General features: G+C 41.0%; 2 protein-coding genes across 4 annotated transcripts; both read right to left on the bottom strand.

The window, feature by feature from the left end:
* Nucleotides 1–14,946: 14,946 nt before the first annotated feature.
* LOC100760537 (cytochrome b5 reductase 4) lies at nt 14,947–65,174 on the bottom strand. 3 transcript variants are annotated; one of them, XR_003484506.2, is made up of 16 exons: nt 64,961–65,174; nt 60,655–60,808; nt 55,737–55,837; nt 52,960–53,041; nt 44,327–44,356; nt 41,201–41,261; nt 39,354–39,411; nt 37,832–37,925; nt 34,970–35,002; nt 34,266–34,388; nt 26,514–26,654; nt 25,038–25,190; nt 23,051–23,201; nt 22,680–22,766; nt 17,898–18,024; nt 14,947–15,571 (listed from the first exon to the last, which is right to left on the bottom strand). XR_003484506.2 is itself a non-coding variant. In XM_027410998.2 (16 exons), exons 1-16 carry the CDS (start codon nt 65,033–65,035, stop codon nt 15,517–15,519), a joined length of 1,563 nt encoding a protein of 520 aa, XP_027266799.1. In that variant the 5' UTR covers nt 65,036–65,174; the 3' UTR covers nt 14,947–15,516. The 3 variants fall into 3 exon arrangements, 2 of the variants coding, with proteins under 2 accessions (XP_027266799.1, XP_027266800.1); XM_027410998.2 differs by having other exon boundaries at nt 17,898–18,062; XM_027410999.2 differs by lacking the exon at nt 44,327–44,356 and having other exon boundaries at nt 17,898–18,062.
* A 2,211-nt stretch (nt 65,175–67,385) lies between these two features.
* Nucleotides 67,386–71,593, bottom strand: Ripply2 (ripply transcriptional repressor 2). The gene is given in 4 exon segments (XM_027411391.2): nt 67,386–67,542; nt 70,821–70,885; nt 71,202–71,297; nt 71,300–71,593. Coding segments are annotated over 4 exon segments (612 nt in total).
* Nucleotides 71,594–72,089: the final 496 nt, after the last annotated feature.

Genomic DNA, 72,089 nt, shown 5'->3' with positions numbered 1-72,089 from the left:
AGTCAGAGCGGAAGCAAGTTTAGAGATATACTGGCTCAGCCCTGACATATCACAGATTGGGGAACTGGGCCCCAGCAGTGGGGAGGTGGTCTGCCCCCTAGGTCATGTAGAAATTAAAAACCATGCATGTGTCTGTGTATGGTCTGTGTATATTTGTGTGTGTGTGTGTGTGTGTGTGTGTGTGAGAGAGAGAGAGAGAGAGAGAGAGAGAGAGAGAGAGAGAGAGAGAGAGAGAGAGATGAGGGCCATCTGGGAGATATAGGATGAGTTTGAACTTCAGACTCCTAACCTATCACCCTTAGAGAAACAATGGCCATCTCTTACTCACCCCTCTCCCTATGGCCTCATCACTCCCCCCATCCCGCCATCCCCCACCCCCACCCCTACCCCCGCTGTGAACATCTCATCTTAGGATCCAGCCTGCTGTTACCCTGGTACTGTAACATCCTGGCTTCCTTCTGCAATGTCACCTCATTCTTACATGATGTCTAAGTCTCACGTCAGAGGCACAACTGTGCTTGTGCTTATTAGTGTCAATTTCAGGGGGTAAAATAATCTCATTTCCAGATTCTTGTGTTTGGTCACTGCTGAATCTGTTGTCAAATCTATCGTTTTATTTGGTCTTTTTTGAGATAGATTTTCCTGTGTATTGGGCTGGATGCAACTGGCTATGTCACTGAAGGTGACCTTTACATTCTGATTGTTGTGGGATATTTGTATAGTGTGTGGAAGATGTCTTTCTGTGATTGGTGTAATAAAAAAGCAGAACAGCCAATAGATAGGCAGGAGACTTTGGGGCAGAGAGAGAACTCTGAGAAGACTGGGAGGAAACAGGATTGCAGTATGAGATAAGGTGGCCCTCTAAGAACTTGTTGCGAACAAACCTGAGCTAAAGACAGCTTTCAAAATTAATAATAAGTTTCTGTGTTGTTATTTGTGAGCTGGCAGTCAACCAAACAGCTTGCTACATCTGATCCTCCAGTTTCCACATCACAAATTCTGGGATCACCACATGTCCTGGGGTGGAGCTCAGGACTGTCTATTCAGCTACACCATAACCTGTGCTTCCAGGAATTTGATGTCCTTGTTGGGAAGTTCACCTCTGGGAAGAAATTTAGACACTCTTAATTCTATTTGTTGCCCGCCCCCCCAAAGCAATTGTTTCAGTCTACAAAATAAAAACCAAAATTGTACTACGGAGTGTGACTGCTTTGTAATGTCAAAGGCCTGGGAAACAGTTGGGATCTGAATTAGGTTATCCGGAAGAATCTAATATGGGGAGGACTGTGTGTTTGATAGGGAGGATAGAAGAAGGGGTGGGGAGAAACGGATAGTATCTTCACACACAGTTCGAAATTGCTCACCAGACCTCTCCAGGCTTCATAAATTGCCCCCCCACCCCCGCACTGACCATAAAAATCCAACCTTCTGACAAAGGTCAGCTCAAATATTAAACCCATTAGAAATAGTTTTTCAATGCTCATAATCTAAAATAACATCTCTCCTGTGAATAGTGGCCTTGTTACCTTTAAAGCTCCAGCCTGACAGGAGAGAATGGCTCTCATAAGTGCTCTCTGCCTTCTGGATGAGAACATAGTGAGGACACCCTCAGAGCAGGCTGCATGCACTCCATAATGTCCAGCCTGGGACCTGGGAAGCAGGGCAGCTTCACAGAGTCATCAAACAGCATGAGATTATGTTTTAATGTGAAAAGCATTTGCCTATGCAGAGCCCCATTGGTGGGTGGAGCAGAGGATCGGCTTTCCTGAATCTCCCCCGTTTCTACAGTGCAAAGTGAAGGAGATGGGTTCCTTCAGTTACCTAGGAGGCACAGTCATGGGTAGGGGAAGCGGTGTGGACTAGGAGTCAAAGATCTGCTATGGATCCTGACCAGTCACCTTGCCTGAACCCAGAAGCATAGGCAGCTTCTCTTAGCATCTCGCCACCTGCTATGAATACAGTGCAGCTCTCGGGGATTAGTGGGGACACGTGAGATGCAGCCAGGCTTCATTTAGCTCTCAGGTCCTTATGTGACAGAATCACCCATCTACAAGGGATGGGAGCTGGTCTTGCCATACCGCAGTTTCCTAGGGCAGGAGCTGTGGAGTTCCTTTTGAACTAGAACATTCTTTCAGCAGAATGTGTAGCTTTGCAGCCCCTTGGCACCTGGAGGGTCATCCAGATGATAAACCAGTGTGGCTTTCATCAGCTTTCATGTCTTGGAGCCTCTCCTTCTCAGCCTCCATAAGCCCTGGCCCATCTCCACTCCAGGCTCGGGTTCCTGCCTAGAAACGATGAGGAAGTAAGGTCAGCCAAGGGCATGATCTAGATGCGGAGAGAAATCGTATCTTCAGATGGCTGCTTTGTGAGCACAAGCAGGTGGGAGGCCAGGAGCTGAGAGAGCAGACGCTACTGCTTGCAGCAGGTCTGTCTGAGGGGGTGGGGGGCGGTGCTTTGCTCTGAGGTGACAGCAGAGAGCTGGCTGCCCACCTCTATGCGGGACAGCACCGACCTCCAATTAAAACACTCACCACTCCTTGTCCTCTCCTGCCTTGTTTCTCAAATCCCGGAGTGTTCTAGCGGAACAAGAACACTGGCTCCTGCGTGGGTGGGCCTGGCCTCACTGACTTCACAGAGCCCTAATCAGTGTCTTTCACCTTCTGGCCATAACTTCCCCTAGCCATTTAGACACATTCTGAAAAGGTTTCCATTTGTCTCACAATCCAAGCTTCGATTCTTCCTCCAGGTGTCTCAATAGACCTGCTTAATGCAGGCTCTGCCTCTACCCTCCACAGGCCTCTTTACATATAGCTAATACGTATTTTATACACCCAAACAGCTGCCTGGTTGACCCAGGAGCTTCTTTGAAAATAGAATTTTTATTAGCATATACTCATCATTCATGGGGATGGCTTTCATAAAAACAGTTCATAAGGTAGATCATGTATTGATACACTATTGACCATATTCTGGATGAAAACAAAAAGATTCTGTTTCACAGGGATAGGGACATCAGCTTGGAGTGCAGTCACTAGAGATAGAAAAACAAATACTTCTAAATACTTTCATTCTGTCTGTGCTTGCAGATGCCCGAGACAGGGAAACCCTTATCTCATTCTGTGAGATGACTACTGAGCGTCATGGCTTATTAGTTAGGGCAAGTGTCAGAAGCAAAAGGAACTCCCTCAGCCTTCCGAAAGTGACCTATAAAGAAACAGCCCAGTCACTGCTTTCTTCTCCTCTCCTCTCTACCAGCAATGCTGTGATTTCGCATTGACAAGTGTTGCAATAAATTGCAGCATTTAAAGAAAACAGAAAATCCTTTTCTTCTTGCCCCTGATGTTAAATAGAAGTTTTCCATTCAATAAAAGATTAGTATCCCCTTAAGACACACCCCTAGAAGAGTGGTTCTCAACTATGGGTCACAACCCCTTTAACAAACTTCTACCTCCAAAAATATTTATGCTACAATTAATAACAGTAGCAAAATTACAGTCATGAAATAGCAATGAAAATGATTTTATGCTTGGGGGGTCATCACAACCAGAGGAAGCGTATTAAAGGGTTGCAGCATTAGGAAGGTTGAGGACCACTGCCCTAGAACATGGTTTGTAGGGCTTTCCAAACAGCACAAAAGAAAACTGAAAGACTTTTCCTTGAGGGCTAGAGAGGTGGGTCAGCTCTTAAGAGCACTGGCTGCTCTTCCAGAGGACCTGGGTTCAATTCCCAGCATCCACATGGCAGTTCACAACCACCTGTAAATCCAGTCCCAGAGGATCTGATACCCTCTTCTGGTTTCTGTGGGCACCAAATGGACACAGTGCACACAGACATACACAAAGGCAAAAGACCCACACATAGAAAATAAATTAAAATAATAAAAATTTAAAGAACAAAGCAGTAACAACAACAAAACAGCTCACGTCTAGCACTCTTCAGAGGAAATGGCAGCCTCTGTTTTCTTTAGCTTAATCTCAATTCCAAATTACTACATGACTACACACTACCACACATTCTTCCTCTGCCCACCCCCCTCCGCCCCTATGCTTCTCAAAGAGCAGCCAGTTAGTAGAGAATAAAACCAAAGAAAAGGGAGTGAAGCTAAAAAGTATTGACATAGCCAGAGATGGACTCGTCAAAAAACACCAAAATAGCTGAAACTTGAAAGAGATAGATTCGAAAATGGAACACGTTAAAATGGCCTCAGCTGCATGGAGGCAATAATACAACCAAAACATCATCTGACAGGCACAGTAGGATGAATAGCACAGCTGCTTATCTGTCTGTCTCTCTGCAGGCATGTACACATGCATGTCTCATTCTGGGCATTGGATTCGGGCCTCTTGCCTTTTAAGCAAGCCCTCTCCCACTGAGTTACATTCTCATCACTTTAAATAATGAAATCCTTTGAATAATTTCCCCCATCTCATTGGAAAGGTGAGATGAAGCAAACCATTTTCTAAATAAATAGTAGTTAGCAAAACCGACTCAAAGGTAGAAAACACAAAACCATGCAAAGCCAGATAAACTTAGAAATGTTAAAGAAAACTAACCCAGGTTTAAAAAACCTTCCCTCAACATCAGGAAAATATTGATAAATATAGTTATTCAGGTGATATGTCCAGGTACTGAAGGAATGAGTAGATCTCTGTTGGCTGAACTATATCATAAATAAAAAATAAATAATTACATATCCCAAAACACATGCTGCCTGGCTGATATGACTTTGGTATCAAAATCAGGTTAGGATGATAAAAGAATGAAAATAATGTGAGCTACTTTTGTGTACATTGAGAAAAGCTTAATATTAATAAATAATTCAAATGCTAAAAACAACTTAATGGTAATAGTTTCACCTACCTGAGTTTATAAAAATATACAGGTCTGGGCTATGTTTAGATCAATTTTATCTTTATGTTTTACTTATAAGATCATTAGCTTCTTAAAAGAGGAAGAGCTCATTGTTACACACACACACACACACACACACACACACACACACACACACACTCCACATGTGTATCTCCACATTAAGACCCTCAGTGGTGGGCTGGGAATGTCATTCAGTTAGTGGAACACTTGCCTATCTGTGCTGTTTTGTTAGACAATTGCTTCCCCAGAGCCTGCCTGCTGAAGAGCCGTTGAAAACTAATCAAAAAGTATTACATAAACACTAGCCATTATTATTAAAGATTTCACAGACCAAAGGAGCCAGAAGGGAACATTTTGGACTGAACACTGCTCCCACAGGAACGTTGCACTCCATCTTGGCAAGACCTTGTGCACATGATGAGGCCTTGAGTTCAGCCCAGTTCTGAAGAGCTCCCTGCTTTCTCCCTAACTGCTTGTGCTCTCGTTATCGTTTTAGTATCTGGGCTGTGTGCTTCCCCAAACCCCCATGAATACAGGGAATTCTGTTTGGGATTCTTCTTTACTGCTGGACTGGGCATGAGCTTCTAACTGGACACTGAATACTAGACACTGCAGCTTCTAACTATTTGTGTGCACCTCATATTGCACTCAGGATAATAAATTCTAGGTTTTAAAATGTAAGCATATAGGTTAATAAAACATGAAGTGTAACAGTGCAAACAAGCCCAGATGCTGTGCTGGGATTTTCTGATTTGTTTCTCAAGACTAGCCTTCAGATTGCTTGTTGAAGCATCTGTATAATCAAATATTAACTTGCTCAGAAAGTGGGGAGTCTCTATTATAACAAACACCTGAATGTACTTCACTGAAAAATTCGGAAGGCTTTTCTGCGCACTCATTAAACAGCCATTGTGAAGAACAAATAACCGCTCTTCTCAGCCAATTCTACATGGAAGGAAAGTCTTGTAAAGGGGTCCACACAGGCTGCCTCTAAAGATGTGATTGTGAGCACGAACCCTCGCTGTCTAATCACCACAGACTAACATGGCCAACGACAATGTCTGGAATCAGAGTATAACTCTGTGATGGGGACAAGTTGCTAGCTCTTTCTCAGGCTCATCTCCAAGCCCCCAGTTGCTCCAAAATAAAGGATGAAACTGTTTGATATGGTCTGTTCCTCTTGCACAGCCAAGCACACACAGATGCAGGCTCTATCTGTGCCTTCATGCTGACGGTTATAGCTTCTTCTACTTTGCATTTCACTGAACACTAACTGCAAGTGTCTGTGCTTTCATGGTCCTGTTTGTGTCTTTAGTCGCCTGCCTCCCTCAAACTTAACCACTCTAAAATGTCCTTATTAAACGCATAAGGAATATTTGGAATAGGAATTTGCAAAAATGAATATGAATTTAAAAAAAACTCATAAAATTTCCCAAAAAATTATTGGCATATGTGTGAAGTTTGGTATTTTGGTTCATACAATATTAAAACTATGGGTAACAACACTACTCAAGAGATCAATGGCTAAAATTTATGGCTTTCTATTTTCTGACTTTGTTCATGGCTACATGGGTATGAGCACAGGCTGTGTTCGGGCACAGGCAGCTTAATGACTGAAACCATGGATTTGACTGCAGACAAAACTTATTCTATTTGAATTCTAGGAAACTGTATTAAAGCCACAAGGCTACCAGGAAACATGTTAACAAATTCAATTTAGGTCACAGGTAACTGAAATAAATTTGTTATAGAGCTTCTGGCTCATGAGAAAGTACACTTTCCTAGCATGATACGCACCGGTAATTTCAGCCCTTGGGAGGCAAAGGCAGGAAGATGGAGCATGTAAAGGCAATCTGGGTTATAATGTAAGGGTGTGAAACACGCTGCACCTGTTTGTATGTATGCACACACACTCTTTTTGCACCTGTGCATTACTTTGTGGTTTAATTTTCAAATATTCTTGTTTTTACTCTTATCTCCCACCCTGGGGGCTGGGACATCTGTAGCTTTTACTTCTATTTTGCCCTAAATAACTATTTCTACAAAAGTTCTCATGTATTCAGCCTGTTCAAGTAGGGGCTGATAATGCCATCTTCAAGAGCTACATAAACAAACACTGGATGATGAGTAAGTAACTGCAGTTCTCCAAAGCAAGACTGTGATTAAAAGGGTAGAGCGAGCCACCTACCAATTGAAGAGAGGACTCACTTTCGGTGCAGCCTCCTATAAGTAGAGCTGTTTAAAGTGCTAACCCGTCACCTTTGTTCCTGCAACACTCTCCAGATGGCTTCTGTTTTGTATGGTTAAACTAACAAGGGGGGAAAGAACACTTTATTTCTACTGGTGACCCAAGTCAGAGTTGGGAAAACGGAGTGGGAAACAAGTCCAGTCCTCTGCAGTGCTCATTTCCATTGTGTGGGCATTGATTGGTTAGGGCTGAGTCTCATGGAGACAGGGAAGTCTATAATCTGATTAGGAAGCAGGGGTGAAGGTATGTGCCTCACCTGGCAGGTGCCCAGTTTTGATCCATCCCAGGGACTTTGAGGAGGGCCGGGAGAAGTGTGTTCAGAGACCAGCAAACGTGTAGTCAAGACAGTGATGTCTTAAGAAGACAATGGGCAGTTACACAGGTAAATAGGAACTGATTAATTATGAACTAAGTAATTTAGCAGAGCTGGCCTCAAGAATCAGGGAGTAGAGAAGTCTGTCTTGACACTACTTTTGGGTAAACCCTATATAGGATTTTAAAAGTTTAATTATTCTTGAAAGAGGAACAACTGGCGAAGGCTGGTATCTAGGAACAGATGCAGTACACGGACTGCCATTTCCCCCATTCTTTACACAGTACATCAACAGCTGTCAACCCTTATCTTTGTTGAAAACTGGTCTAATTCCTTCTCAGATTAATACCTGGAGATCCATGCTCATGTTTCCTGACTCCGTTTCTAGAATTTACTTGGCATATTAGAGGTTCTTTACAGAAACAGAACCAATCACACACACACACACACACACACACACACACACACACACACACACACACACACACGAGATAAAGAACTTTACCTGGGAGGCCAATAACCCAGTAACGGTTTGGTCCTTGAAGTTTGGTCCAGAAGCTGTCTGTCACTGGTGATTTCTCAGTCCACAAGACTAGGTGCACCAGCACACGAAAGTCTGGCACCAAAAAGCTGGAAGGCTCCTGGAGAGTTACTGATCCAGAATCTAGACACTCTGGATCTGACGTTAGCAAAAGGTTCATTGCAGCAATGGGGCAAATCAGCTCAGCAGCAAGAGGAGAGCCAAGATGGGCTGCTGAACAGTGAGGCCCACACGTGGGTGGGTCGTGGGCATCAGTTGAGGCAATCAGTTCTGGGGCGAGGCCAACTCAGGTGATCCTAATTTGTTCCAGTTGCCATTTAAACCAACTGTAACACTTTGGTTTTATTTACTTCAACACACATCATCAGCATCATCACCTTAGGCAAGGCCGGTGTAGCCTAGGTTGGGCTGAACCTCACTATGTATTCCAAGATGGCTTTGAACTCATGGGCCTCCCCAGAGCTAGATTTACGGATGTGCACCCGCATGCCCCACTTACACAGGTTGCTCTGACACTGGTGAAGCTGAAGGACGTGCCCTGGAAGCCAGGCCACTGCTCCTGCCCTACAGAGCCTCTCTTAGCAAGCCCTGAGCTACAGATGCTCTTTGCCTTATCTCCCCTTGGTTTGTAGACAATTGGGGAGCAAACAATCCATAGGTGAGGAAGTGATTGCCCCCGGAGCTGCAGAGATATGTCAGTGGGTAAAGGCACTTTGCACCAAACTTGAGTTCAACCCCTAGGTCACATGTTGGAAGTGGAGAACAGATTACTGCAAGTTGTCCTCTGAGCTCCATGTATACACCTGCATGTGTGTGAGCACTCGCACACACACACACACACACACACACACACACACACACACACAGCTCGAGTGAAGCAATACCGTGGGCCCTTGCTTACAGGCTTCTTAGGTTCTTAAGAAAAATTCTGAAAGTCAAAAATTGATTTAATGGGCAGAACTAGTTTTAATCCACTTCACCACAAAGGTATTTAAATGGGAAATAGAGAGAGGCTGAGGACTAAAAGACATTAAAAACAAAACAAAACCCCAGTTTGCTTCATTCAATATCCTTAAAATCACAGTACCAAAACAACTACCACAGGGATGGCGGTATCTTTTTAAGGGCACTGTTCCTTTGCTTGTTTGATGGGGATGAGATGTGGGGCTTTGATCTATGTAGTAAGGGATGACCTTGATGCTCCTGACTCCAGCTTCTGTGTAACCATGCATGCAGTTCATTGCTTCTAGGAATGGAACCCAGGGGCTTACAACAGCTAGGCAGGCGCTCTACCGACTAAGCTACGTACCCCAGTCCCAAGCTCATGTTTAGGTTACCCTCCTGCATCCTAGCTTGTGTCTGGAGTCTTTCTTCTTTAACCTTCACCTAGTCTCAGCCCTACAGGGTTAATGTACCCCACAGCCTGTATATAAATGCCTTAGTCTTTGTCCAGTGCCTTAGGGGAGGCTTCTGGAAACAGGGTTTCTTCATGTTTCACCCACTTAAGCTTTTCCACTAAAAAAAGTAAGCATTTACCTGTGGCTCTTAAGGTACATTTATTTCCTTTTTTCAAAAGTTGTTTTCTGCTGCTGTTTTGCTGTTGTGGCTATGTGGTGCTGGGGATCAAACCCAAGCAAGGCCTTGTCCATGCTAGGTGAACACTCTTGCATGCAGCCCCAGCCTGCAACACCTTACAACACACAGCAAGGCTACTGAAGAGTCCCACAATGACCCCATTTCTTTTGCCTCAAGTCATGAACTTTAAGGTTTATTTTTATTTCTCTAGATGATTAAAGCTTTTCAAGGTTCAGTCGGTCTTCTGAAGTCACCTTGGTGTTGGTCTTTCACCTTCATTCATTTCAGTATTGCTGTTGTTAATTTAAGGAAGTTTTTTCTTGCAGTATGTAGTTTTTAGTACTTTTTATTTCCTTTAAATGATGGTCATCACTCTCTGGTAGACACTCCTCATTGTTTACATTGTTTACCACACTGGATTCAATTTACTCAGTTTTGACTGATACTCCGACCAGAGCCTTGAGTACTGACTTCAATCAAGTTGAGGATTTCAACCTAAATCTTCAATCAAGCAAATCTCATCTAACATGGACTGGAGATAACCCATTAGAGATGTTCCCTGTACTAACATTTTTTTTCCCCCACAGGACCCCACGAGACTACCATTGTCCCATTTCAGCAGGAAGTAACTTAGAAGATGCTACGCCCCCGCTCCCCATTATTGTTTATTAGGGTAGTGTAAGCCTAGTTAGGAATAACTTTCTTATTGTTTAGAGTTGGGATTGAAAGGAGGTGTTCAAGTTAGACTCCCTTTCCACATGACTTTAGGGCTTGGTTGGAATAGACATAGTTAAGATGTACAATAGCAGATTATTGTATCTTCTTGTATTTCACCTTTATGATTGTTAATCTTGGATATTTTACACTATTAAGTTTTAATCCTCTTTTAGACTAAAAGGGGAATTGTAGGGAGACACTGTAACCACGCCTCCTAAGGGCTGGCTACAGGTGTACTTAACTACACCTGTCAGGGCATAGTCAAGGGGTGTTCAGGATGATGCCTGGGGGAATTCTTAAGGGACCGGGCACATGTGAATAGCCCTTCTCTCTGGCCTGGCTGCCTTGCTGCCCCTGGCATGCTCTGGCTTGCGTTTGGGCTGGCGTTTATCTGAATAAAGAAATCTTAGCCTTACGTACTACGGATTATCCTTGAACGCACAGGGCACGAAATAATTTACACCTTCTAGAAGCAGATGGCCATGAAGGAAATGAGGGCAGTCCTACTGCTGCTGCAAGGAGCAGGTGCCCTGCAGACCAGGCGACAGATGCTCTGGTCTCGTGTTAGTACTTGGAGGAGGCTGGGAGAACACGTGTCTTTGGGGCACTGGGGAAGGGCCCACCATGGCTCGAAATCCTGACAGAGCTTCTGCAGAGGACCCAGGTGAGTCACCCTGAACCAGGAAATAATACAAGCATGCAGCTTAAAGTCATTAAGCTTGTGGTGACTTTTTCTGGTAGCAGCAGTAAATTAAAACAAAGATGTATTTTTAAAAAAGAAATCTTTTGTACCTGTTGAGATTTGCTATGTTGCTGAGTATGTGGTCGATTTTAGGGAAGGTTCCATGTGGTGCTGAAAAGAAGGTATAATTTTTTGTGTTTGGATGGAATGTTCTATAGATATCTGTTAATCCCAATTGGGTCATAACTTCTGTTAGTTCCTTTTTCTCTTTGTTAAGTTTCTGTCTGGTGGTCCTGTCCAGTGGTGAGAGTGAGGTGTTGAAGTCTCCCACTATAACTGTGTGAGGTCTTATTTGTGATTTGAGTTTTAATAATGTTTCTTTTACGAATGTTGGTGCCTTTGTATTTGGGGCATAGATGTTTAGAATTGAGGCTTCTTCCTGATGAATTTTTCCTGTGATGAATATGAAATGACCTTCAATTCTTTTGATTGATTTTAGTTTGAAGTCCAATTTGTTAGATACTAGGATAGCTACCCCAGCTTGTTTCTTGGGACCATTTGATTGGAATATCTTATCCCAACCCTTTACTCTGAAGTCTCGAGGTTGAGGTGTGTTTCTTATATGCAGAAGAAGTATGGATTCGTCTATGTATCCATTCTGTTAGCCTGTGTCTTTTTATAGTCGAGTTAAGACCATTAATACTGAGGGAAATTAAGGACCCAGTTGCAGAGGAGGAGGAGTGATGTGATGGGGGAAGTGCTTCTGTGTATGTATTTGTCTTATTGGATGATAAATAAAGTACTCTTTGGCCAATGAGGCAGCAAGTTAGGCGGGACCAGGAGTCAAGGAAGATTCTGGGAAATGTAATAAAGAAGTGGTGATCCAGGCAGGAAGTGATATAGCAGGGAGACTCAGATATAAACAAGGGCAAGAAGGAAGTAGTTCCCATCTCTCTTCCTCCTGGTCTCTGCCCTGGAGTTGCCATGTGATCTGCCGGCAAGAGAGGGTGCCAGCAGAAGGTATCCTTGATAAGTCTTATAAAATATATAGATTTATGATCATTAAGGCTGAGCTAGCAGATGAGAAATCCTAGTCATTGGCCAAACAGCATTTGTCTCTGTGTGTACTTGGGACCTTAACATGGTGGTGGGTGGAACTTGGGCAGCCTGGCAGAAAGCGCCCATGTGGCAACAGGCCTCGGTTGGCTTTGGTGGAAAGACTTATTGTTACAGTGATGAGCAAAGGGGTCAAGACCAGGCTGGTGATACCCACAGAAACAGCTGACCTGAATAAGGGGGTGTTCTTGGTCCCCAGACTGATCACTGGGAAACCAGCATGGAACTGGTCCAGACCCCATGAATGTGGGTGTCAGTGAGGAGGCCTGGGAAATCTATGGGACTTCTTGTAGTGGATCAGTACTTATCCACAGCATAGGAATGGACTTTGGGATCCCATTTCACATAGAGGGATACTCCCTCAGCCTAGACACATGGGGGAGGGCCAAGGCCCTATCCCAAAGGATATGACAGACTCTGAAGACCCCCCTATGGAAGGCCTCACCCTCCATAGGGAGCAGAAATGGTATGGAATAGGTAGGGTGTTAGTGGGGGGCAGGGGAGGAAAAGAGGGAGAGGGAACTGGTATTGACATGTAAACCAATCTTGTTTCTAATTTAAGTAGAAAAATGGAGAAAAAATAAAAATAAAAAAGAAATCAAGCATTTCAATGACATTCTTCACAGAAATAGACAAAACAACCCTAAATCTATAAAGTGCCACAACAGGCAGCCAGTGTATTGGTTACTTTTCTATTGCTGTGATCACACCATGCCCTGAAGCAATTTATGGAAGGGAAGGTTTATTTTGGCTTATGGTTCCAGAGGGCTGGGGTCCATCATAGAGGGGTGGCATGGCAGCTGCAGTCGGAAGCTGAGAGCTCAACCTCAACCACAAAGCAGAGAACTAACTAGAATTAGAGGGAGACTATATACTCGCAAAGTTACCACCAGTGACACACTTCCCCCATCAAGGCCACACCTCCTAATCCTTCCCAAATAGTGCCACCAACTGGAACCAAGCCTTCAAAGATTGGAGGCTCTAGGGGACATCATTCAAATCATCACACCCAAACAACCAAGAACATCTTAATACCTGACTTGACACTATACTACAGCACTAGAGTAACAATCCAGCATGCTACTAGCACAAAAACAGGCATGTAGGCTAATGGGATAGAACAAAGTCCCAGAAGTAAACCCAAATAGCTATACACATCTGATTTACAACAAGGGCACCCCAGGAAAAGGTAGCCTCTTGAACAAGTGGTGCTGGGGAAACTGGATATCTGCATGTAGAAAAATGTACAAAATCAATTCTAAATGGAGCAAAGGCTTTAATTTAACACCTGAAAACACCAGAGGAAAACACTGACAGTACAGGCAACGACTTCCCAAATAGGATTCCTAAGGTCCATGAAATGATAGCAAGAGTTGCTAAATGGATTGCCTGGAATTAAAAAAAGATTCTGTACAGTAAACAAAACAATTAATAGTGACGAGACAGCCTACAAAATGGGAGAAGAAAAATCTATGCCGGCTACTTAACTGACAGGGGATTAATGTCTAGAATATACAAAGAACCCAACCAAACAAAACAAAACAAAAAACAACCCAAAGAACAAATTATCCAATCAACAAATGGGCAAAAAACTACACAGTCCTGGAAATCTGTGTTAGTAGTTCCATGTTGGAACTACTAATGTGTAAACTAATATGTGAGTGGAAATTATTCAAAGAGGGAATGGCACTTCTGGCTTTTCTCCTCCTTTAACATACAAAAAAGGAGGAACAAAGAAGAGGTGTAAGAGGGGAAACTTTCCTTGAAGTAACTGGAACAGGACTGGAGGAGAAAGAAAACGTTTAGAAAAGACGAGACATAAAGATACTTATGAAAGACAGCCTATTGACACATTACCAATGAACTACTGGAAACAATAAAAAGATGAAAAGATGGCACACACTTCCTTGCAGAGGAAAACATGATGAGGTAACTAGGAGGAGTTGAAGTTCTGTGAGCAGCAGGGGCTGCAGCTGAGCTGTTAGACTCCTGCCTTGGAAGAGGAAGACAGGAAGAATGGGTGTTTAACCAGCCATTGCCAGCAGAGGTTTCACAAGCAGCAAGCTGGTCCTTTGGGAAGTGCTAATGCTGCATTCTTCAGAGATGGTAGCTATTTACAAAACCATTCATGGAAAACCATGGACGTCTCCCAACACTGTCTGTATAAATACTGCTGCTGCGTGGATTAGGAGAGAGTGCAGCAGCCACCTATGTGTTCAATACAGCCCTCTGAAAAGCTCTCGATACTCTCTGCTCAGTTCCACATTTGGAAGGATTTGAAGACTGTCTATACCAGAGTCCGCTGATCTGCCAGCTGCCAGGGAAGCAGCCAGCCTGGAGAGAACCACTGAGGACAGAATGTTCCTCCTTTCCCCAGCTGGTATGGATGGGCTGCAGAAGGAAGAGTGGTTATCTCAGGCCATGGGCTGGATGCCACACTTTAATTTTTGCTGATACCTTTGGTCTGGGCTTAGAAATAGTTGTTAGTGTTCTAGTAAGCTCAATAATAAAACCTAGTCCCAAGCTGCAAGTATGAAGCACTTCCAGTATTTTTTATTGGTATCTTAAAATTTTTTTAAATTATATTTATTTAGTGTCTGTGCATGGGGGGTGGTGCATTGCTACTCTGCAAACATGGAGAATATCCTGTAGGAGTCAGTTTTCTTCTTCTACCATTTGGGGCTTGGACACTGAACTCTACTGGTGTCTTTAAAATCTTCTTTAAACTTCTTTAATCCCAACACCAGGAGGCAGAAGCAGGGGGATTGCCACAATTTTCAGGCCAGGCTAGTATACGTAACAAATTTCAGGCCAGCCAAAGCTACAAAGTGAGACTCTCAAAAGAAAACAACAACAAGAAAAAACAAAACGAAACAAAAAACGCAAATAAATTTCTCTTTAAGACAGCTACTCCATTTGTTTCATTTCAGTTCAACACAGGGAATACAAGTATAATTTTATTCTACTCTGTATCAATGCCATGGACACCCACAGAACTATTCACCAATAGTTACAGCATTCCATGTTTTAAGATTAATGATGACATACACCATCAATTCCTGAGTAAACAGTGCAGTGTAAAATTTAATCTGTATTGCTCAGAAGACATCTTGCAGCATAGAAAGTGATCAAAATGATTGCTTACTTTATAATGTCATAAAATACAAGTGTTTATTGCAGAACAGTGATACATTTCAGTGGTAAGGAAAACTTGCAGTTCATAACAAAGGTTCTTGTATGCATCTGCTGCCATGATTGACCTCCCAGGTTAGGCATCAGTAGTAAAGTAAGTCACAGTACAAAATTAAACCAAGGTACCTGTACTGAAGACATGTGACTTCATTCCAGAAGTGGAAGCCTGGTTAACCTTTCGTACATACAAAATTCTTTTAAAAAATCCTAAGCAATCACAAATATAACCCAGTTGAATAAAAGACAATGGCAGCTTTTCGTTATGCTGTAAACCCATGGATCTCATCAGTGGAAAAGTTAAGATCATGCAGCAACCTGAAAAACAGAAAGTGTATTATTTTTAGGGAAAGTATGTTTTGCTTTGTTCTGTCTTTTGAGACAGGGTCTAATTAAATAGCTCAGGCTGATCTGGCCTCCAGAATACTGGGATTATAGGTGTGCACATCAGTTCCAGTTCTGACTGGTGTGAGCCATAATGCATAACATAGGTCCTTTATGACCACATGGTTCTGGTCTCCTCAAAACACACACCCCTAGGTGACAGTATCTGACTCCATCCATGGTGCTCCAAGTTGTATTTTAGTCACATTTGTCTCATCACAGGACAGTGTGATCCTCTGAAGTTGAGTCTACTTATTCAGGTTTTCAATACAAGGTAGTGTGTGGGTCAAAGCATCCTTATTGGCCAAGGAATTCTAAGTTGTTTTTGTTTTTAGGGTACAGGCTTCTAAACTTTTATTATACAAATTGCCAAGTGCTCATGAGATGTGGAGGGTGTGTGTGCTTGGGATACAGCTAGTTATCCAGCTGGTATTGAGGGAACTGGTTGTAGGCCTGTCCATGGACACCAAAGTTTGCAGACTCTCATAAACCTCAAAAAATGGCAGTGTCTTATGTAAGGATGTCTCTCAAAATACTTTAAATTACCTCCAGATTAGCTACAATGAATAAAAAAAATGTAAATGCCATATAGCTATGCTATGCTGCCTAGGGAGTGATGACAGCAACTGTGCATATGTTCAGTACAGTACAACGTTTTAGAGTATTTTTAATCCATGGCTTGAAGTGGAACGGAAGGAGCTAGAGAACTGACTTTTGTGCAGCATACAGCAGACAGGAGAGTAACTCAGGGGTCCTAGAAAGGATGGCAAGGACATTTATTTTACAGAACAACAAAACTATGACAAAGGAAGAGCCTCCTGCCACTGTTGATGGTGCACCCAGGAGGCAGAGGCAGGTGCAGTGGGGCAGAAAGGCAGACGGGCAGAGGGGCAGAAAGGAAGAGAGGCAGGCATATCTCTGAGTTTGAGGTCAGTCAGGGCTACATATTGAGACCTGGTCTCAAAAAGAAAGACACATTCCATTAAGATGGTAAGGACAAGAAATCAGGGAAATGAGTCTGAACTGAAAGCCACAGGGAGATGCTATGAAATGCAAATACTGATCTGGGTCACATCCCCTTGACAGGCAGCTTGGTGTAGCTTGCTCAGGGTAGGCAATCTCAGGGTGTCGTAGGGCACGGTTAAGAGTCCTGATGAGCCTCCTGGATAAGCCAGTTGGTCATTGCAGGACTAGTTTTGAGGCAAAATTTAGAGAAGACCTGTAGAGATTATAGTTGCTTTACAGCATTTAAAACCGCCACAGTCATGACAACCTACTCTCTAATGCACATATCGAGTGGTTCCAATGTGCAAAGGAGTGTCTATGATGAGCAGAAACAAATGAACAAAAATGAAGAAGACATGGCCCTGAGCTTGAAAGACCACCAATAATGGGGGAGGAACAGAGGTGTGCAGATTCCTCTGTAGCCAGTCTTTCTATGCCAAAGGTCTGCAGTGTCCATCACCTAACAGTATGACTGCAGCCTAAAAAGTGCTTGAAGATATCTGAGCCAGAGCTGTAATGCAGTGAGAGTGTAATACTTAGCCTTTGTTCCTACAAAAATAAATGCTTCTTTAAAATTTGGAGTAAGGGGTCTTTGTAAATAAATTTTACAATAAAACAAGACTCAAATTATCATGAAAATGTTAGGTTTATACAAAACAAATTTAAGAAGTCAGAACTTAAAACCTAAAAATCCAACACTGGGGACATTTATCCAAATATTTTAAAGTGTCATTTTAGAATTAGACTAAGGTTGTCTTCACTGTGAGGTCCTGCTATGGGCCTTGCTTACTTATGTTATACAATCAAGTATCCTCACTTGATTGCTGCTTGGCTTGGGATCACTGTATTTTATTTACCAACTTCTACACAGCTGCAGAGAACAAAGGCAGAGAGCCACACTGAAATGAAAATGGCTTACTCATAACTATTTACATTAAAGTTGGTAGAGGAAGAGATCCAGAGCCCAATGTCCCAAATGAGACTGTGACCCTGATCTTATGACTGTTCATACTGACAGCCATGGGCAGAGGACATTAACTGCTGGCTGAATCTCGCTTTTCTAGTGTTATCCAATGCTAAGCATAATCCAGGCCCCAACTCCTGCTCCTGGCATGGAGACTGAAAATGCCAATATTTCCGCAGCTACCACAGATTTTTAAGAGTATGTTGGTAGGCAGGAGGAACCAAAAGGCTTGCTGAGTGCTCTCTCTGTGAGCTTCCACTTCAGACTTCCAGTGCCCCAACTGTCGCTCACCTTATCCCCTCATCTGTAAATGGTGTTGGTCCGCAGATGCAAAGGAAGACTCTGGAGTTTTCTAAACTTCTTTCCAAAAATTCAGAGAGAAGAGCTGGTGACACATGTCCCCGTTTGCCATTCCATTCTGAAGAAGGTGTTGAGAGAACAAATTCAATATCAAATCTAGGACAAGCAAAGAAAAGAAGAGTTTTCAAAGTCTGTTCTTTCAAACCTACTGTTGTCAAACTTCAAAGTCAGTAAGGCTCCTTTTCCAAATGACAGTTTATCAAGACTGGACAGGTTCTAAATAAACATTAATAAAGACATTCATGTGAATGCAAATTCACTAAGTATTGGCTTTGCTATGGGTAAGGGCAATCTAAGGAATAGCCTTGCTGTGGATAAGGGCAATGATTTGTTTTTGTTTTTTGTTTCTTTTCTTGACCTCATTAGCAAGACACTTCCATGGGATCTCAGAGGCTGTAACACTCCTATTAATAATCTGCCTGTGTGAGTCACAGAAAGGAGCCATTTTCAGTGACAGGTGTTTTAATCCCCACTTAAATCTTCCCATAAATTCCAGACCCTGGGACAATTTGACTAAGAAGCCTATTTGACTTTATCAGGCAGATGTAGTCTCCCTGTCCAGAGCCTAGTACTAACCCTATAAGTGGTACTCACTTGGCTGTGTGTGCCAGACCTTTAGCCTTCCTCTTGGAAGTCTCTCCTTTCATGCTTTCTATACATTCTTCCTATGAGCAGCCCTGGCTCCAGCCTCTCTCCCTTGGTCTTCACAATGTGCACTGCCTACTCAGTCTTCCTTCTGTGATGTTCCTAGGAGCCACTCTTCTGATCTTAGCTCAAGCTTCATGTCCATTGGCAAATGCTATGACCCCACTGTTCTTGGCTCTATGTACTGTAGAAATGGTGGCCTTTGCCTTTTCTTCACAGCCCTTACTTTAGCCCCCAAAAGAATTATCCCACTGTCCACTTTGCCTTCAGACCCCTAAAATCCATGAAAGCCAGGGTCATGTCAGCTGTAGCTACTGTATCCCTAGTGGCCAAAATATAGGAGCACTTAAATGTTATAAAATCAGACGTGTGGAAATTAAAGAGGGCACAGAGTCTAGTGAGTTACCAAGTGAAATGCCAGCTAAAAGCTAGAAAACCAAAGTCCTGCCACACCTGCTCTGTTGCCATCTCGACAGCACCAGGGACCAAGCGCACATCAGTCTAAGCCTCGGGGACAGGCTCCCTGAGTGAGAGGATCAAGAAGCTGAATGTGAGACTAGACTGTGGCTGGCACTGCTGCCTCACTGCTGCCTCACTGCTGGCACTGACAGGCCAGGAACAGCAGCAGCAGACCAAGAGCACCAGGCAGAGGTTCTAAGTCTGCGAAGCAGTTCTAAACAATGCTACTTAGAACTGCCTCCCCCAATAAGCGGTAAGCATACTCACTTGAAAACTCCAATTCAACACACTCAAACATCACAAACTTCCTGAGTACCAACATGACACTATGATGTTCTATCAGATTCTGGAGCTCTTATGATTTCAGAGTAGATACCCAGTCAGTGAAGACTACAAAAACACTGGGAAACTCTCACTCTACAATTGGAGGACTTCTGGTTCCAGGCATTTTGGATCCAGGAAACTCAACCCACATCTTGTTTCACTAAAATGCCATTACTATCTTTTATCCAAATGCCTTTCTGCCATGGTCAATTAACAGCCAAAGATGGCCTTCTATGGCTGTATTTCAAATGAACTTATCATGCCTTTGCAGTTAGTCACAGAACTGTTCCTTGCCTATAGTCTGGTACTTATGAACAAAATGAAAAGGCAGTACAGGTCACTTAAGGTCACTGTGAAGGTGCTGCTGTCCTGAATGAAAAAAGAGCTTCACCTGGAGTGGGAGAAAGTCCACATCTCTGAATGGGATCCCTGGGCTACTTGTGCTGGGGCGCTCTGTAGACAGCACAGAATTTCATAGAGTGATGCCTGGCCTTCCCTCGGGCATAGAAACAAGCTGTCCTCTGTGACCCATTCCTGAGCTGCCAGGGATTCTTTTCTTCTTTGTTCCATTCCAATGGAAAGCTAAGGGCACTAACGACATTAAATGCTACTGCTGGGACAGCATTCTGTGCTGAGGACTTCTGTCAGAAAGTATTCCCAGACTGAAAACAGTCTCACCTGTGTCTCATCAGCACATTCATCCTAAGCAGTCAGGGGAGTACAGAAAATTCACCATGTCAAACAGCAGGGGTTGGTTAAATAAACTGTATGCTCACATGACAGAACACAATGCTGTTATTACTAAAAATCATGATACAATACAGGGATTCCCAGCCCAAACTTATGGCATTTTGAGCCATTACTGGCCTTTAATAACTACATGTTAGTAGCCCCTCTTTCTCCACAGTTGTGAAAAAAAAATAAAAAAAGGCTCCAGTTGCTAAAGAGATGGCTCAGCAGTTAAGAACACTTTTGCTTCTGCTCTTGAAAAGAGCACCAATCTTTCCCCAGCATCTACATGGCAGTTCACAACCATCTGTAACTCCAATTCTAGGTAATCTAATACCTTTGTCTAGCCTCTTTGGGCACCAGTCATGCATGTGGTACACTTACATATATGCAAGAAAAGCATTCATACACATAAAATAAAAATAAATAAATCTTAAAAACAGTAACAATGAAGCCAGGTAGTGGTGGTGCACGCCTTAAATCCCAGCACTCAGGAGGCAGAGGCTGGGGGATCTCTGTGAATTCCAGGCCAGCCTGGTCTACAAAGCTACACAGAGAAACCCTGTCTTGGGAAAAACAACAACAACAACAAAAACCCCACCTCACACACACACAAAACAAACAAACAAACAAACAAACAAACAAACAAAAACCCCAGTAACAACAAAACCTATCTCCAAACAGAAGCATCCCTGAGGATGACTGATGGGGGCCTCAGGCTGACGGAACATATTCTATGATCAGATACACTAAGTGAGAGTCACTCAGCTGCTGAGTACAGTCAGGGGCAGGAGTAAAAACAAACCCTCAGTATTGTAGCCTAAGCAACCAACAACCCAATGATGAAGACCAAAACAAGACTACTTCATGTTCACAGGTACATGCTCCTTCATACCAATTGATCAAAATGAACTCTTAATAGCAGACTAAGGTATAATGTCCAGTGATTAGAATAAATCTCTTAAATTTTATAAAACGTTTCTTTAAGGAATCTAGCAATATTCTGTCAAAAATTTACTAGAAAAATGTATTTATTTTAAAGCCTACCCATGTCCATTTAAAATCTTTTAGATGTTGGGGAAAACAGGGGTTCTAGTAAGGCAAACCATTCTCTCCTTTATAGAGGGCCTCTAGCCCATTCTAAATACCCCAGGGAGGGCGTCCCAGTTCCCAAATCATTTACATGGTCTCCATACCTCACAGCTGGGTAGTGAAGCGAGCAGGACAGGTCACTGTTTGAATCTGGGACAAAGGCACAGGCCCACGAAGCCAAGCAATTTTTAAAGAAAAGTTCAAGCAATTAGCTTTATTTTTAATTAATTTTTTAAAGATTATTTATGGGTTTGTTTGTTTTTTGAGACAGGGTTTCTCTTTGTGGCCTTGGCTATCCCGAAACTCATTCTATAGATCAGGCTGGCCTTGAACTCAGAAATCCGCCTGCCTCTGCCTCCCAAGTGCTGGGATTATAGGTGTGCATCACCACTACCTGGCTTAAGATTTACTTTTTATGAGTGAGTGTTTTGCCTGCATGTATATGCACCCATCATGTGAGTGTTTGGTGCTTGTGGAAGTCAGAAGAGGGCACTGGATTCCCTGGAATTGGAGTTGTGAATGGTTGTGAGCCACCATGTGAGTGCTCTGCAATAGTAATCAGGGCTCTTGCTCACTGAGCTCTCTCTCCTGCATCCTGAAGCAGTAAGGTTTAAAGCTGAGGACATGGGAACTAGGGTTTGGTCTACAGGCTTCCTGGGCAATGTTTCCTAGTGTGAAAGCTTGGAATTTGGTTATCTGTATTTTTTGAATTCATTCTTAGCTGTCTCACTAGCATAAATATGCCCAGGTAGAGGTTTTAGCTAGGTTAAAAACAGTAGTGCTTTGAGGCTAAGCATGTTCAAGTTACAGCCTTAACTTATGAGCCATTCATTATAGGAGACAGAGGACTGTGGGAAGTAATAGAAACACAGCAAAGAGCCCCACAGCATTCCCTATTACTAACAGTCTTACCCTAGGGACGGTGGCATCTAAGGGTGTTCGGGCTTTTCAAGGCTGGTAACTTGGTTTTTATGAGACTATATGACATAAATAATCACCTCAGATATCTTATGCAACCTAGACAGTCCTGACATTCTGAGAAATAGATGATTACATAAATGCTTTATAAAATACAGTGGCCTGTCTAGCTCAATATTCTTGAATTTGTACTGCTTGCAGGTGACTGTGCTATGCTGCTTTTCTTCTTTTATAATGACATAGGCTCTTGCTGTGCTAGTCTTTCTCCCTGAGTTCAGCTTGACAAGGTTTGCATTCTCTTGATAATACCAGCATAAAAAGAAAATCAGTGACAAGGCTATTAATACCCATTAACTCAGTCAACTAAAAATGAAGACTGTCTGCTGACAATGGTGAGCATTGCCTCTCCCGTACAGGCACAGAGATGTGTCTTACTGAGGACCCAAGAAAGCCCCCAACAGTCAACTGTGCTCCAGCTACCAGCACACTTTCCTGAACTGCTCCAGGATACAGGAAAATTTAAATTTGAGTTAGCAGGTACAATACCTTTTATCTTTAAAGGCTAGTTTCTCTAGTTGGCATCTCCAAATTATATCATCCTCTGTTTTATTGAAGAACATCAATTTCACCTTCCTTCAAAGGAAAAAAAGGAACCTCATTAAATGTAAATTACTATTAACATTTAAAATATGCACAGGTGGAAATATCCCGAGTGAACTTGGTGAATGCTTTTACGTAGTCCACATTATAAACATATGAAATGGGACAGAAGAACCAGTAATACAGTCATAGGAGAGGCAGAGGCAGAGTAACAGACGACAAGTGGGGCTATGAGAGCAAGTCAACTGCCCATGTGCAATGAATGCCTTGCATTAAAAAGCCTCACAGACAACAGTAATTAGAAAAAGGGAACATACCTGAGACTGGACACGGAAGTCAAAGAGTATTTTAGAATATTAACCATGGGTGTGAAGCCTGTCCCAGCTGCCAATAAAAAGAGATCTTCTACTTCCTGGAGTTTAGATAGTTTAAAATTGCCCTCGGGACTGCTTACAGAAACAAAATCTCCTAAACAAACAAATGAAATAAACAAATCAGAAAACAAAACAATACAAAAAAGCTAGAAGGGAAACAGGGACAGAGCACTGATGAGTGACAGGATGGATATTTGACTGTAAATGCCACATCAGTCTCTATAGAGCTTGAGGAGTCTCAGAGCCAATCATCAGATATCCAAATATGTCAGGATTCTATCGCCACAAACAGATCAATGAGTAATTAATACAAGGTAGGTAGAGAACAGACACTTGCTATTGACACACTGGTTATTAACCAGAGTCAAGCCTGGAAGGAGAGAGACTGAAAACAAAGTATTCAAAAGCTTCCCCAGTAAAATTTGAAGAGACCTATCACCTGAAACAAGAGCCATTATGAGCTTAATCCCTATGAAAACAGCAAGATCAGAAATCAGCTGTATTTAGGCAGTTGCAAAACAAGTGCCTAGTTTCTGTGGTGATCAGCTGACAGGATTGTACACACCTCTCATCTAAGACCACCACCACCAGGGGTACATCAGAAATCTCCAGTGTAACTTGAAAGATAAAAAGTCAAAACTTTTCACTATTTTCAACTAATTTCAAATACTGTATCTGGGAATGTTTGGGTACTTATAATTTCTTTAGTTTTCCACCACAAGATAGTAATAATAGTACTAAGAGACAATCGCACTACAGGATTTCTAAGTCAGCTTTCAGAAGTAACATAAAGACTCTAGTGGCAGGCCACCCTGCTGCTCCAGTGTGAGCTGATGCTGACAGAGACAGAGGAAGGACATTTTGCCATTGAGACAAAAGGAATCCAAAGGAGATAGAGAAAAATGAGAAAACACAGAGAAAGGATCTGAAACAAGTAAAGTTTTTGCATCTCTCCAGGTCCTGACAGCCTAGTATATGCCAACTGTCATGCTAAGTCCTGGAAACAAGACAATTTCTACCTGTAAATGTCAACCTTCCAAACAAGCTGTGTGCTGACTCTTACAACAGAGCATAAGCAGCTGTTATTAAGGGATTCAGAGGGGGCTGGAGAGATGGCTTAGAGGTTAAGAGCACCGACTGCTCTTCCAGAGGTCCTGAGTTCAATTCCCAGCAACCACATGGTGGCTCACAACCATCCGTTATGAGATCTGGTACCCTCTTCTGGTGTGCAGATATACATGGAAGCAGAATGTTGTATACATAATAAATAAATAAAATCTTAAAAAAAAAAAAAGGATTCAGAGAAGGAGGGCTTCATAATGGAAAGGCCGTTCTGTTGACTCTTAGAAGGACTATGGCAAAGGAAGGGCTGATGGGCATTCTAGATGAGGGTCCTATAGGAGCCTGAGAATGAGAATAACAAACTATGGCTGCAAGGAACACAAATGCTAGCCTAGAGGTCCTTGTAAGTCTTGCAGGGGTGCTGAGCAGTACAGGTAAAGCAGACCCGCCAGAGGCTGCAAAGCTGGGGAGCAACAAAAGTCGACCATTCAGAGGAGTTTGGAGAAGTTCCTGGAAAATGCAGATGAGGAGAAAGACACCAGTTAGAGCCATATGAGAGATTAGTTAGTGAACAAAACGGAAAGGATGAAAGCTTGCTTTCAGAGCACAGGGTTGAGAGGAAAGATGACCTTAAACTTTGTGGCTGACTGGATTGGAGGAATGAGCAAGTCTTCTAGAGCAGGGCAGAGATGAACAGAGATGCTGCAAATAATAAAGATGGAGGACATGTGGTGCCAGACAAAGAGAAGGTGATGTCCACTATAGACATGCTGAGTTTAAGGTACATAATAGACTCCCACATGGAAACAACACAGGGTCTCTGGTCCAATCTACAGTACAAACAGGGCTACAAATCAACATTACTAACCAATCTGAAGACGATCAAGCTCTGGTGTGAAGAGTCCATCAGGATAGATTTTGATCAAAAAGTAGATGTATTTATTTGGGGGAAGAACTGGTTCTTTAAAGTCTGAGAGTAAGGATTCAGACACGGGTGTATATGGCTTTACTATTTCTGCACCTGGAAAAAAAAAATCAAAACAAAGGAAAGTGTAATACTTAAAAAGCTCTTAATGAAAATAAAACAGAAAATATTTATGATGCTATCAGTGTATGCTTAAGACTAATGTATATATACCTCTACCAAGATGCTTCATATCCATGTTTTAATTCAAGGCTATAATTTTAACAAACCAATGCTTAGCCATTATATAGACAATCTTTTTTTTTTTAAATTAAGTATGGTCTACAACAATGAATCTAGATAAGCATATAAAGTTTGTAACAGGCCACAATAAAATGGCATCAAAAGTTTTCCATGGAGATGTAAAATAAAGACAAAACAATTCCAATTATAAACCACATACTGAGCAACAGTTAGCTGTCACCAATGAGCTCACTAGGGAAAGAAAGGGAGGCATTTCACTTTTATATATATATAATATATTTATATAATTTATATAATATATATATATATAAATATATAAATATATAATATATATATAGGATTTTTTAATGTTTTAAAATTATTATTTTGGCAGCTGAATGAAAGGAATGCTAATCCAATTATTTCATGGGATGCATTATTTTTTAAAAGTAAAATGATCTAACCAAATTCTAAAGAAAAGAGTCACCAAACATTTGTAAAACTAAAATTTCATACATGGCTCTAATTACTTCATATGTATCTTAAAGCTCACTGGTTAAGAACTATGCCTAAGGAAGATGGCAACTAATGAACGGTAATCTGGCATTAGTGATGATGAAGAGAAAAACCTAACAGCACCATCATGGAACATCACCTACACCAAATCCCAGCAGGGAGTCTACAAGATGGACCACTGTAAACACAGACTGAAGTAAGGATTCCACAGCCTCAAGAGGCTAAGTAATGTTGGCTACCAGTAAGAATTGGGGTAAATGAAATAAGTAGATGAAGAGATTTAGGATGAAATAAGGGGAAAAGAATCCACACAGCAAGGAACACAGTTTTGAGCATCTTGAACTGGTAGCATAATAAGGAAATCATGTGCAATTATTCATTTGTTTCGAATTTTATGGACTCAATCTCATAACTGGTGTAGCCCCTAGGAGATACCAAAGACACTGTCTGTTTCTAGTGGTGCTCTCTGTGATGCTCCCTGTGGAGGACCACCGTGTGCTCACTCCCTCTTTCCCACTGGAGGCAATCTGCTCCATGTTATCAGTAGCAAAGACAGTCCTGACACTCCTCTTGCAGCCACAAACCAAGAGGCTTTCTGACATTAAAGCCAAGAGCCCAGAAACTTAGATGACTGTACAAAAGAATGTGTCCCCACCCGACCCCAGCCTCTAATTCCCTTACCTGTGACACTGAGCATGAGGTAAACATGGTGCCCAACTGGCACCTGAAGGTGAGTGCTTGGAGGCAGCATCAGACAGAAAAGCCTCGTGTCATGAGTAACATATTCCTTGGAAATTAACTGGCACTTTCTGTAGTACAAGCCTGGAAGGCAACACAACCAGGTCACAAGGTGGAAACCCACACTCTGCTCTGCTCCTTTAGAACTTCAGTTTCATTAAGACGCCTATACAGCTCAAAACTCATTAACTGTACAAGGCTACTTTCGTTTCATTTTCTAAAATATAAATACATATAAACAATCTATAAATCTGAAAAATGGGGAATTAATAACATAGTTTAATACGAAGAACATTATTTCTTCAAACATGTAATAGCACATTAAAAACATGTCTCAAGAAATTAAAATTTAATTTCTTCTTATACTTATTTTGTAAGTAAATCCATATTAAGCTTTATATTTACAATGATATTAATTGTACATATGAAAACTATTTGGTAAGGATGGTCACATTCTAAAGTTGTTTTTTTTTTTCCTAATGAAAACATTTTGGAAGTTGAGTATGTGGAATTTAACAGTACTATCACAGACAAGTAGGCTTAGCAACACATTCTGATGAAAGAAAATTATTATTATACACTTGTATATATGAATTATATTTGCAGATGAATCATAAAACATCCTGTCTAAATAACCAAACAAAAACATAACCTCTTATTAAGTGGCAGCTGAAGCGACAGGTTTGTGATATACACTGATTTCAGTAAAAGGAACTCACACATTTCTATAAATACTGGAAATACTTTAATAGCCATGCTTCCAAAATAGTTTACACCACACAAAACAACATTTATTAGAAGGATTTGTTTCGGAAATTCTAACATTTATAAATTATCCCTTCATTATAAATAGTATACCCCCAAAGACTGATAATGGTTTATCTCCTCTCTCAGAAAATAGTATTTACAGACATAGAATCAATTAATAATATATTCATTCCAATCATTTTTTTCTTTCTTTCTCATCTAATAGTACGTAACTTGTTATAGAAAAATTTATTCCAGATCACAGGGAGTGAAGGGCCTCCAAACTAGCAATCAATGTTTAAGGAAAACTAGAATTCAAATACAACAGTAGGTCTCAACCTATGGCTCAAGACCCTTTTATGGATTGAATGATCCTTTCACAGGGGTCACCCAAGGCCATTGGAAAACACAGATATTTACATTATGATTCATAACAGCAAATTTACAGTAATGAAGTAGCAATGAAAATAATTTTATGGTTGAGGGTCTCTACAACATGAGGAACTGTATAGGGGTAGCAGCATTAGAAAGGTGGAGAACCATTGCTCTAGCTCTTGGGCCCCATATTGAGAATACAACCAAAAACTCAAGATATTGTATGTTCAAATAGTAAAAAATTATACATCAGCCCCAAACTGTAATGTGTTCTGTGTTGCATCTTGAACACATATGCCTTCATAATGTCTAAGAATGTTGGGCTCCAGGTCAGCATTCTTTAGTTCCTCAGAGCATCACACATTGAGATACCCAAGGCCTATAGCCCAACTCTCATCTCTTTCCTATCTTTATCGTCACCTGTCACCAAGTGAGGTTTACACAGGGATGGATGAATGAACTCAGACATTAAAACTCATTCAAATTCTTCCATCAACAATCCTGGGTACTCCTTGGATACAACTAGACTTGGGGCTATTGGGCAGGGAATTTTGAGGTTTCAGACCCTGGGAGAATGGTGTTGAAGAACAGAAGGCGGAGTCCAGGAACAATCATCTTAGCCTTGTACATTCCTCCTATGTAGGAAGGTGTAACTAACTGGAAAACAACCTTAGGCGCTCCTCAAGTGAGAAACCTGGGCAGGTGCCTAGTCTAAGTGTTTCCATCTAATTACATACTATGTATAGTACATGTCATCCTGACTCTCCTGATGGATGAACACTATTCCTCTTTTGACTTGCCAATTGTTTTTTAAATTAATTTTTATTTAAATTAAAAACAAACTTATTTTCCATACCAACCCAGTTCCCTCTCCCTCCTGTCCTCCCATCTCCCCCCCCAGTCCCCCCCACCCCCCATCCCACCCATCCGCTCCTCAGGGAAGATGAGGCCTCCTATGGGGGATCACAAAAGTCTGCCACATCATTTCGGGCAGAACCTAGGTCCTCTCTCCTGTAACTAGGCTGAGAGAGTATCCTTCTGTAGGGAATGGGCTCCAAAAGCCCATTCATACACGAGGGATAAATACTGGTTCCACTGTCCAACGGCCCCATAGCCTGCCCAAGACCCCAGCTGACACCCACGTTTGGGAGTCCTGATTCAGTCCTATGCTGGTTCCCCAGCTGTCAGACTGGGGTCCATGAGCTCCCACTTGCTCAGGTCAGCTGTTTCTGTGGGTTTCCCCAGCCTGTTCTTGACCTCTTTGCTCATCACTCCTTCCTCTCTACAACTGGATTCCAGGAGTTCAGCTCAGTGCTTAGCTGTGAATCTCTGCTTCTGCTTCCATCAGCTCCTGGATGAAGGCCCTATGATGGCATTTAAGGTGGTCATACCACAAGGACATCTGTTCAACTATGTTCATAGCAGCATTATTTGTAATAGCCAGAACCTGAAAGCAACCTAGATGCCCCTCAACTGAAGAATGGACATGTGGTACATTTACACAATGGAGTACTACTTATCAGAAAAAAAAAAAAAAGAAATCTTGAAATTCACAGGCTAATGGATGGAACTAGAAGAAACCATCCTGAGTGAGGAAACCTAGACACAGAAAGAAAAACATGGTATGTACTCACTCATAAGTGGACATCAGACATAGAGGAAAGGATTACCAGCCTACAATCCACAGCCCCAGAGAAGCTAGGAAACAAGGAGGTCCCTAAGAGAGACATACATGGATCCCCCTCCCCCCAAGAAGGGGAAAGTGACAAGATCTCCTGAGTAAATTGTGAGCACAGAGGGAGAGAGGAGGGAGGTAGGAGAAAGTGGAGGGGAGAAGGGAACATGAGGGTCAGGAAGGTCGAGCTGGGGGAAGAACAGAAGAGAGTAAGGAAAGAGATACCCTAATAGAGGGAGCCATTATGGTCTTAATGATAAACCTGGCACTAGGGAAATTTCCTAGGAATCTACAAGGATGACCCCAGCTAAGAATGTAAACAATAGTGGAGAGGCTACCTTAAATGACTTGCCCATTTTTACACTCACCACAATGGATTTGCTGCAGTAAGTACCCCTTTCTTCAGCTGTACTTAACCCATTGGGGAATCTAGGCTACTGTGACTTACAGACTTCCCAAGTTAGACATTTACATTCTTACCATTCAACATTACTGAGATAACTTCATCATTTAACCTACAAACTGTAGGCTTAGTTACATATGGCCTTCCTCAACATCGGTCCTACATTACAACTTTTAAAAAAATTAAGACTTTATCCTGTAGTAATCCTGTGGGGCCAGACAGAATGAACAGCATGAAGCTGATTCAGGAGAATGGAATATAGAAGAGCAGATGGTACAAACTACTGTGGGGACAACAGCATTTTTCACCTGTCAAGCTTATGACTTCATAAGAATAGAGAAAATGAGCAGCTAAAGTTACCACAAGATAGTAAAACAAAAACTTCTGTTCCAAATATCTAAATTCTTTTAATAAAATACATCTAATGTTGGCATACATGAGATAAAGCTGAAATACTGAGGATAAGATAATTGAAGAGTATGTATGTGTATGTATATATATATATAGCCTAATATTGAAAAGACTTTTTTTTTTTTCATTCTGAAAAAAAGAGGATTTCACAAGGCTGAAACAGAAGATACAGGAAAGTTTCCAACAGAGGAAGAACAGAAGCAACTTTGGACTAATTAATGGTCTGCACTACCCCAGTCAAGACCAGCTTCTTACCCTTGGCATACCACAAGGTCAATCTTATTTTCTCTGCTAGAAACAGAGCCCAGTGTAAGTTTAAAAGTCACAAGATTTCTGTTAAAGATGAGAGACAGATGGGATGTGAATAGGCCTTTGTAAGATACTAGAGGACCAGAGCAGACAGACAGTTTAGTGTCTTTCCACTTAGTGTAACAAGGTAGAGATGTATAAACTACCCCTCCAACATTTGCGACTTCATACTATTCTGATCACATTTCCCAAAACTTTCTTTGTTGTTACCTAATTATTTTTTCATCTCCTAATTTACAACCTTTAATCATTCATTCCTAACAGGGATTTCTTGAACCAATGGAGGACTTCTTAGACATTAAAAATTGTTTATAGTTTATAGAAAATAACTCAAAAATACTAATATAGCTATTTCAAAATATACAGATACAAGTGACTAAGCAAGTCCATGCTCCAAACACTCATATCCTGCACATCCTCCACAGCACACTCCTGGTAGAAATTGTCACCATTCTACAGCAGTGGTTAGCCTAATCACGTTGCTCACTCTGTTTCTAAGACAGCAGCCAATTAGCGGTGAGCCTGACTGCAGTCAAAATGTTCTGAACACATGAGAACAAACTACTTACACATGTCAAAAATGCTTGTTAGAATTTGGAGGCTGATAAAATAACTCATTCATGAGGTCATTAGCATATTATTGCATACTGAAGAAACAAATTCCGAAATCTTATATACTTTAAAAAGAATTAAATGACTGAATGTATTCTGCTAATGATTATTCAGCCTTTCCACTAATTTTGAAAAGGCTTCATTTAAGGCTTCTTGTATTATAGTGTTATTACTCTAAATTAAATCACTCTCATATAAGAGGAATATAATCACAACAAATCTTCAAGCACTATGAATGGCAAATGTTATAATACATTGACGAGGATAAGAATTCAGCTTCAGCCCAAATACAGCAAGGAGGGCCTAGGCCCTTCCCCCAAACAATATGACAGACTTTGAAGGTCCCTGGTGGAGGGCCTCATTATCCCTGGGGAGGAGTTGGGGGGATGGGCTGGGGGGGTGGGGAACATGGGAGGATGGGAGGGCAAGGGAATGAGGAGATGGATATGTAAATATGAGTAGTAATTAAAGAATTTAAATTAAAAAAAAAGAATTCAGCTTTACTACAGTTTAGGTCATCATTTAAGACATGGAAAGGAAAACTGGTCTTTGCTCATTTGTCAAAGAAAATGGTTACCTAAACACCGAGCTACTTACAAAGCAGGATATCTACTGTGAACCACCCGCGCCCCCTCCAATGTCATGCAAGAACATGGCTGAAGCTTCCCTGCTTGATTTTCCTTTCTTTTCTTTTTTTAGATTCAAACTTCCTTTTTTAATGATGGTGTAAGACTAAAAGTAGTCAGTCAAGATCAAATTCACCTGTTTACTTGAGGGTCCCTTAAAGTGTGTTGTGTTTGGACTACATAACTCACCCTTGTTGGTTTCTCCTGAGTCTATCTCATTTTATGTTTGTATATGTTCTCATTCCTACCTGGGGATAGAATTTCTGTTTTTGTTTCACAGTATAGTGACTAAATTAGCCTTCAACATATGACATCACTTAAAAAAAAGGGTGTCTGATACAAGCACAAATTTATATTTATAATTGAGAAATAATAATGAAGATAATGGCTTTTGCCTCTAGTTTCTGACACAGAGCTTCTACAGGGAAGTTAGACTTCACTCTAGTAGTAAGTCTTTGTAATTTCCTAAGTGAAGGGTATGTCTGAGATAGAACTGAAAATCACTTGGAAAGTTCAGGGCAATAGGATCTTCTGCTCTAAGGAGGCAACTCTTAGTAGACTCTGTACAGCCTGTTGGATTCGGACCTGAATGCTGGTAACAATGGCCAATGATGTAGCCCATCACACTAAATGAATTCTCTACAGGAACCCCTGGGACAGAGTTTGGGAAGCTTAAAGATTGCTGGACACATGGAGTGCCTGGAGATGGAGGGGTACAGCTATAGACAGTAGAGAAGCTCCATACCTCTTCTCAAAAGCCTCTGTGTCCTTTATAATAAATGCATAAATATATTGCTTGTCTGAGTTTTGCAAAACACTCTAGCACTTTTTTTTTTTTAATACAAGGTACGGGTAATGGAAACTCTAAAGTCAGTGTGGGAACTACAATGGGCACCTGAAGTTTGGGAAGTTTATGAGATGGAGCTCTTAAACAATGGGGTCTGCACTAGCTCCACTTAGTATCACAATTGATTCAGACTTCTACGATACTCAATTGCAGTCATTAGGAAACTGGAGAAATTCCCACACATTGTTAGTTCTGTGTTGAACTGTGAGAACATAAAAATTAGTTTGGCTTTCTAGAGCTTGTAATTATTTTAAAAATTAAAAGAATTTAGGTTTAGGTTTAGTTGAATACAAGGAGTTAGTATCTGAACCCACTAAATGTCTACAATAGACTGTGCATGTATGCTTGGTTGTTTATAGCATAAATCTGAAAGGACAGAAAGAACAAGAGGGATGCAAATAAATGCTGGCAACCAACAAGGCAAGCAGATGACTAACGACTGACTCAGCAGACCTGAGAAAGTGGAATCCTAAGCCAGAAATGCAAGCAGCTTTTTAATAGAAAAATCCATTTAACTCCCTGAGGCTAGCAGGATCTAACACCAGAGTCAAGGTAGAAGAGAAACTTTCTGGTTAAAAGTTTAATGTGCTCAGATGCTTTGCCACCCCACTTAATCTCTCTCCGACTTAGCCCAGCCATACAGTAGGCCCCCTCTAATCTGAACAAAACAGTACAGATTGGCTCTCTGAAAAAGCAGCTGAGGGTCTGTGGAATGGACATGCACTAGACTAGACTGTGTCCTCGCCATTAGCGTGACAAAACTGTAACACCCAGTACCCTAGAATGTAACTACATTTGAACACTGGGTCTTTTAAAAGTCACTTAAGGTAAAGTGAGGGCAATAGGTGTCCCTTTCCAGGAAGAGTGGTGACCTTTTAAGAAAAGTGAAGACACACACACACACACACACACACACACACACACACACACACACACACACCACACTCATGTACATCAAGGAGAGAGGACTAACCCTGCCAATACTGTGACTGGATTTATAAACTCTACAACTGAGAAAGAACAAATTTCTGTTGTTAAGCTACATCGTCAGTGGTCATTATAGTGCCTTAGCTAACTATGATAGTATTCTTGGGGGAGGGAGGAAGAAGAGGAAGAGAAGAATAAGACTAAGTCACACTTGCAGAACTGCAGCCTCCTTTGCAAACAGGCTTCCAAAAGACTGTGCAAGCGAGAATACTGTTCCCCAGAGACTCACAAATCCTGGCATCAAACATTCCTCAGAGAAAACACTCAACCAACTGCACAGGGAATACACTGGCAACAAGCCCAACTTTCATGTGCAGCTGCTAATCAGCTGAAAGATGAGCAGACATGAGAATCAGAAATATCAAAGACAGCATCTGGTAAAAACATCAAAACAAACAACAAACAAGATTGTGAGACCAGGGAGAAGAAAACTCTGGAACACCATCAGCTATTTTTTAAAAAAAAGATGAACCAGTGGGATGGCTCAGTGGGTAAAGGTGCTTGCAGCCAATCCTGACAACCTGAGTTTGATTCCCAGGACTGATATGGTAGAAGAGAACCAACTCCTGCAAACTGTCCTCTGACACCTACATAAAAGCCATTGTGTGTCTGCGCCCACACAGCGACACATGCCAAATAAATACATAAAATGCAATTTAAAACATTTAAAAAAGCAAATATAAGAAACAAGAGTACTGCATACCTGTATCTTTCTTTGGAATAAAGGAATCATGCTTCTCCAAGGGCTGACCAAGACATTTCCAAGGAATGTTTTCTCTCTTTTGTAGAACAATATCTACTTTTCCAACATTCTCAATGACCCGTACTGAAAAGAAAAGCAAATTCACTGACACTACAGTATATGGTAAGGGGAGATGCTTAATCAGTTTGAGAAGCCTAGAAGCCAGAAACCATTTTGAGTCCTCAGCTACCAAGGAACCCACACTGCACATGGGTATGCGGTGATAATCACAGCTCAGCGTGCTGTGCCCCAGCACTCACTTGAGTGTATATAGCTATGAAAAGTGTGTCTGGTCTAGTACAAGCCTATGGGCTGTATGTGAGGAACAGGGCAGAGAGGAGTAACAAAAACGAGACACGAATATTTTTAAGAGAAAGAAAAAGGAAAAAATAGGTAAGAGCCAGGAGAAAGAAAATAGGGAAAAACAGAAACCAGGAAGAGTATACTTTAAAATTAATGTGTTTATTACATGAAAGTATATGTAAAAAAAATTAGACAAATGCCTGGCATTTTTCCTTTTCCTATACATGTGTGTGTATGTTTATGTGTACATACATACATACATACATACATACATACATACATACATACATAAATACCATACAGGTATGTTTGTGTGTCTGTGTGTGTGTATACATAATTTATTTCTGGCTTTTAGTACTTACCAGAAATATTTTCTTGAACTTCATGGCTTAGCTCTGAGATTAAAAAAAAAAAATGTAGTTACCATCAAAATTCAATTCAATAAACCAATCTTACACATGCAAGATCATTTTAATGTACTGAGAGACTAAAAGAAATTACATGCGCCAAAAGAGTCAAATTACTTAAATTTCTTCCATTTTTCCATACTTCTCTCTATTAAGTGAGGAGTAAATGTTCAACCACTCACAGGCTGGTAACCCATGTCATTCCAAACTAACAATCATACAGAGAAAGAATCAAGCAGGGCAGCTGAGGGAGGAGGAAACACCTGGGATTCAAGCCCAGCTGTGCACCCTATGTCCCGTTTACACAGGGAAGACAGAGTCAACTTAGCTTTTCGTGTGTGTGTGTGTGTGTGTGTGTGTGTGTGTGTGTGTGTGTGTACATATATATATATACATCTGAACACCTTTTAGAGCCCCCAATTAGTTTGGATGTATAAGCAAGCAAGCACTTTCAGGTATTATGGGTGCAATGGCTAACAGGAGACAGATCTTTATACTTACATATATCTATTCTACAAATGGGAAAGGCAAGGTGTGCCTTTACTACCTTTGCTCTAAATCTCATTATGTCACTATGATTATCTGGCATCTGAATTCTGTACTGTTTCAGTCTTTCCAATGCAGCACTGGCATCCAGTGCTTGTTTATTATTATTAATTTTCTTCTTTGATAATTCCATATGTATATGAATGCACTCTGATTGCTTGCAGCCCTACCTTCTCTTCTTCCCCTCTCTCCCCTGTCCACCGATCCTCTTCCCTAACCATCTCCTTTTCACATTCATGCCTTTTGTTTGTATCTCTCTGGTTGGACCATGGTTGTCTGTGTGGTCCTTGCATTGGAACTATGCACAAGAGCCTGGCTCACCAGTGTGTATACAACTGAAGACAGTGGGCCCCTTTCGCTTAGTTTCCATCAGTACCTGTTCTTCAGTAGCAAGGGATAGGGTCCACAGTCCCCTCCCCTAATCCATCCCCCATCTATGAATGACTGTTGAGAAGACCTATATTGTATAGATTTACCACAGTGACTGTGATTCTGTAATTACATTGGCTATATCATCTGGAGAATGGGATTTCACTCCCCTTCTCCCTATCTTCTGGTTCTTAAATTCCTTCTGTTCCCTCTTCCACAGAGTTCCCTGAGCATTATGAGGTAGTGATACAAATGACTTCTTTAGGGCTAAGCCCTCATCGAATACTTATTCTCAGCATCTTGGGCAGCCAGGAGTTTCTGTATTCACCACCATTCACTATGAATAGAAGCTTCTCTGAGTAGGATTGAGATTAGCCCCTCTGTAGAGTATGACCACAGATATTCAGAAAGTACTTTGACTTTTTATCTATCTATACATGGTTTGGGGCTAGGTGTAGAGCACCAGGCATGTGATCCCTTCTGTGGAACATACTAAAATCTAATCAGGTTAATTACCCCTATAACGCCATGCCACTGTTGCCCATGCCACAGCTTCCTGGCAGCTATAGTTCATAGAGCTCACTGCTAGGGAAAACTCTTGTTGCCTTTTCCCTCTCAGCATCCTGCACGACACCTCTGACACTCTGAAAGCTAGGAAGCAGGAAAGAGGCTTCCAGCTCAATTCTAGCTTGAGTACATTTATGTTGAATTGCATAATTTTTTCTGGAATTTTTGGCTTTTTTGTGTGCAGGTGGGACATACCCAGTTTCTCCAACCAGCCTCATCTGTCCTGAAGCATACAAAGTGTCTTGATGGAATCCAGTCAGTTACATGTGGGCTTGAGGCCAACCAGAGGTTATGAATAGTCTCAGACACTGAAAGATGCTGCTGTCCAATGATCCAAAACATTTTAAGAAAGTAGTTACAGCCCTTCGCCAAATGCCCCAAATCCTTACATATGCACAATTTGAGTCCTCTTCTACATCACTATAGTCATAAGGAGGAATAAAATCCCCCCTTTTAATAGTCATTCTGTGCTATGCTACAGCCCCTCTGAAATAAGTTTCCCTAGGATGTGGCTACTAGTGCTTCTCAACCTTCCTAACCCTGCCACCTTTTAATGCCGTTCCTCATGTTATGCTGACCCCCAACCACAAACCTATTTTGTTGTTGTGTCATGCATGAAATTTTGCTACTGCTAGGAATCGCAATGTAAATACTTTTGGAGATAGAGGTCTGCCAAAAGGGTCAAGATCCACAGATTGAGAACCACTGGTCTAAATGGAGACTGGTGGTTAGGGACTCCTTCTCTGAAGAATCTCATTTAGGACAGTGTGGGGACAAATCCTTTTGGGAACTTTCCAGCACTGCTTTGGGGACAACTCTAGTTATAACCCAGAAATATGTGCTAGTCATAAGGGGACTTACAAAGTTGGGTGAACATTTTATGATTGATTCTGATCACATCTGATTGAATAAAGTAGGGGCTCTGTCACACAACGGGCAGCACATTAGCAATTAGACTTCTAATTGCTTCAACTTGGAAAGGGGACTGTACTGCCATTTTTATTAGCATGAAGGAAAAACAGCAACTATAAAATGATCAGAAATGACAACAGCAGATAAAATATTACAGCCTTCTAGAATGCAGACCATGATATTGCCATTATGGAAGAAAACAAAAATATTCTAATTAGTAAAAATGAGATACTTGCCGGGCATTGGTGGCACATGCCTTTAATCCCAGCACTCGGGAGGCAAAGGCAGGTGGATCTCTGTGAGTTCGAGGCCAGCCTGGTCTCCAGAGTGAGTGCCAGGATAGGCTCCAAAGCTACACAGAGAAACCCTGTCTCGAAAAAAAAAAAAAAAAAAGAAAGAAAGAAAAGAAAATAAGATACTCACCAATATGTATAAGGTAAGACTGATCCTTGATAACCACTTCTGCTCTCAAGGAGTCATCCTGGAGGTCAACTATTACCGAGTCTAAGTTGATATTCTTAAAAGGAAGCAAAAATAGAAAGATTAAAAAGTAAGAACTGCCTCCAAACAACTCCAGTTTGTGGGATGATGAGTGAAGTTTTCATGGTACTACTTTACAAGTCCCCAAGCAACATAAACATTATTCTCTGATCTCATTTTTTCCTCACACAAGTCAATCCCTTCCCTTCTATGAACATCATTGTAATCCTCAGCCATATCTCCTCTGTTTGATATCCACTGTGGCCATGGTCTTGAAGTCATGAACCCTAGAGACTATCTGTAGAGCATTGGTCAGCATCTATTAGTTGCTCAGGAAATTTTTTTTAAAGAACCAATGTAGTAAAAAATAAGAATATGACCCAGAAATCAAGATCTTAGTTTTTCCACTACTGTGTGATGCTGGAAATATATAACCTATTGATCTCAACCTATCCCAAAATTGCTCAAGGAACTTCTTAGGTGGCTTTCGTTTCTCTGTAGATGGAAGAAAGGTGCTATGGTACTTAGTACTCATACTATGCCTTGACCACATGACCACACGGTTCCATTTGTAAGCTGCCCTTTCCTTGGTCACTGCATTTCAAACCCCTCTGAAATTACTGTAGGAACAGATGTCAATGTCTCTAGGTCCTACCCTCTTTGTTTTAGACTGGGGATGACAAAACAATAGCTAGAGGGAGTAGAAGGTAGGACTAGTGGTGTGCTGGACCAACTTGGCTTCATCAGGTAGAAGCTGGCCATTCCAGCACAGCGGTCAAATCACTGCTGCAAAAGAGGGAGGAGGCCCTGGCTCAGATAAGGCTCTACACGCCTACAGAAGAAGCCTGAATGCTTGAAAATCCCCAGCTGTCAGAACTTGCCTTTAAATTCACAAGGCTCCTCAAATGTGGAAGTTCAGCAGGTGCTGGAGGATGTGGCTGGAAACACTAATTATTTCATGCAACTTTCCAGCTGGACTAGCCACCCTGTGAAAGCCAAGTCTGTATGGACCTGGCCCAGGATAATATTCTGACATCTAATGGTGCCTTGCATAAAAGAGGTGCTTCTTGAAGACTCAGAAATGAATGAGCTCCCTAACCTTTGTTCACAGAGGCATCCAAATGCCAGTAACAGTTCAAGCATATTAAGCCTTGGCAGTATAGTCTTTCTAATCCCAGAATGTGTACTCTTATGGCAAAGTTAACCGGAAAGCACACAGCATTTGTGGTAACAGTACATCTAGCAGGCAGTAGCCAGAATACCTACCCAGTTTCCAAACACAAAACTTCTGGGAAAAAATTAATCCTTCTTTGTAAAATAGGGAGACGATTGCTTTCTGCCTCAGGGCTGTTGTGGAGAACGAACAAGTAAATATTTTAAAAGATCTTAGAAAAGGACCTGCATATAAATAAACCCAACTCCTGCTTACTATTTGTTTTCCTTCTGTTTCTGACAGCATATTTACCTTTTGTTTGGTGTATATAACAATGGTGACTGAGGACTCTGTTTGGAACCAGTCATAGCTGTAAGACAGTAAGAGAAATGAGAAAACATTCAGAATAATGTACAATAACACATGAAATCAGAAGTGTTTAAGATCCACAGTGGGAAATATATTTCTCCAGGTAAAACTCATCTCTCAATGATAACCTTAACATGTTACAGTCATCATGATATACCTGACATTTATTTCCAAACAGGCCACCAAAATGGGCAAAATAAAGGCTATACATTTTTCTACTAAAATCTTCTCAGAGTAATAACAGAATATATCCACGTGTTGTTAAGGAGCCAAAGAAATTTGCATGCTCATCATCTTCCTTCTCTATAATGAAAATGTCACTACTAAAGAAATTCATTCTTGAGCTAGGAAGATGGTTCAGTGGAAAATGCTTGCTAGATAAATATGAAGACATGAGTTCAAATGTGCACAGCCCACCTAAAGCCTAATGAGGGAGTGCACATCTGTAATCCCAGTGTTCTTGTGAGAAGAAGGAGAGCAGAGGTAGGAGAATCCCTGAAAGCTCACAGGCCAGATGCCCTTAGCACATGTGGCAGCAAACAACAGGAGAAAAATAAAAAACAAAAACTAAAACAAAACAAAACAAAAAACCGGTTACAAACAAATTGGAAGGTGAGAGCCTATGCCCAAGGCTGTCAAAACCTTCACACATGCACAGTAGCAATTTTGTACACACAATTTAAAGAAAGTTCATTCTTCAAGGCCTTGGGCCAATAATAAAGGTTAAAGTCTTCCGTTGTGCTCTAGCTGTTGATCAAATCAGTACTGTGCACCGATTACCTGCATGAAGACAACCACATGGATCTAGAGGAGGCATCTTCGGTCCCTTAACAAAACTGTCCACAACCTTATTTAACATGTATAGCAGGATGCTGCTGTTAGAACAACACAGACTAGTGGAGGGGAACAAGAACAACAAAAAAGAACCCTGAGTACATTTGAGGTATGATGAACAAAAATTTGGTATTAATTATTTAAGAAAACTAGTGTCTAAAATATCTTAAAGTATTTCCATTAAGACAAATTTTAAAAACCCACCAAAATAGACATACAAAGACTGAATACTGAAATAAATGATGGCATGGCTATGTGATGTATTACAAGAAAATGCTTTCACAGAATATTAACAACAAAAGATATTGCTCACTGACGAGCCCGTGATACTATTACTATAAACAGAGTGTGGAAAGGTATTTCATTAATCAGTTAGCCTCAGTGTTAGGCATTTATGTCTAAGGTTTAATGGGGTTACAACTATTTTGTGTTTCTATCTTTTCTAAACTTTCTACCCTGAATATATATTTCATCATCGGAAAAAACTTTTTTTTCTTTCTTTCTAACTTTCTTTCTTTCTTCTTTCCTTCCTTCCTTCCTCCCTTCCTTTCTTTCTCCCCACCCCCCCAACAGGGTTTCTTTGTACAACAACCCTGGATGTCCTGGAACTCAGTCTGTAGACCAGGCTGGCCTTGAACTCACAGAGATCCATCTCCTCTGCCTCATGAGTGTGGGATTAAAGGTGTGAGTCACCACTACCTGGCTAGGAAAAAACATTGAAAATAGTGTTTTAAAGTGTCTAAAATGGATCAAACTTCAGTTATCTAAAAATCACTAATGGAACAGCTTCATTCTGCAGCCACATCTGATAAACGAGGTGCCGCCATTTGTGCACTAAGCAAAACTGGCTGGCAGTAAGAAAGAAACCAACCCCTCCCTGAGCTAGATTCTTTCCTTCGATGTTTGTGGGTTTGTGTAGAACTGCTCTCACTTTGAAATGTAAAAAGAGTTCATACCTTGGAGAACTAGGGCCTTCCCTGGGCAGTGTATCTGTCACTTGGCTCTTGGGACGCATGCCTTCACAAAGAAAAACAGTAATTTATCTACACCACACTTAACTCATGTACACACATACATAATGGACGTAAGTGATAAATATGCTATTAAATGCATTTTAGTAAAGAAAGACAGACCCTTGTCACCAGCATGTTCTTTATATGTTTTCCAGTAGTTTGCTCTCTCCCAAGGGTAGCCACTACTGTGATTTATGATGCCATAGTAGGTTTTACATTGATGGATATATACTATGTAGAAAAGGGATCATAAGGCATGGCTTATATTTTGGTATGGTGTTTTTGTCCATCCTTATACACATTACAGTTCTAACAAGTCAAACCTAGAATTTCCTAAGATTCTAGCCATTCTGTTAAGTGCATAAGTAGTCTGTTCCTTTTTATACTGGAAAGTATTGCACTGTATGACTTAATCACAATTTACTCTCTTTTCTAGTGATAGGCATTCTGGTCACTCCTGGTCAGGAGCTATTACAGGAATGGTTTTAAGTCTTGCTCACCTGCACACACGTTCTTAAAAGGCAAAATCTACATTTCTAATGGGCACAGAGTATACATGCATGTTTACCTTTAATAAAAATGGCTGTTGTCTTTGTTAGGGGCTCCATTTCCATGATAAAACATCATGACCAAAATCCACTTAGGGAGTTCATTTCCACTAACAGTTCCATAGTATAGTCTATTACGAAGGGAAAGCCAGGGCAGGAACCAACGCCAAAGCCATAGAGGAGTGCTATTATTACTGGCTTTCTCCTCAAGGCTTGCTCAAGCCAGCTTTCTTATAGCACTCAGGACCACCGGCCAAAGGAAAATACCACCCACATTAGCTGGACCCTCCCACAACAAATGCTTATTAAGCAAATCCCCTACAGGCTTGCCTGCTGCCACATCCTATGGAGGTATTTTTTCTATAGAGACTCCTCCCTCTTAGATGGCTCTAGCTGTATCATGTTGACTTAAAACACCGCACAGCTGAAGGAGCTGACACATTTTACCACAGTGCTTGAGTACTGCAGTTCTATTAGCTCGCTGATATGGTATTCTTTTTCCATTTTATTCATTCACATGGGTCTACATCAACATGACCTTTAAAGGGCCACAGAAACTTGTTTTCAAGTCACTTCAGGAAGCTCTGAGACAGGGAAGTACTCTGTCTGCAAGCACTCAGTGTTTCCTCTCTCAAGAGGAGAGTGCTGTTTGAACCTGGACTGCTGATAAGTAACTTCTGAAAAGAAGCATCAATTGTGTTACCATTTCCCAAAGTACAGGAAAAAATAGTCAGCCAGTTAGCCTGGAGCTCCCAAACTAGTCCCAGTCCTTGCAGGAGGCTGCAGTCTGAAGCACCTTCCAGATGAGCCAGGCTAGAGGTTTTCAGAACTCCCCTGGATACACGGGCTTAGGACAGAACATAGATGCAGAACAGCAATGCTGTTTGCAATGAGGCTCCTGGTGAGGCCACCTGGCTTGTTCAGCTTTCGTCTCTTCCACTGTAACTACGCAGAGCACACTATATTCTCACACCAAGAAGCCTCAGAGATGTGACCACAGGGCCTTGTAACTGAAGCCAGGGCCACAAGAATTATTTTTTTCTAAAATGAATACACTAAAAAATATAGTCTTATTAAATTATTTGAGAAGTACTGAAACATATTTTACTAAAAGATTGTCATTTCTCTTTTGGTGGGTCTCTTAAAAAAATCTCAAAATTTAAAATTTTCTGTAAGGAGAGGCATCAACAGAATTCATAAATTTCCAGTCATTTTTGATCTTGTATGATCTCTCATGTTTGATTAATATCAGAAAAGGTTGGTGCTGGACTTAAGGTTGGTGCCAGCACTGGGATGTTGTGCGAACCACTACTTCTTTTTCAAACCACAGGAAAGCACAAAGGAGACCATTTCCAGATACCTTTTAAAAGTCAAGAGAGTAGTACAAAAACACAGCTATTAGAAGAGCAATCCAACTTGACAGACCCTATCTTGATTTCAACATGTTCCATAAACTAAATCTTCCAGCACATCTTTCTGGGAACATGGTATAGTCTGTGTTAGAGCAGAGTAAGTGAGTGAGGTGGTCCAAAAGAACATTCTCCATCTCAAAGTACTAACTGACAGAGTGACATCATTTTAAGGGATCATCTATCAGAATTTTAATCAGCTGTTGGAATAATGACAGGGAAAGCAGGCATTTCACATTTGGGAACATATAGAATTACCACATGGATTTCTCTGAGCCAAATGTGAGAAACAGTTACAAAATACAAATATATACATATATACACAGATACATATGCAGAAACAGATACTATATACCCCACTACTATACAGGACCCAAGTCACAACACATAATGCTTGCACATTACTTGGAAGTAAAGATGCTGAAAGCGACATGTGGCAGGCAAGGAGGCTGGTTGTTTCTGTAGCATCACAGAAGAGCCAACCATCACAAGAAGCCCAAGATCAGCCTTTCCTTTACTGCATTTACTGCAGTGTTATGGCATAACAACTTCAACATAATAAATTGCAAATTACACATTTTCACACTTACAAAAAAGGAGTTGAGTCCATTGAAAACCTAGCTTGCTAGCTCTATTTCTGTAACTGTGTTTTACAAAAAGGGAGGGAAAAAATCTGGATCTACAGGTACTATAACATAGTTCAGTCAGAGGAGCCCCATTCATTTCATGAGTCAGTACTGACCACCACACCACAACCGGGTATGGAAGGGGCAGTGCCAAGCATGAAGGAACAGAGCAGATTAATAAGCTACTTGAATCTGTCCTAACATCAGTGTGAGCTCACATGCACACCCAAGGGAGTCACCTTGGTCCTGTTTTAGTCACTGTAAGTATTTATGTTTTGGGCTTAGAGATTTCATGCCATTGTTTCAGAGGCAATTATTGAAATAAGGGGCCCATAAAGTTCTATGAAATCCCCTAAGTTTGGACAAGCAAAGACAGCTTTTGCATTTAAAAAAAAATATCTAAATACCCAAGACAATTCTGAGAAGCAATATTACATATAAGCATGTGAATAGGAGTCATTTTTATTATTAATTTACATGACTTACCATTTAAGACTCTCTTCCCTTCATGACAGTCTGTATGATGATTTGGGGAGGAAAAAGTCGGGTAAGAATAGTATAACATTAAAGAGAAGATCATTTTTATTGGTTAATCTATTAAGAGTCTCAAAGGGCTGCTTTCTTCTAAGGCCTGAGGATGGAATGGGGCTATGACATGGAAAACCTTTGTTTCAAGTAGGTCAGTGTGGTGTTTAGAGACCATCAGGCCACTTCTCCAAGGTTCTATGCATGTATGAATGTGTCTCTGTGTGTGTGTGTGTGTGTGTGTGTGTGTGTGTGTGTGTACACGCTCACACATAACTCCCCACCCCAATATCTTGGTAAATTTATTTCTTGATCCCTACTGGCAATCAATCTGTGGATTCTGAGAAAACTACCATTGAGCCAAAGTTAATTTCTCCAAAGAGCACATACACATACATGAGCTACTGTTTAATTTCTCCAAAGAGCACATAAACATACATTTAGAATATGAAATGTCATATTCTAAATTAATATAAAGAAAACAGAATTTATCAGGTTATAGTCTATAAAATACAAATATTAACACTCCAAAGAGGTTTTAATATCTAATATCAGTCTGCCTGTCTGTATCTTTATCTATACTGTTATAAACATAAAGTTGCCAAAATGAGACAAATATGTTAAGACTTTTATATGTGCATACAATTACTAGAGTTACAACCCAGAAAAATTTCAACAGGTATTTTCTTTCAGGATAGCAGCCAACTCATAAAAGTCTAATATATCTTAGTAATCACAACAGAGACACAATTATGGTTTAATCCCCTCAGTAAGTTACTAGGGACTTTTAGAAGTTTTACAGGCTGATAAACTAAAATGACATATCCCAAAGTCCAACTGAAAGGTGACACTGGTGGAATGACATCCCCTTGCTTTAAAGAAAGAGAAACGCACTTGAATCAAAGTGCCCTCCCCATCCCTCAAATCCCCCACATGCTTCAGGTGTGTGCCATGCTCTGCTTTCAAAGTTTCTGTCTTCTAATTTCTAATAATCCAGAATCCCATACACAACTGTAACTCACTCACCTAACAGAGTGACAATGACTAAGACGACCACCTTGTCATCATTTCCTCCTTTTAATCAAAATAATCCTATAACTGAAAGGACTCTTACAATATGCAACTAACCACTGCCTTTCTCTTCTTCAAGAATGAAAATAAGAATGATCCAAAGCCCTTCAACAAGCCGAGTGAATCTGTCTCCCCTGAAATCTAGCCCTATTTTTCTTGACATGCTGTTGTTTAATACTCCCTAAAAACACACAAGACTTAAAATACCATAAAAGTGGCACCTCAAGTAGCTATTGCTAATTAATGCCAAAGAAACATCAAGCCATTGCCATTTGTAAGGGATCACTGATGCCCACTGTCTGGCGCTAACTGTTCTCCATTAGTTTTACCTGTTATGGCTATTGTGGCCGTGATTATCTATTTTACCCGAGAACAAACAGCAAATTCACAGTACTGATTATTAAATCCATCTTAGTGTGTTATAGAGCCAGCAATCTGATAAATCTCATTTGTCATGAAGAAAGAAAAAACTGTTTTTACCCAAGGCACTCATAGATTTTGAAAAATTACTCCAGGTAATTTGTTTCTAGGAAAAAATATTACATTAGAGGACTATTTTCTTAATATGCACTGAATTCAGTCTGTCAGAACTTAATGGATTCTGCAGGAGTATCCTCCCCCCATTTTTTTTAATATATGAAATTTCAGTGTGAAGAAAGTTTGCTCTTAAATTATTTAAATTACCTTCAAAATTACACCAGTCTAAGTTTTGAAAAGCTGAGCCACAGAAACTCTTTTCCATGTTAAACACATTTACATCTGCATTGTTTTAGTTGGAAGAAACCTTTCCCCTGAGAAGAAATTCAATATTCTCTCTCGATAACTAGTTGAGTCATTTGGAAGTCTCTATGAAAAAACAAACTGAGGTCTTTTCCTATGTTGGCCAAATGGCAATGCTCTGCCTGGCCAAAGCCTCTTGTTCCAAGGGCTCAGTTACTCAGAGGTTGGCCTGGCAGCCAACAGCACTTCTTCAGCATGGGGTAAGGAAAAGGGCAGAGCAGTGACAGCAGTGGCAAGAGTGAACATACACATGTCCTCAGATCAGCTTTACCAGAAAGCAAAGTAAATACGAACCAAATAAACATCAGCCAGTCACCGCAACCCTGCAAAACACAACTGCAGCTCAGATATGCATCTGCTTCTCAACAGGGACATCTCACCGCCTAGCTTGAATTATGTTGCTAAAATCCCTTCCCTGGGGGAGACATGAACAATGTCCACCCCTTCTTCTTGTGTCCCATGACAAATCACTCTGGGAACCACTGAGTTTTCAGGTTCACTTACAGAGCAATGCATGAGGAGTTACAGGCACAAGCTGGGTGACCTTAAAGGAGACACATTGAAAGGTCTGTACCCAGCATGAATGATAACTTCCCCATGGCTGTGTAGATAGTACCCTGTCCCCTAGTTCTTCCCCACCTATGTCCCCTAGCCCTTCTCTGACGCCCCCAAGGCCATGTATAATTAGGGTGGAACTGCACCCAATTAGTTGGGAAGGATGGCTGAATTGCCAAGTGAGTGGTCCGTGACTCTCCCTGCCCTTCCTTCTATGAATGAACATCAAGCATTAACAAAGCCCAGCTCTGGTGAACATTGCAGATATGAGATGGCAAAGAAGAAAAGAGGATAAGGGTATTAGGAGGTGAATATGAGCAGGATACATTATATGCATGTATGGAAATGTCATGGTGAAGTGCTCACTTTATGTAATTATGAAAGTCTCCATCTTGGACACTGAAAAAAAGCCATTGTATAACATTCCTCTTCAGCGTCTCTACCACCCGCCACCAACTTCCACTGCAGGAAGTCTCTTCACCCTGTTCCCAGACATCCTGATTCGAGTTCTGTCCCCATGTCATTCAGGAGTTCTGCTATGGCTAAGCTTAGTGTAATTCCTTGAGAGGCATACAAGGTACTTACTGCTAAAACAGTTTACTTATTTCTGATACATCATCAAATCTTTCTCTGTTAACTGTTCAGTCCCTTTAAAATGTTCTGTTCAGTCTACTACATCTTTCTACATCTTACATAATGTGTCTGCCAACCCCACTGCTTGTTTGGTCTGTCTTTCAATCTTTTGGGTGGGTATTTTAAGACTAAGTTTTAATAATATATCTTTACTAGATGGCTAAAGGAGACCCATTCCCCCCCCCCCATCAAAACATCACAGGCTATTGCCAGGATTACTGGTTGCTCTCCACAACCTGATGGTTAAGGTCCTGTTGATGAAGACAACACTTACTTGAACCCAGAGAAGCTGAGTCTGTGCCCACCTGACTGACTGACATTCATGGTGCTGGAAAGTACTCTGCATACTACATACAACAGTGACATGCCTGCTATAGTGGCACAAGTGTCACCGAAGAAACCAGCTACTTTTTGATTGGAATTAAGACCCACTTGGTGAAATGGAACCCATACTTGACACTGCTAAAGTAGTCAAAAACCAGAGACTAGATAGCTTACAAACCTCAAGGAAAACCTACTGCTACTTTTCTCATAAGAGAACACAGCAATAAGATGACTCCTAATGACATACTGCATTTCTATAGAACAGTGCCTTGAACCAGTCATCAGAGAAGCTTCTTCTTGTAGTAGATAGGAATAAACCCAGAGACTCACAACCTGTTAATGGACAGAGTAAGGGACTTGGAAGCACTCAGTCCTAAATGAGATGTCTTTACTAAGCTCCCCTCCCCTAAAGGCTCATGGATGCCTCCAAAGAGACAATGTCTCCCATGTACAACAGGACTGATGCACACATGAACTCATGAAGACCGGCAGAACATATGCACAAATTCAGGCCAGACATGGTACCAGCACCGAGGGGGAAAGTAAACATCAGATCCCACTCCTAATCAAGAAACTATTTGCAACTGATAAAGACTATGGAAAACTCAGTTTTCTCCAATGGAGTGTCACTAGGTATATCAGCCACACTCCAGGGTAGGCCCCATGCCCAAAAGTAGATGGCCAACACAAAACAATCTCCATGTTTTTTGTTTGCTTTTGCATATATTTGTCTTGTTGGCCTTTTTCTTTGATTTTTGTTTTGATTGAGAGAGGTGGGGAGCACACAAAGATGGGTGGGTGGGTGGACAGAGAGGTAGGAAGGATTTGGGGAAGAAAAAAAACATAATCAAAACATATTATACAAAAATATTTTTAAGGAAAAAAAGTCCCTTTGTTCACAAACATTGCTTTTCTGCTCTGTAAAATCCTAGTCTTTGCTTCCTAATGCTTGTGCATTGTTTCAAATCACTGTCTGCTACTAATCCACAAAATATTCCTGACCCAAACAGGCTGACTCTCCCATACTCTCACAGGTTCTGACAGTAACAAGAATGCTCTCCTTCACAGGAACAAAACCATCTTTTCATGGTGAAACATAGTACCACATGCTAGTTCATACCTACTAATTGTAGAAATACACTGAAAAATAAAAAAAATGGCCTCACTGTTATAAGTAGTGAAGCAAAGGAGGGCCACAGAAATAGCAGTGGCATTTCTAGCTACCACCACCTGCAAAACACACACACACACACACACACACACACACACACACACACACATACACACACAGAGCGAGTTTAGATTATAGGTGGCTGGCAAATTTTGCTTCAGTTAATTCTCACAATGACTTTAAAATGTTCCTTCACGTGTGCAAGTATATGAACTATGTAAGTTGTTGTATGTGTGTTTGTGGATATGTGGCCATTGAGGACAGCCTTTGAGTATTGGTCCTGCTGTAAAACCAGGCTAGCTGGGTACAGGCTGGTCAGCCTAGCTCCTGCAGGGCCCTGTGTCCCATCTCCTTGTAGGAGCACTCTGGGATTATAGATGCTGCACTACCATGTGCAGCTTTTACTTGGGTTCTGGAGATCTGAACTCGGGTTGTTAGGCTTATGTGTTGTGTGGCAAGCACAATTATCCATGGAGCCACTTCCCCAGCCCAGGGTGCTTATTTTGTTTGTTTTATTTGTTGTTTTTTGTTTGGTTTGTTTTGGTTTGGTTTAGGTTTTTCAAAACAGGGATTCTCTGTGTAGTCCTGGCTGTCCTAGAATTTAATTTGTAGACCAGGCTGGCCTCAAACTTGGCAATATGCCTGCCTCTGCCTCCTAAGTGCTGAGATTAAAGATGTGTGCCAACACCATCTGGCTAAGGGTGATTATCCTTATACTCCATTTTATTAATGAAGAAAACATTAAAATCTACCACTGGTACCTAACAAAACCAGGTCTAAGTAGTAGAGATGAGACTTAGACCCAAATCTGTCTATGAATCTCAGCTCAGTAATCAGTATCAGTATCAGGAATAGAGATGGAACAGAAAAAGGAGGCTTTTATTTGGTTTCTGTAAGTCCACAGGTTGTTTTCCTAAGAAACATGCTTGTCCTCCCCCAAACTAAGGTTTATAACTTAGTCCACTATGACTGGGACACACTCTGAAGTCCTCACTTCCTCACCCCCTGGTTCTACCCTCATGGATGGGGATTGATTATTTTGTTGGTCTACTACACATCTGTTTTAACTTTTCTACTGAGTAATTTAGGTGGACAGTTGGTTTTCCTTAATACTACCAAAGTGCACCCTGTCTTGAAACTACCCCCCCCCAAATACTCACAAAGTGCTATTTTATTTATTTTTAAAATCCTCTTCTGTTGTTTGGGAATTCAACTGCAATAGCAAGCACCAAATTGGCTGCCGTGTGTGAGTCACTGCTTTGTTGGTGAATCTCCTTCTGGCTACACCTCATATCTTCTTACCACCTTTGCTTTATACACTTCCAACACAGAGTCCCCATGTTTGCTATTGCTATTTACCTTATTTGGAGTTTGCTGAACTTTAGATATCTGACTTTATTGACTTGTGAAACATTCTAGGCCTTATCCCCTTCATGCATTGCCTCGTCCTCCTCCTCCTCACTACAGCTTCTTCTAGAATCTGATTGCAAGCCTTAGGGTTAGCAGACTCCATCTTCTCAGCTCCCAGCACCATGTTCTGTGTAGGTTCTGCTCTTCAATCTTGTGTTCACTGAAGTTTTCCGTTGTGTCTAACCTATTGAGCTCGTCAGGTGACGAGTCTTTAACTTCACCTGCTTCGTTTTTTATTTCTTTCTTATAAATTAGTATTACCTGGTTCTTTTTCAATTCTGCATGGTTGCTTTTAATAACCCATTTTAAAGGTATCCACTCAATTCCCTTTCCCTAAATATTTAAAGCACAATTATTTTGGCTCTGGACAGGAATAATAAAACAACTACCATTTATTTCTGACTTTATTTCCTTGGGTGTCATAACAACTGGCCCATGTTTGTTGGAAGAGTGTTCAGGACTGAACTCCTGTTAGTCTACAGAACCACAGAAGCATTTGCTAAGTACACTGGGAAATCAGCAGGGAGTAGTAGTTCTTGGTCTGAGATTTCTGGTCTGAGATTCATTAAGTAATGCTTAAATTCCAAACTTGCTTCACATTGGTAAGTGGCCTATTTGAATTCCCAGGTGGGATTTAGTTGGTTAGGAAAGGCCTGGCAACACTGGTACATAACTAGCAATGGAGAACCCGAGTTGTTTCAGGAAAAACCCTCAGCATTCTCCCAAGCCTGGTCTGAGGCTGGTTTTCAAGAGTGAAAAGGCATAGAAGCAGCAAGCTTTACCAGTCAATGCTCTTCTAATATGAGCTCAATATCTCCAATGGACAACATACTAAATCCCCTCAAAAATAAACGTGCAAGTATTGTAGATTGCTTGTAGAATGCTTGTCCAGCATACATGAGGCCCTAGGTTCAATCCCCAGCACTACAATAAAATAAAATAAAGGTAGCTTGCTTGCATAGTCAGGAATGGTGGTGTGTACTGTGATCCCAGTACTCAGGAGGCAGAGCCTAGAGAACAGCTGCACATTTGAGGTACACCTGCTCTACACAGCAAGCCCATCTCAAAAACAAAAGAAAAAACAAACAAACAAAAAAGACACGTGTAATCTTTTTTTACACGTGTAAAACAAGGAAGCAAATACAGAAGAGGAGCACTGCTCTCCTATGCTTACAGTAAGAACCCTAAAATTCTTTCTTGCCATCTGATCAACAACCTGCTTCTCCCCTGTCTTCATACAAATCCTTGCTACTACCTAAGTGGGAAACAAATCCAAGTTAAAGAGCCCCTGGCCTCCTTGCTGGGCTGTGAGACCTGTGGCCAGATTCTCAGAGGAAAATTATTTTTTCTCCCTCATCACCTTATAAAAAAAGGCCATGACAGACAAGACAGTCCAGCGTCTCCCTTTGCTGTTAAATACTTTTTCCATTAAATACATAGATCTACCAAGTACAGGCCATAAACAGGGGCTCAGTTCCAAATTCCTGCCTCTTACAGATCCAAGTCCCTGTCTCTTACCCCTATGTGACAATGGATATTCCTATGCAGATCTAAAACCCCAGGACCTACACAGGAGTTTACTGAGAGAAACTTCCAGCAATGAGGTGTTGAATTACAAAACTCACTGAACTATGTAGTCAAGACTCTGCTTGAACAGACTAATTCATTCTAAACTTGAGAGCCAAAGTCATGAGTGACAAAAAGAAATGGCTATATGCCTTCACAGAAAGGAGTTATATGAAATATTCCTGCTACTGCAATTCCATTCAGACTCTCAGAGCGTGCTCTTCTGAAAGAGGTCAGGAACTGACCCTGAACAGCTGTCAGGAGAGCTCTAACTTAGAGTATTATACTTTAAAAGAAGCTTAATCACAAATGGCACTACACAGGTGAAGTGACAAGGAAAACTCAAGATAAGCAGGGGATAAAGACAAGAGGTGACACTATACCATATAACTTCTTATAATCTTCGATTTTTGACTCATCTGAGGGCAATCAGGACAGTTAAATTATAAGCTGAGCATGGGAGAACACATGTGCCACATCTGTAATCCCAACCTTTCAGAGGCCTAGAAAAAGGATCATGAGTTTGAGTCTAGCCTGGAACAACACAGGGAGATACCAACTCTAAAAATAATTTAAAAAAAAAAAACAAAACTCAGCCAACATTCATAACCAGTAGTGTCACTAATCTGGTTATTTAATGACAGAACATGAGATTACTGAAAACAAGGAAGCAAATACAGTTTTTCCTTCTGTGATATTTATTCCTTACAACTTTCTAAAAAACACATCACATTTTAAAGGTAAAGTTACTATAGAATTCCTTATTTTTATTTTCTCCATTTCATGGAGTGTGCGTGTATTCATGTGTGTGTTCGTGCATGTGAGAGAGAGAGAGAGAGAGAGAGAGAGAGAGAGAGAGAGAGAGAGAGAGAGAGAGAGAGAGTGTTTCTTACATGTGTGGGTATGGGGGATGGGTATCCATGCATGTGTATGTGTGTGCATGCATGTGGAGGCCCAGCATTTAATAAACCCTTTAGAGCACCTACAGCAGAAGGCCAGTAAAAATGGGGAAAATACCATGATTTATTTAATTCTATTCACTGAAATCCAGTTTTATTAAAAAAGCACTTGCTTTTTTACTTACCTTTCAGAGCAGCAGGCTTCACAGCCATCCTGCCAACCAGGCATTCTTTCAGCATGGATTCATAATTGACCCAGCGATGAACCTGGGAGACGAATGGCCAACAAGCAACATGACTCTACCTCCATAATATGCTCTTATTTTACCACAAGCCAAGCTAAAACTTCATACAGTGCTCTGAAGCAGATTCAATTAGCCAGCGACAGACAGAGACTGTTCAGAACAGTATTCTCAATGTGTTATCTACACACCTGTTCACAAGCTTCCAACAATTTCAAAAGAATACTCAGATGTACCTTGTCCTTTTTACTTTTTTGCCATTTGCAAAGTGTTTAAAAATACCCTTCACAATGTATGAAAATTATTGTCATATCTTCCAGTATGATAAAACAGAAAATTCTAACCCAGGCTGGTCTGGAACTCACTATGTAACCCAAGCTGCCCTCTAACTCACAGCCATCCACCTGCCTCAACCTCCTGAGTGTTGAGATTACAGGTGTACATTACTATGCCAGCAGCATAACACTGTTTAAATTAGCAAAATCCTAAAAAAAATTTAAATGCTCAATTGTAAAAAGATCAGTAAAGAAAAACACAACATTCAAAAACATCAGTAAAGGAAAATCATTTATTCAATTATCAATTTATTCAACATAATTATCAATAGTCATAATGTATTGTTCAAATGTTAAAATAATTAGGTCAAATAATATTGTTAATACTTTCTTAAGAATCCAGAAATAATACTAAATAGCAAATATATTATAAAATAGACATGGACTTACTATTATTGGAAACTAAATCTTATTTGCAATTACTTACAGTACATCCACTATTGTGTAAATTCCTACCTTTGGGAGTGTGAGATTGGGGGGGGGGGTAATTTCAGCAAACAGATACAGGAGACAGAGATTCCAGGAGGTAAGAGTACAGGGTTTGTCAGTCACAGGACTCTAAAACAGTAGGCACTTAAGTATGTTCAAAGTAGAATATTTACTCTGACACACTATTCTATTTAGAGTCTCAAAGACCAGTCAGATGACTATAGATTCATTTCACTGCTAGTAATGACCACTTAAAGAGTTGAAAAGTTGGGTGCTGTTTAGACAATCATCTTTAATAGGATGAATATATTTGTCATGTTACCCAAACTGGACCTGAACGGAAAGCTACCTGGACAGTACTGAAGTGCCAGGAACAGAAACAGCACTGAGGACTCGAACTACAACAGTGGAAGAAAAGGGTGCAGGTTAGTGAAAGAATCTGGCCAGTGACTACACACTGGGCCGCGATGGGAAAAGACTACTCAGTAGCTCAGTCCCTTTCTCTGGAAATGGGCAACAGGAAACATGGCGGGAAGGTAAGCCAGTGTGATCGCCAGAGACTGAGTTGAAATACCAACAGGCCATTGAACTGGTCTATCAGTTAGTGGAAATGACAAAATAAGGGTCAGCAGTGGGATTAAAACTGGAAACAGATAAAGCCAATAAAGATATGAACCAACATATATTTTGTACATCTCTAACATGGTAATGTAGGGAAATTTATATAGTGAAAGACACCAGACATTTCTAGACTACACCAGAAGCTTGTAAAATACAAAACTTTATTTTCACAGTGAGTTAAGTTCATAAATCTTCCTCTGAAGAGGTACATTCCACCAGAGAACACAGGGAGAGCCAGGAGACTACTACAGCAAACAAGTTAGGTAAATGTTCCCAAATGGACTTGGTTTGCATTGTTAGAAAGTAACAAACAGCAAACAACAAAGGGAGCAGCTCTTGAAGGAGCAAGAAGACTCTCCAAGGGAAGGCTAACACAACCAACTTTGCACCCCAAGGATGAGCACCAGAACAAACAGATGCACCTAAGTATTTTTAAACATAAAACAAATTACATTTCTGACAACCTGATCAAAAAATAACTACCTATAATCTCAGAGATAAAGAAAAAGTATTAAAAAAATAACATAAATCAGATTATGTTTGATCAAAACCACCATATAATACCCAAATCTGATTCAGGTATCTTAAATGGTTAAAACCTAATATTATATAACACCATTATCATTAATATACAAAATAAAATGTGAAACAAGGGCAAATTACTAAACTTCTAATGACTATGATATCAGAATAACAATTAACAAAATTGATGGTAATTAACATATTCCATATAACTTTTACATAATGGGGAAACTAATGTTCTTTTATAAATTTGGAAAAAAGTGTACTGATGCAAACATCTTTTGAGATACATGTTGAACCTCTGCTATTAATTTAGAAAAAGAAAGTTTCCTATTTATTAATTGACTTTATCTGACTTCCTCCAAGAGGTATGGATCCCATGTAGTACCACAGACCAGAAGTACAACTACACCCTACAAGGAAAAAAGCAAGAATGCTGTATGCTATTTAAAAAACTAACGTTAAATTAAAAAACACAAAAACCTAAAGTAATTTGCAACGGCAGATGCAGCTGTCCCCTTTTCCCATTGATAGTGTTTTTGTAAATCAATTACCATCACTATCAAAATAAATCAAGATGGACCAAGCCTTGCTGGCAGAGGAGTCAAAGTTCATGCCACATACCTGAAACCATCTCTAGAATTTTAATACAGTGATTTGAAAAATCACATGAACAGCTGCAACCTGTGAACATCTGCCTGCATTTCAAAATTCAATTCCACCCATCTCAAATGAATACAAGCGATTTCTTCCTACAAATGTCTCCCTGCTAAATCTATGCATAGCATGCTCTGACTACCTGTTGAAACTTACCTCATTAAACAGATCCGTTCCATCTGCTCCTGCTGCTCTCATCAGTTCATCCTCCCCGCCAGGATGGTACTCCATATATGGGCTGACATTGTAAACAAGTCCTGCATCAAAGCAAGGAGAAATAATATCCAAATGAACTTCCTAGAGATAAAACCTATAAGGTCCAATAAATCTCTCTCAACATTTCATTTAAGAGTTCATTTTTTTCTCAAAGTACTATGAGCTGTAAAGCTTGAAATTTCACTGCTCTTGAAAGCTAGCTAATTAACCTGCCAGTTTCCTGGTCTCTTATAAACAATAGGGGTCTTGTTGGTTAAGACATAAAAGTTCAATATATCAATATCTGCACTAGAAAAGTAACATTTGCACCAGCTCCTTGAGCCACAATTCCTACAGAGTAATGTGAAGGGGGCCAAGTGACCTGCACACTCCTCTTCCTGCAGGAGAGGAACCTGGTCCTTAGGAAACTCAGGTCCTTCCTAACTTCCAGTGAGAGTGCCAGCTCTCTTCTCCAGAGAGACATGATTATTATTAAGATGACCCATAAGTAATCTGTTTCTGTTCTAGGAGAAGATGTCATACTAACCAGGTTTTTTTCAGAATTCAAACATCCATGAAAATACTGACCAGAACACTGTCTCTGCTCATAAAACATAAAGAAATGCAAAAGACCACACAGAATTTTCTCCCAACACAAAGAAACTATGGAATTTTTTAATGTACATACACATATCCCACAGAAATAACATTTCATCCCATTGCTGTCTACTGCCCTGGTGAAAGTCTGATGAGAAAGATGGATCTCTTCTTCATGAGTCAGATCTTCAGTAAGGCTAAGCCATGATGAGCATTTGGCCTGCTCTATAGAAGGTGGCCTGTCTCATCTCTGCAGTTGCCCAAAGAATAAAGCTTTCCAAACCTTCATCTTTTGACCTTCCCCAAATATTTATTTAATCTATACAAGCATTCAACTACATTTTTATCTTTGAAAACAAATGAACAGGGAACAAAGCAGGAAATGCTGGTTGGAGGATTCATCAAGGAAGCAAGCATTCTATATCTGTCCTAGAAAGCTAATAGCAGACCAATCCAGCTGTAAAAACAATTCAAAGATGCAATGAGAACTGGTTTTGTTTGAATATCTAAAACTGATTCCTCATTCAGGAAGACTTCCATACATTTAAACAACCCCAAACTAAAACGTTCATCTGATATACTCATCTTGGAGGGAAGAGGAGGCTGTTGTAAATCCAAAAACGCTACTGTGACTTTTCTATTTTAGAAAATAACTTACAATTCAGAGTTCACTACAAAATTACAGAGGCAAACACAAAAGGCAGTGAATTCACAGACAATCCAGCAGTCCATCATATTCAGGAGGATGGTTCCCTGCTCCTTAATGCTTCAAAACCCATAGTTCAGAAATATGAGTTGTAATAGGATCAAAATCACCCCCAATAGGATTTTTGAGACACAGGATACTTCTTAGACAAATTTCAAACTTTTTGGGCAACTGAGTCTTGATCAGATTACTCGAGACAAATGTCCTCTGTGTGAATGTCACATGTTTCAGCAGCCAGCTTTTCAAGCAGCTTTAATAGCTTTGTCAGTACATCTGACATACCCCATGTGTTCTCCACAGCCTTGCAGACCTTCATGTTGACAACCTTCTCATACTCTTACCTTCTTTCTGACAGACCAGGATCACTCTGTAGGTCTGAGAACATCACATTCTCTTCAGAGGGACAAAGCTGGGGATGTTTACAGAACCCTTCCCCAAGAGCAGTGAAGACTTACTATTTTGGTCTAAGACATATCAGAGCCAATCACACTTGGCAGTGTCTTTGTAATTTGCTAATTAGGAAGGAAACCAGTTAGTCTCCTTTGATACAGAGACTTATGCCCACCCAACCTATCTTATCTTCCTTTAAACAGTATTTCTTATCAAAAAAAGAAAAACAAAAAGAAGGACCTTGAGTGTTGACTGTGACATGAGAAAGCAGCAGATCTGAACATGTTGTTGCCCATTACATAGCAATAAATGTTATTTGTGACAGCTTACTCTCCTATCCTGTTGCTGTGGTAAGATACCCTGACAAAAGCAGCTCAAGCAAAGTTTAAATTTGGCTCACAAATCCAGGTGACAGTCTATCACCACAGGGAAGTCAAGGCGGCAGGAACATGAGTGCTGTGGAATATTCCTTTACACTGTGTGATGTACGTCACTGTGATTGGTTTAATAAAAAGCTAAATGGCCAATAGCTAGGCAGAACTTTGGGGGCAGAGAGAATGCAGGGGAACAAGAAGGGTGGAGAAGCCAGACAGATGCAGAACAGTCAGATACACAAAATGGAATAGAGGTAAAAGCCACATGGACACACACACACACACACACACACACACACACACACACACACACACACACACATTCTGTTTGGATAGGTTTGCTTATTCTGGGCATTTCATAGAAGTGCAATCATAGAAAACATAGGTTTTTTTATGACTTCCTTCTTCTACTTAGCATATCTGCAAGGTTTATCCATGCTGTTGCAAGCCTAAGTATTTTTTATTTGGTGGCTAGGTAATATGCCACTCATCACTGTCTATCATGTATGGACCAAGAATTATCCCATTTTTTCCCCCTTCTCAATGGAATTTTGAATATCTCAGTTTTGGAGAGCTTGGTTTTCAGTCCTTTCGCCAACTCCCCAGAGACAGGGAAAGCCTTTATCAACCTTCAGAATCTGCATCAGGCCACACTACCTCAGATGGCTAGATTCGGAGCTGCAACATACTCCACTGTAATCTCATACCCAGATCTATGTGACAGTACCTACAGACAACACCATGTTAGACCCAAGTGACACCCGTGTCTATTCATAGATCTCCCAGATGAAGATGCCACAGTTTCTCAGGCTAGGTAACTGTGCATGTGAATCACAATGGCTCACCGTATAGAATTAATGGTATCACCATATTTTAGGCCACATGTTACTAACTGGATTTTCTTCTTTCTTCTCTTCCACAGAGTCGCATAGTAGAGTCCAGGTACTGCAGAAGAAGCTCAAGAAAGACACTTCTGGTGGTCCAAGGTGGAAATTTTTTTTTCCAATAAAACTAAAATATTATGTTTAAAATTCTTGATCTTTCATAAATGTGGGGTTTTCTAGAAGCTACATAGACATGTAATATAAGACTGGAGACAGTAACAGCCAATATATATGAGCTGTCATCTACTAAACTATACATTAGAGATATTTACTAAAATAGAAAATGATGTACTTCTGTATTTTTCTTTTAGAAAAGTTATTTTCATAAAACAAATAGTAGGCTTATTACCTTTATTAAATTGATTTTAAATATTCATTACTTTTCTTAATTAATAGGAACATTAGAGACATCATGCAAACAAAAGCTCTTTAATATTGGGAAAACCCACAGAAACAGCTGACCTGAGCAAGTGGGAACTCATGGACCCCAGTCTGTCAGCTGGGGAACCAACATGGGACCAAACCAGGCCCCCTGAACATGAGTGTCAACTAGAAGCCTCTGGCAATGGGACCAGGATGTATCCCTAGTGCATGAACAGACTTCAGGAGCCCATTTCCCAAGGAGGGATACTCTCTTAGCTTAGATACACAGGGGAGGGCCTAGGCCCTGCCCCAAATGACTTGACAGATTTTGATGAGCCCTCATGGAAGGCCTCACCCTCCCTGGGGAGTGGATGAGGGATGGGATGGGGGGAGGGTTGATGGGAGGCATGGGAAGATGGGAGTGAGAGGGAAACAGATGAGGGATTTCAAGACCCAAAAAAAGTCTGACACATTCAGCTAAGTAAAAATAAACATTCAAAACTAATTTTAGGTCTTAACATTCAAATAAATATTGAAGTTCTATATTGTATCCATTCAATAAATGTTTTTAATGTTGAACATGTATATAGCAAATATATGCCATTATAGAACAGCATTTTCACTTACTTAAAATTTTTACCATTGTTAATTATGTTGGCCCTAAGACACTGGGAAAAGATATGTTCATAAGTTAAAAAAAAAAACATGGTGTAATTCACTATTTTTCAACTACAAAGATGGAAGTTTCTCTAAGCCTTAAAGTCTGAGGACTGTGACAACTTCGCCATCTTGTGTTCAATAAAGAAACTGCACTACCATTTTCATTACTGTGTCTAGTTTTAACAATTGCTGGACCGAATTAAAATTTCTAACTCTCAATGAAAATTTTAATTCTACCCCTCAATTCTACTAATGTCTGTTATGTACTTTAAAGAATTGTAACCATACATAACATGGTCTTCCTAATGAACTGATTCTTTGTGTATGTGTGTCATGTATGTAGTTATTAGTGTGGGTGTGTACGCATGCGTGTGGAAGCCAGAGGCTTTGAGACAGAGCTCATCAACCTCTGGTCTCCACAGACACACACGGAACAGTGTTCTCACAAGTGCACATGTGCACAAGGAAGCACATATATACATACAAATATGCGCACATGCATACAACACACACACACACTGTTTCCTTTAGATTCTCAGAGACGCTTTTCCTACAGTATTCCATCACAAGGCTCTGATGGGCACTTATTCCCACATGCTGGGTGCCACTGAACATTATAACCCCATCGCCTTGGTGGTAAATTACTTGGCAAACACATGCTTCCTTTCAAATGGAATACAACACAGGGATTCTACAGAAAGATTTACATTCCAGAAGTTTCCTGTCTTCTGCATCAAAATGTAAAAGGTTATAAGAAAGAATACAGTCCAAAGTGAGAATAACATTATCTACGGTCCAGTGAGGTCATTTTGTTACTGAAGTCTGAAACACATCCTGATTCAGGCTCTGTATATTACCAATGGAAAGTTAGCAAGTTTCTGAAGTGTTAGGTAACCACCACCTACCTCTTATACATATCCAACAGTCATCTTTCTTATTGTGTGTCTTAAGCTCTTCTTCAGTTACATCAATTAACCTGCCTTTCAGTCCAGTTAAGTCCTTTCCACTTCTGGTCAGTCGAATCCAATCCATAAGACTTCTGCCTTGTTTTAAAGGTACCTAAGAGTGGAAAACAGAAATTGCATCCAGTTTCAAAGGGGCCACTTCCCTTTCCTCCTCCTTTGAGTTGTTTTTGGGCTATGTCAGTCCTTTTATTCTCCTTTTAAAAGAAACCCTGGGAGGCTATGATGGAAACATGGCAAGGTTGAAGACATCCTGGACTACATTGCAAGATTCCATCTCCAAAACAAAAACAAAACAAAACAAAAAAAAAGAAAAAAAGAAAAAAGAAAAAGAAAAGATAAAACTGGAGCCCAACAATTCTATAAATCCTCTCATCTTTTGTATGTGTGTGGGGGGGGGTTGTCAAATTTGTTCTACTATATTAGAAGTTTACTTTGTTTTCAACAGGGGAGTTTCTGCCATGAAACTGCTCAGCCTGTTCATGAAGCTGTAGCCACTAACCCTCCTGAGTACTGGGATTACAAAGGTAAGACGCCATATCTGGCTCTTTCTTCCTTTTTTTAAATTTATTTATTTATTTTTAAATTTAGCTCCCCCTTTATTTTCTTTTACTTTTTTAAACTTTTAGGTAATTTTAATTGACTTTATCATTATTACAGGGAGAGAGGAGGCACTTCTGTCTAGTTTAAGATGTCCAGGAAATTCAGATGCCTAGAATTTTAAACAAAATATTATTTAGGATACCAAGCTATGAGATAGGACTTAGAAATACTCTCACAAACTTTCCTCAGAATGGTATACCAGACACAGTATTAACTCTAAAGTCAAAAACTGGAATGTCCAGCTCCTAGTTCTGTTACTAATTATATTATTGTTGCCAATTTGAACCAAAATTCACAACCCTAACAATCAAGAGATTTGATAGAAGATACACCAATGATTGGCTAAAGTGAACCTTTTCTGAGTTATCAGTATAAACAGAATATCAGAAATTACTGTACCACAATGTTTTCTACAAACACACTGGTAAAGTTTATCAAGCACTGGACGATACTAGCACTGTGCAGAGAGAATGAGGAGCGGAGGAAGGCGTAAGTGAATGTGTCACTGATATGAGCACAGTGCAGCAATGTCGAGGACCTCAAAGCCTCAGACACAGGGGAACTGGCAAAGCCATCTTCTAGCCTTGAGTGTGAATGTTGATAGTGTTATGTAGAAACTACCAACCACAGCTTCCTCCTGTGGGAAGAGCTCCCTCCAGAGACCTTCTACCTAGATTAGCTAACCCTGCCTCAAAGATTGCCTGAAACCAAGGACAGCGCCAAACATCCTAGGGATATTTTGTAAAAATTCATACATTTTCTTTTTTCCTTCACAATTCATTGAAAGTAGTTTATACTGTGGATATTAGTGACCTCAGCATTTCTTTTCTTTTTTACTAAGAACTCTCACATTTCCACTTATAGGAAGCATTTCATGGCTTTTCTCTGGCACAGGGGATTTTCCAGAACTTGGGCCATTACTGAGTGAGTGAATGGTAACTTGAAGACAAGAACTTACATTTTCAACTACCTATCTGGTAATAAAGTAGATGGCTACTGAGTGACTAAGGGATGTGCAGTACATGCACCTTAGACACAGGACAAGAGGACTCATGCTGTTGACTGTGGATGACAGAAAACACGGGGCATTAGCTGGGGGAGACTACTGTATTTATAGTGGAGCCCTTTTTGGAAAATGTTTACCAACTCCTGCCTACAGGATTTAGTACAGAATACTCTGAGTTCTGTTTTCTTTTACAAATAAATTTTCAAGGTTTTAAGGTGAAGGATTGGTCCAAATGTGCCCTCCCAAAAAAACACATATAATAAACTCACTTTCCAAGGTGGGGCCCATTGGGAGCTGTTTAGATTCTGAGGGCTTATGTTAATTATAAACGGGGTTTGGAGTTACCCAGTCCCTTGTATTCTTTATTGCCCTATGATGCCTTCCACCACATTCCAACAAAGCAAAAAGGCCCTGGCCAGATAGGAGCTTTTTTACCCTCCCCTTATAATAAACAAATCTGTCTTTTATCCATTATCCACTCTTGGGTATTCTCTTTCAATGACACAAAGTGTACTGACACAAAGGTACACACGTATTTTAATTAGTTAAGATAGTCTAGTGGAATAATCTGTATTGAACGGGGCCACTCTTTACATCTGTCCAACTACCTCATTACAAAGTACCAGGAGAATGGTACTGCAGAAGCATGCATACTCGAGGAAGCTTGTATAGCTCACTTTCCAGAGTCCTATCTATCTTACGCATTCATTTACCTCCAAAATAAATAGGTCAGTAGTTCTGGGGTACATTCTATCATCTCATTCTACACTCTCATTCTGATTATTCATGAAACCCTTCCGGTGCCTCAATTCCAATCAAAGAATCAAGAGTGAGAAAAATAATTCCTACCCCAGAGAAAATTCCTGGGCTCTCTCCAGGCTTTAATTCCGAAAGCAGTTAATCTTTTGGAAAAGCAAAACAAATCATGGGTCTCCCTTCTACAGTAGCTCCATATAGTAATGTCTTCAAATCCCTCAACTGTTAGTCACACCCTTTATAATCTGGTCATTGTTTGCATTATGTTTTAGCCTCAGCTCCTTTTTATCAAATGCTTTGGCCAAATGGGAATAGATTACTCCATTAGTATCAAGTACTGGCTCACAGTGTTTCTCCAATCTGATCCAACCCTTTCTTGGTGATAACACCCTACTGAAGTATGAATTGTAATTGTCTGTTTACTTATTTGTTCTGCCTGTGAGACTAAGATACTTGAAACCAGAGACCCCATCTTCACCAGACCATACTGTATTAGTTACTTTTTGCTGCTGTGTCTAAAATCAATTTATGGAAGAAAGAGTTTATTTTGGCTTATGGTTCAGAACGGTTGTAACAGCAAGGAAGGCATGGCAGCTGGAAGCCAGAGCGGGAAGCTGACTAATCATATGTTACCTGCACACAGAAATCAATCAGAGAAAACAAGCTGGAACTGTGGTTGGTTATAAACCCCCAAGCTTGCCCAAAGTGACACACTGTTTCCAACAAAGCCAAACCTCCTGAAGGTTCCATAACATCCCCAAACGGCATCACCAGGAGGGGACCACATGCTCAAATGCCTCAACTTATGTAGAATATTGCTCAATCAAACCATTACACCTTTGCTACCACATCTATGTAGCTCCTTGCCTTTGCTTGGAAGTTTTGTTTTCCTTTAAATGACTGCTGAAAACGTAAGTTTTTATGGAGAAAGTCAGTAACTGGTTTTCTCACTGTGAAAAGGGTAGCTTTTGACTACACAGTCAAACATTTAGGTGAAGAAGAGCAGCAGGAGGGTGAGATACATGACTTGATTGATGGCTGATGACCAGATGCTCACATAGCAACTCATGTCAGACCTTTGTTAACCTATTTCTTTTTACCCGGAATGGAGACAGTAAAATGCCCCCACTCCATATGGTAGCTATGAAGATTCAATGGACATAGGAAAAGTACTCAAAACATACAAGGCCATCAGTGAGCACATAAAACATCTCACTACCATGTATGATTAAAGCTGGGTTCACACACTTCTGTAAAACAAATGTAAATCTCAACTCATTTTCTGATCTAAGGTCAGAACTCCAGGTCTAAGTGGAGAAAAGCAGGAACGTTCAGTGAAGGTCGCAAAGTCACATAAAGTAAAACTCAAAACAGAAATCAGGTGGCCCAAGAAGGCAGAAGTCCCAAAAGAAAACACCAAGATGTGGTTACTGAATAAGGAAGTGCCAAAATAACACAAGCAGATAGCGTTCGCCTGGCAATGAACACAAGGCACAATTTTTTTTAACTGAATTTAGTAAATATATATCCGTATTCCACCTGCTGCTAACAGTAACCATGTTCAACAAATATTCAAGAGCATGGTATCAAATTCAGAGTCAGCCAGGAGTAGCCACAGAGGAGGCAGTGCTGGGACAATTGACTATCACATTCATAGAGGAGAGGTGGCGGTAAATCTAGCCACCAGCCTTGCAGTGAAGTCTCTCAGGCCGCTACTGCTCAGCCTTGTACCCTCTGACAGTAAAGAACAAAAGGTAGAGAGGACAGCCTGAGGGAGGGAAGCAACTACGCCGGAAGCAGGGTGCCTGGCTGACCTACCGGCCAGCTTCAGCAGCACCAACAGACCGGGCATTTGAGTCAGTAGACAACGGCGTCCCCACTTACCTTGCTGCGCCCCTGGGAGGCGACGCGCTGCTGGGAGCCGGGGGCCGGGAAAGCCTGGGAAGGGACGTTCAGCATCCTTGGCCCGCTACCCGGGCCGCGTACGGGCTCCGCCACCAGACAGGCTCGCCTGGCCGGGGACCCCAGCGGCCACCACCGCCTGCTCCGGCTCCGCGGCCGGGCAGAGGCCAAGCCCCCGACCCACTTCCGGGGTCGCCAAGGGTCAGGCGCGCCATGACGTAGCACGCTCACGGGAGGCGCGGGGTGGGGGCGGAGTCAGAGGGAAGGAGCACGCGCTGGGGGGAGGCGGAGTGTGGAGGGGGGGGAAATGGGTTTTGCGGTAAAAGCGCATGCTCAGTTAGTCTCTGATCCTAAACTTCAGCACCACAGGGAAATGACAGCTTCCTGCGGAAAGATTAGTGGGTGAAGCTGTTCCTCAGCCCTGGTGCTGATCGAGTCCGAGGATATTTTCTTGTTCACCCAGATCATCAGCTCCTGTCCCTTGATAAACACCACCATCAAACTGCTTGAAATATGGCAGAAAATACCACTATCAAGACGTTCGGATTGCTGAGTATTTCTCTCCTGTAAGTTCTAGAAAAAGAGGACATCACAGCTTTATGAGCTAAGAAGCCAAATGCAAGGAGCCTCTGCTGTGGGTTAAGAAAGCTTCACCTTTCCACATTGCCTGTCTGGAAAACAACTAAAAGAGGTTTCCAGCCTCCTACTCTATCCATACACGCACATATTTCTCCTCCTCCCTAAATGGAGTGATTTGGTTTTTAGTGTCATCCTTACACTTAATGGTTTGTGTAAGTTACTTTTAGTTTCTTAAAGGAAGGTTTACCTAGCTGCATGGGCTTGGGTTTCTGTAGAAATAAATGGCCATACCTTAACTACACCACATATAGGATTACTAATAGCTATCTAATGAAAGACAGGACACCTTACACTATCCTAATTTGTTAACAAGAGAAGCATCTAATGTTGGGGGTCTGGGTTGGTGATGTCCTGGGCCTTCTTTTGCATGTATCTTGGAGAATATACAAATCCATAGAGTAGAATCCAATAGCAAGAGAACATTTCCTCAAAGAGCAGCTCTGAATAATGCTATCCATTCTCTGTTGGGTACTATTTTTTCCCTGACTCTAGACCCATTATTTATTTAAATTATGTAGTCTATAGAGTTCCTGGCAGACTAAGTTATGATAATATATTTTACTATTATAATAGAAAGTCTGTGGATATGTTTAGTCATTCAAGCAAGAAGCTTGAATTTCTTAGCTGGCTAATTACCTCTCGTCTCCACCTTACCAATTTTTATTCCGGAATATTGCAGGAAAATATTTTTGAGATATTGCCAGGCAAGCATCGAGGTTGAGTTTTTCTGCCTCATCCTCACAAGTAGCTCAGATTATAAGTTAATAAAAAGATATGCTTACTTGAAGTTGAACTGTTAATCCGATGATTATATATAAACTAAAAGGACATCATAATGATAGTTTGTATGTCACCTTAACCTGAAAATTGCCCATTTTGTCTCATTAAATGATAGGGTAGTTTTCTCATGTGAAGGCTGTGTAAGAAAAACCAATCAGAGAACTTATTTTGCATCCCATAAGAAAATGTTTATATGAGAATATTGTGAGCAGGGAAACTAGAGCAAAAGGAAAACTGATAATATTGAAGTTCATGTCTGCCAAATCTAAGCTTTGCCTAGGACAAGAAAAAATACTTTCATGTTCTGAACTTTTTTAGACTCCATACAAATCACTCCAATTTAAACATTTTGTTTTAATTGTAGGAATCACTCAACATTTACAGTAAATATTGAACACCAGATCAAGAACAAAAGGAGAGTAGAGTGAGAGTCATACTATTCACTGCTCAATTGCAGTCCTTAAAAATTAAGAGGCATAATATTGTTTTCCTTTCTCAATTATTGATAACTGCTTGAAGCATTTTCACCATCAGCTAGCAAACAAATAGTAATATATGAGACTTACAGCATAATGGAATTTTCTTCACTAACTACCAAGCTTACATCATCTGTAACTACAACATCCAATTGAGGTCAATAGCAAACAGCAGACATTACAAGAGCCAGTCTTCAAAGACCAACCAGACAAACAAATGCTATTGTTCTTTGAAAATTACGACTAATGATAAACTTGCAATTCAACAAAGAATCCAAAGCATTCTTTGTGAACCACAGATATTTATAACACAAGCATAACATTTGTACAAGATGCCTATCTTAAATCCCAACATTTAACTCTAGTCTATCGACAAAGAAAAGCCAAAACACTCTAGTGGTTACAAAATTTTTATTAACAATTTATGTACAAATAAATTAGTTTTAGAAAGCTTATGATACATTTATACACAAAATCCAAATCCTACACGGCTCAGTTGTCACCAGAAGTAACTAATTAGATTGATTTTCACAGGGCAATCCCTCAATTTCATCTTCACTATCAGAATCTTCATAAAATGAAATCGTAGCTTGAATTGGGAAATTTTTCAGAAGAGTTTCTGCTTCTTGATATAAGTAATCATAACACTTGGACTTGGGCCAGAACAGTCTGAAAGAAGCAGAGGACATACCAACCTTATGCTTTCACATCCAGGATCCTAATAGCCACAAAATGATCAATTTCCACAAGATCTCTATGCCAACAATTTGTTTACACATCTTAGAGACAGCTTTGAGATGGAAAGTTGAAAACAACTATCATTACAGCTTTCATAGAGTCTGCTTGCCAAAGTAAAAGTAAATGGTTGATTCTTTTACATGGCTTAGATTTCAAAAATGGCCACAGCCTCTATAAGTAGAAGATCAATTCTTTCTTACTTTTCAAGTTATGTGTATGCTTATTCTTACAAAATGTAGAAGAATAAATTTCTAATTTTTTAGAAGGCAAATACATTCCACCACTACATCAAACACTCGGGTGTGGGTGACAGCCAACTTTACTAGCAGCTCGGTACCTCAGACCCTGAACTGGCAGCAATCACTCACTCTCCAACAGAGAACTCTAGATATACACTGGATCAGAAATGCACAAGAACTGTAGTTTCAAAAGCCTGTCTAAGCCTCCACACTTACTCAGTGGAAAATCTGCTCCAACACCAGTCTTTACTCCCAATTCCTCTTCTCTCCCATCCAACCAAATCTGGGAACATTATATCAATGTATTGAGAATTATGTAGGTTTTATACAATTAATTTGCAGGTAAGCATCATTACGTCAGAATTTTCAAAAACTGACCACTATTAATCAGGCCTGGTGGTCCACTTCTATTTTTCATCCAAAGAAAAGAAATAGACAGGCAACTTCACAACTCTTGTGAAGTCACTTTAGTGTAGAGCAAAGAATTCCATCTACATATAATTGAGTGTGTCTAACCAAGGAAAGATTATATTGTGTCCAGTGTGATCAACTTTAAAAGATGGGAAGCTAGGCAACAGAGTGTACATATATTTTCTAGCATGGCACATTAAGAGCTTATAATCCAGATGCTTAACCAAGTAGCATTTATGCATCTAATAAATGTGGTATCAAGCTCTTATTCCAACATAACCCACCAATCAAAAATGAATAAGTCAAGAACCCTATCCTCAAAGAATTGACCAATGAATAAAAAGCATAAAATGCACAATATTAGTCAACACAGAGATTAATGAAAATTAAATAAGAAAACTACAATTAATTTCTTCAGCAAAGAAAAAGAGTTGCTTACAATACACCAATATATGTTCTAGTATGTAACTGAAATTGCCAACCCCACCATCCTCCCAAAAACAAAAAACAAAAAACAAAAAAAACGGTCAGTTGGTATCCTCACGCTCTGGTCAGAATTTCTCTATGGAGAGTTCTTCCAGGGATGCCATGCTTTTTCGAGTTCCCCTGTTCTGATTTTTCTAACACTACCCTAGCCCTCCCTTACTCCATGTACTAGGTGGAGGCTTCCCTTCCCCTATGCCTTCTTTAAGAATGATCACCTCTTCCTATGGCACTTCTTTAAGATGACCTCACCCACTGTCATGACCCCGCCCCCTTTCATGACCTCACCCAGCCTTTCACCTGTGCTTGCAGGGAAGGCTTTCAGGCAGGCTCCTGACATGTACAAGACTCTCTCTAATTACTCTGCTTGGACATCCCAAAGCACACACAATATGACAAACAAAAATTCAGACTCATTTCCTCATTCCCCACATCTGCATTGTCATAGAATGGCACTCACCTAGTCAGCAGCCACAAATTTGGGAGGCAGTCTGGCTGTTTAGCTGTTCTTCACCTACCTTCCCAGTGCATTATAAAGCCAAGCTTTGTCACCCAAGTTGTTCCTACATCTCCACTAAGTCCTACTTCCATTTCTGGTGGCTTAGAAAGGCTCTCCTTCCTTTCTTACGTGTAACTACACTTTGGGTGCTTTAATCCTTATTCCAGCCCCTTAATGATTTTCCTGAAACATCTATCTCATTATACCATTTTCTGGCTAAAATCTATAACCATCAATACCTCCTACAGAGTAAAGTCCATGGGCTATGGACACAGCTCTATAGGTTCTGGCCTTTTACAACCTGGCTGTCACCATTGAGGCTACACACAGCCAAATCCCTGGTCTTTGGAGTTCTGGTAGGAGCCATGCTGTTTGAATATCCTGTCCCTCCTTTTCAATGTCATTTCTTTTGACCCAAATGTCCCCTTATCTGATTCTTGGAGACTTAACATAATAACCATAACTAATTTATAGCACATTCTTTGTGAGCTGTCCCCAGCCCCTCAACAATTACATATTTAGGGCCCTGAACTCACTTCAAAAGTAAACAAAAGAAGGCTTAAGGGATGGTTTAGTGTTTAAGACACTGAGTGTTCTTCCAGAGGACCTGGGTTCAGGTCCCAGTACCCACATGGCAACTTAAAACATCTGCAACTCCAGTTCCAAGGGATCCTACTCCTCTTCTGATTTCTCTGGGTGCCAGGCATACACATGGTTCACATGCATACACGCAGGCAAAATAATAAGACACATAAAAATAAAAAAACTTTAAAAAAATCTGGCCACAGTAAATACTCCAACATTTGTCGTTTGCTGTCCTTCAGTCACTTTTAGCATATGTAGGTAACCAACACGTATCAACTACTATACACCACATACAAACACACAGTTGTAGTCCAGGCTTTCTCTAACACAAGTCTTCTTTTAAAAGTCCCAAGAACACCACACAATTATAAACATTTCATCTCAAATAAAAGGGAAAAAGCTACAAAGAGTCTTATAGAATGGCCGACTTCCTGTGGCAAAAATTAAAATAAAATAAAGCAAACAAAAAAACAGTAAAAATCAAAAACAGTAAACAGCTAGACCAGCCTTGGGTCACTTTTGACCCCTTTTAGTTGGCAAGAAAATAATACATACACTCTGCATGCTGTGAAGCCAGTTTTACACTGTCTTTTAAGAATAATAAAATAAAATAAAATTCAAAACAACTTTCCCAGCACAGGATATCTCCTATCGTTTCATCCAGAGCCTCTGCCAGGACAGGTAAGCACACTGCCACTGAAATACATTCCCAGCCCCACCGGCTAGCTTTCCTAATCAGTCTGTTTTCTCTCTTGTAGCCAGTTCTTCTAGCATTTACTCACCATGCACCAACTGACAGCCCTGTTCTGTAATAAATCCTGTATTTTCCCATTCTGTGAATAACAAAGTAACAGAATCCTCAGAGTAACTGACAGCAAATTTTCCAAGAGAGAGAAAATGCAGAGCCCGCTACCCAACTAGGCTGCATGATGATGTCCCCATGTCCTCGATAGGGCTGGAGTTGAAGACCTTCAGTAAGGCCTTTGACTCACCTGACAGGGTGTCTGTATTGAGAAAGCTTCCCTGAGGCTTCAGTCACTCCAGGGCCACTGGGCAACTAGGAAGGAAAGGAGTAATCATAGTCACTCTTTGAAGAAACCAGGAAGGTGTATGCCACCCAGTGTTTCTGGTTCAGGTACAAACTGTGACCCTGGGTCTCTTCTCAAACCAGTTCTTTGGCTGCAAGTGTCTGCATCACTGAGAGAATTTCCCAGCCTGCTTTCATAACCCACAGGGACTGGGAAGGCACAGTTAAGCAGTGGACAGATTGGGAGCTCAGGTCACCCTGGGCCTTAAGTCCTCAGGCCCAGGCTGCCTGTGGGGAGTGAGGATGCTCTGCAGCCTGAACCACTGCGGACCACTCTGTCACTTACCGCCTCTGCAGCCTGGTGCTCCTCTCGCTCCTCTTTCTCGCCAGGGGTTCGAAGCCAAGGTCTCCAGAAGTCCTCGGACCTGCAGGATGGCAAGCGCACAAGCCGCGCATAAAGAACGTGAGCCTTGCCACGGCACACAACTAGAACGGAGCACGGACACTGGGCACGGGCAAGGGCAGCGGGCACAGGGCGAGGGCTGAGGTGGAGGGTGCGTGGGGATGAGCCGGGGGCAGGCGGTCCTCTGGCTCCAAGGGCGGCGGGCATGGGACGAGGGTGCGGGGATGGATCCGGGCTGATAGGTACCCAGGCTGCTCAGGCGGCGGCGGGCAGAGGCTGCGCGGGGGTGGGCGCGCTGGGCTGTGCGCGCGCTCGGTGCTCTCCGCAGGGTCCATGGCAGCGCCACAGCTTCAGTGTCGCAGCCAGCCGGGCTTTATCTAGTCCTCGCTCGCAGACCTTCGCACCCCGGCTGCCCCCACTCCGCATAAACAAAACGGCAGCGCGTGAAGGCGCCGCGGGCCGGTCGCTGGTGTGAACGCGTGCACATCCCAAATGGCCAGGGAACGGGCTGCAAGAGCCAGTGTTAAACCCACCCCCACCCCCCGACACACGGCCTGGGAGAAAACCAGCATGTGCCCGAGCAGCCAATTTCCATGTGAAGAGGTTAGGAGGGGATGGAATTAAGCGATTCTACACGTTTTGTGTATTTCTGCAAAAATGCCCCAGGGCTGGTAATTGGCTGACTCTGGCTGGGCTCTTTGGCCTTCAGCAAAAGCAGCTGGCTCTCAGCAGCCTGTGTTCTAAAAACTGGATATGGAGTAAGAAGAAAAAAAGAGTAGCCTTTATTTTTCCCCTCAGGGACAACAAAGACACACACACACACACACACAC

This window comes from Cricetulus griseus, chromosome 4 (assembly GCF_003668045.3).
Source record: "Cricetulus griseus strain 17A/GY chromosome 4, alternate assembly CriGri-PICRH-1.0, whole genome shotgun sequence".
NCBI classification, from domain to species: domain Eukaryota; kingdom Metazoa; phylum Chordata; class Mammalia; order Rodentia; family Cricetidae; genus Cricetulus; species Cricetulus griseus.
The sequence above is the reverse complement of the archived record's forward strand: the minus strand, read 5'-3'. Positions and strand labels throughout refer to the sequence as shown.

Bases quoted from the DNA above. Each gene is read 5' to 3' on its own strand.
- LOC100760537 (XM_027410998.2), bottom strand. From the start codon at position 65,035: ATGCTGAACGTCCCTTCCCAGGCTTTCCCGGCCCCCGGCTCCCAGCAG. The intron at 53,042-55,736 runs GTAAGTTTCAAC...TTCGTCTCCCAG, and splicing joins GAACGGATCTGTTTAATGAG to GTTCATCGCTGGGTCAATTA. The intron at 37,926-39,353 runs GTAAATATGCTG...CTTCCTTTTAAG, and splicing joins TTATATACACCAAACAAAAG to AATATCAACTTAGACTCGGT.